The sequence below is a fragment of the Haliotis cracherodii genome, unplaced genomic scaffold (genome assembly GCF_022045235.1).
Source record: "Haliotis cracherodii isolate W230 unplaced genomic scaffold, xgHalCrac1.p SCAF_16, whole genome shotgun sequence".
Classification (NCBI taxonomy): Eukaryota; Metazoa; Mollusca; class Gastropoda; order Lepetellida; family Haliotidae; genus Haliotis; species Haliotis cracherodii.
In genome coordinates, this window is record NW_027266271.1 from 22,631,121 (window position 1) to 22,699,956 (window position 68,836).

The 68,836-nt window shown below is 40.1% G+C and overlaps 1 protein-coding gene across 1 annotated transcript; it reads right to left on the minus strand.

Moving 5' to 3' along the window:
- Positions 1–6,801: 6,801 nt before the first annotated feature.
- Positions 6,802–44,186, minus strand: LOC139463484 (guanine nucleotide-binding protein G(s) subunit alpha-like). Its single transcript, XM_071244756.1, has 12 exons — positions 44,171–44,186; positions 17,087–17,497; positions 15,645–15,717; positions 15,153–15,207; positions 14,302–14,415; positions 13,989–14,086; positions 13,726–13,780; positions 13,296–13,381; positions 12,622–12,801; positions 11,537–11,679; positions 10,962–11,098; positions 6,802–9,078 (listed from the first exon to the last, which is right to left on the minus strand). The coding sequence occupies exons 2-12, from the start codon at positions 17,253–17,255 to the stop codon at positions 8,893–8,895; spliced, it is 1,296 nt and encodes a 431-aa protein (XP_071100857.1). The 5' UTR covers positions 17,256–17,497; positions 44,171–44,186; the 3' UTR covers positions 6,802–8,892.
- Positions 44,187–68,836: the final 24,650 nt, after the last annotated feature.

The window sequence follows — 68,836 nt, forward strand, 5'->3', positions numbered from 1 at the left end:
ACTTGTAGTCGAGTAGGAAGATAGGGTCCGCATGTACCCGAAATAATATATCTTTCATGTTTCATGTTTAGATCTATGCATAAAAATTCAGAGTAAAAAGACATTCGCCACAAGACTGTATGACAAGAGGGACCAAAGTCAACTTCCCCTTCATGTCGAGCAATATTCCAGCACCTCCAGCCTTTAGTGTTTACATTTCACAACTTTTGAGATACAATCGAGCATGCTCTTTCTACAATATTTCAAAGAACGTCATTCGACTCTTGCTCAGAATTTGTTTGATCAAGGTTACAACATTCAAGGCCCCAGTGAGGCTTTCAAAATGATTCATGGTAGACATGTGGAGGACATTTCCAAATTTGACGCTTCAGTGACAAAAATGATGTCCGATGCAATTCCTTGTTCTGACTTGTACCACATGTTCCAGTGGGATTTTTTTTCAGGTGAACATTTGACTTGCCTTTGCATGTGTTTGTGACAGGTGCCACCGGTGGGGCAGGATACGCTCACCTTTTCGCGAACACCTGGTATCATTACTATATGATAGTGTTTATACATACATGCTTATGATATAGTCGGAATCGTACAGTCGACTCTGCTTTTTACAGAGATTTCTATTGGATATGGAATTGGTTTTGTCGCTATATTTAAGGTGCCGCAATTCGCTAATGAACGTTGCTTTTAACAGAGATTTCATTTTTTATCGCTTTGTATTATTATCATGATTATGGAAAGGAGTAAATATGCACAGATTTTATTTCATCAGTATGCGCAGTAGTTTTACCCTAGTGACACTATAATATAACCGTTTGACAATCAGGATCACAATCAGATAGTTACAATCTACATTTCAACTCGCTGTCGTAAAATGCAGTGGAAATATTTGACTGTGTGCAAACCTTAACCCCAGTAACAAACCATCATGTGGAATGTCATATAATCGCTCATACTATGTATTTGATAACACATAGTCATATCAACCCTGACGTGCTTTAAATACTTGCACTAATCTCCAGGGCTATGATTACGGACAGAAATGTCACAAAACGTACTAGTGTTCTCTGATAATGAGTAGGTGGCAATCCTATGGATGCCTAGAACAAACTTGAATTTGCTCAGCCATTATCATTCAAAGTCCTTGGAATATATTAACATTTTTCAGTTCTCTAAAGATGAATATAGAATCAAAACCTCTGAGCAAAACATTGATATCAGCATTGGTAGGAGCACATACCTAAAAGCGACAAGCACTTCCCATGATCATAAAATACACAACGTCAACGCCAGAGAACAACCAGTCTCAATTATCCGACGAAAAAGACGAAAAAGGCAAAAATAAGAGGTGAAAAATATATGAAAAGACCCCTGAAAACTGGTGATGACACCAGGTGTTCTTGATAGGGTAAGCTTGTCCCACCGGTAGCACAAACACTCTCACAAATCCCTGCTGAAACCATAGTCCATCGTACGATTCCGATCATACCATTAGCATTTGTTCATGGTCGTATCGCGACCAGTTTGAAGAGGTCATATTGTGTTACAGAGGTCATATAGCGACCGTGTTGCAGAGGTCATATAACGACTATGTTGCAGAAGTCACATATCGACCTTGTTGCAGATATCATATAACCACTATGTTGCAGAGGTCATATAATGACCATGTTGCAGACGTCATATAACGACCATGTTGCAGGGGTCATATAGCAACAGTGTTTCAGAGATCATAAAACGACCTTGTTGAAGTGCTTATATAATAACCATTTTGTCACATAGCGACAGTGTTGCAGGTGTTGCGAGTGTCACAGTGCCTCAAGAAACAAACTGACCCAACTCAGTTTCACTATTCAGAATATTTAATTATTGCCAAAACCTACAATTACTCAATAGTACACAACTGACAAGTATTAAAAAAATCTGGCAAACTAACATATACGTGGCAAAACAAAATAAGTGAATACTGAAAGTGATGCAGTAACTTCTCCAGTCGGACACAATCCGGATCCTGGTCACAGTTCGATTATCCAACGACCCAGTGTCCACAGAATCAGCCCAACTCAAATCACAGCTACACTTGTCCTGTCTCTCACAAATGACCGACATGGCCGAATACATCACAAGATCCCACTGGTAGGAATGTCACAGACCGACATGGTCAATACAGGGGCCTTGTAAGCCTGAGACGTCCGTCCTGGACCCGTCTCCTCTCCCCAAACAAAACTCTCCCCTAACTCTCACGCCTGGGGATAGGTATACACTTGATGTTATGTACCTTGTTGCAGAGATCGTACAGCGATCATGTTGCCGAGGTCATATGGTGACCGTGTTGCAGATGTCATGTAGCTACCACGTTGCATAGGTTGTATAGCGATCATGTTGCTAGGTCAGGTCATATAGCTACATGTACCATGTTGCAGATGTCATTTAGCTACCATGTTACAGAGGTCATGTAACTACCATCTTGCAGAGGTCATATGGCGATCATGTTGCAGAGGTCATGTAACTGCTATCTTGCAGAGGTCATTTCGCGGCCATGATCAGACGCTATGACATGACTAAAATGCGATTTGAAGCGGCGTTAAATCTAACAGACGCACTGCTTCGAGATAGAACATCCCTCTCGGTATTCTTTAAAGCCCATGCATATCTTAATGTCTGAGATATATGATATTAACTTCCAAAGTACAGCAACCTGAAAATATACGTCTGCTTCGATTTTTAGATTTTCATCCACCACAATTTGCATAACAAAGTGTTCAAGTATACAAAAGCCTAATGGTGGCACTATGGTATACTTCTTTTTTTAAATCGAATTTTCGATTTCTTTCTCGTTGCCTCGAGTTTTTTCTCGTTACTTCGATTATTTTCTCGTATTTAATTTATTTGCTCGAAAAATATGTTTTTTCTCGTTATCTCAAAAACTTGGAATTTTTTTTCTGTTTGATTCGGTTATTTTTTCGTTATTTTGATTGTATTGTCATTACGAGTTTATTCACGTTGTTTCGATTATTTTCATGTTATTTCAACTATTACTCGAGATTTCGAGTTTTTGAAATAAACTTGAAATAACGAGAAAATAATCGAAATGACTAATGCCTTACTACTCTTGTCATTATTGAAGTATTCATTTAGTTTCTGACAAAGCTGCCGCCGAAAAAACAAGGTCAGTCATTGGCAATAAAATAATACAGTCACAGTTCAAAGGCACAGTTCATCAGGCATTATCTGGGCATTCTAGGATTCTGATCAGTCGTGTGACTGGTCGCGTAATGTCACAGTCAAGATAGTTAGTATCCACTGGATGCCCCGTCAAGATAGTCAGTGTCCACTGGATGTGTGGTCAAGATAGTCAGTGTCCACTGGACGTGTGGTCAAGATAGTCAGTGTCCTCTGGATGTGTAGTCAAGCTAGTCAGTGTCCACTGGATGCCCCGTCAAGATAGTCAGTGTCCACTGGATGTGTGGTCAAGATAGTCAGTGTCAACTGGATGCACCGACAAGATAGTCAGTGTCCACTGGATGTGTGGTCAAGATAGTCAGTGTCCACTGGATGCACCGACAAGATAGTCAGTGTCCACTGGATGTGTGGTCAAGATAGCCAGTGTCCACTGGATTTGTGGTCAATATAGTCAGTGTCCACTGGATGTGTGGTCAAGAGAGTCAGTGTCCACTGGATGTGTGGTCAAGATAGTCAGTGTCCATTGGATGTGTGGTCAAGATAGTGTCCATTTGATGCGACGTCAAGATAGACAGTGTCCACTGGATGCCCCGTCAAGATAGTAAGTGTTCACTGAATGCCCCGTCAAGATAGGCAGTGTCAACTGGATGCACGGCCAAGATAGTCAGTGTTCACTGGATGTGTGGTCAAGATAGCCAGTGTCCACTGGATGTGTGGTCAAGATAGTCAGTGTCCACTTGATTTGTGGTCAAGATAGTCAGTGTCCACTGGATTTGTGGTCAAGATAGCTAGTGTCCACTGGATTTGTGGTCAAGATAGCTAGTGTCCACTGGATGTGTGGTCAAGATAGACAGTGTCAATTGGATTTGTGGTCAAGATAGTGTCCATTTGATGCGACGTCAAGATAGTCAGTGTCCACTAGATGCCCCGTCAAGATAGTAAGTGTTCACTGAATGCCCCGTCAAGATAGTCAGTGTCAACTGGATGCACCGACAAGATAGTCAGTGTCAACTGGATGCACCGACAAGATAGTCAGTGTCCACTGGATGTGTGGTCAAGATAGTCAGTGTCCACTGGATTTGTGGTCAAGATAGTCAGTGCCCACTGGATGTGTGGTCAAGATAATCAGTGTCCGCTGGACGTGTGGTCAATATAGTGTCCACTGGATGCGCCGTCAAGATACATAGTGTCCACTGAATTACCGTCAAGATAGTCATTGTCAATTGGATTTGTGGTCAAGATAGTGTCCATTTGATGCGACGTCAAGACAGTCAGTGTCCACTGGATGCCCCGTCAAGATAGTAAGTGTTCACTATCACTATCACAAGATAGTAAGTGTTCTTGATGTGTGGTCAAGATAGCCAGTGTCCACTGGATTTGTGGTCAAGATAGTCAGTGTCCACTGGATGTGTGGTCAAGATAATCAGTGTCCGCTGGACGTGTGGTCAATATAGTGTCCACTGGATGCGCCGTCAAGATACATAGTGTCCACTGAATCCACCGTCAAGATAGTCAGTGTCAATTGGATTTGTGGTCAAGATAGTCAGTGGCCACTGGATGTGTGGTCAAGATAATCAGTGTCCACTGAATCCACCGTCCAGATAGTGTCCAATGAATGTAGGGTCAAGATAGTCAGTGTAAACTGGATGCGTTTGTCAATATCAAGTTTGATGTAGAGTACAGGATATCAGGTTATCATCCGTGTAACCTCAGTCTGTACTGAGTGACACCACCTGCTTGATTGTTGTTTTTAGTGATCAGTGAGTGTGTTTTATCATCTGTGGTCTGTAAAAAACACCAATGCAGGATTATTCGTTGGATATTGAAGGAGGAAGACATTTCAGCCAGCACCAGGGGTACATTGTTCCTTCATTAAGGGTGATATAGGCCAGGACCAAGAGAGACATTTCAGCTGGCCCGTAAACATAGCATCAGCTATACATGATTCCTTTATCGAGGCTGATATAGGCCAAGAACAAGAGAGACATTTAAGCTAGCATGTAAACCTAGCATAAGCTATACATTATTTCTTCAGTGAGGCTGATACAGGCCAAGACCAAGAGAGACATTTAAGCTAGCATGTAAACCTAGCATCAGCTATACATTATTTCTTCACTGAGGCTGATACAGGCCAAGACCAAGAGAGACATTTAAGCTAGCATGTAAACCTAGCATCAGCTATACATTATTCCTTCACTGAGGCTGATATAGGCCAAGACCAAGAGAGACATTTAAGCTAGCACGTAAACCTAGCATCAGCTAAACATTATTCCTTCACTAAGGCTGATACAGGGAAAGACCGAGAGAGACATTTAAGCTAGCACGTAAAGCTAACATCAGTTTACATTATTCCTTCATAGATGTTGCTATGTATCAAGACACAGAGAGGTATTTCAGCTAGCACGTAAACCTTGCATCAGCTGAAGATCATTCCTTCATAGATGTTGCTATGAATCAAGACACAGAGAGACATTTCAGCTAGCACGTAAACCTTGCATCAGCTGAAGATCATTCTTTCATGGAGTTTGCTATGGATCAAGACCAAGAGAGACATTTAAGCTAGCACGTAAACCTAGCATCAGCTTACATTATTCCTTCATAGATGTTGCGATGTATCAAGACACAGAGAGGTATTTCAGCTAGCATGTAAACTTTGCATCAGCTGAAGATCATTCCTTCATAGATGTTGCTATGGATCAAGACACACACAGATATTTCAGCTAGCACGTAAACCTTGCATCAGTTGAAGATCATTCCTTCATAGATGTTGCTATGGATCAAGACACACAGAGACATTTCACCTAGCACGTAAACCTTGCATCAGCTGAAGATCATTCCTTCATAGATGTTGCTATGGATCAAGACACACAGAGATATTTCACCTAGCACGTAAACCTTGCATCAGCTGAAGATCATTCTTTCATAGATGTTGTTATGGATCAAGACACAGAGAGACATTTCAGCTAGCACGTAAACCTTGCGTCAGCTGAAGATCATTCTTTCATGGATGTTGCTATGGATCAAGACACAGAGAGACATTCAGCTTGCACGTAAACCTTGCATCAGCTGAAGATCATTCTTTCATAGATGTTGCTATGGATCAAGACACGGAGATACATGTCAGCTTGAACGTAGATCACGCATCAGCTGTACATTATTCCTTTATTGAGGCTGATATAGGCCAAGACCAAAAGAGACTTTTCAGCTAGTACCTAGCATCGGCTTTGCATTATTCTTTCACAGAAGTTTATGTACGCTTGGATGAATATGCTACCTCAGTAAGTTTAAATCACGCCATTCAAACAGAACATTCGAATTACGTTTTATGATCTGGTACACATGAGTAACTAATTACATAGAGTTAATGCTTCAATTTCAGTCATAATTATGACGTCTAGAAATTCACTGGAAATAGGTACCAGGCCCTGGAGTATCGTCTCAGTATTAATTCAATTTCTGGTCTTTTCTCATTACCGCGAGCAATCTGGACACTGTATGACGAATACTCTCATTAGGTAATTACATCTGACAATCACTTCACACACATGGACATAGTTTGTAGTAATTGATTTTATTCCAGAAACAGAATGAAATAGAATTATGGTTTGCATATTTAGCATTGTGAAATAACCAGTAAAAACTAACAAAATGATTTCATATTGAAAACGAAATATGAAGATTAAAACGCAGCCATATCCTGAACGGAATTGACAAAAAATACTCGGGAAAAGACTCCCATTGCCGTGAAACAAGAAAATTAATGTAATAAGCAGTGAATTGATTTTTAAATATCATATGATAAACTAAAATTGAAAACAGACACATGTATTCACGGCTATTACACACCACGTTTTATGTGAATTGAACATCGACAATGTGTACGTGAAGCAAGTTGCTGGTATATATTCAGGGCACAGTGTTTTCCTTGATTTGCAATTTATCATATTTAATATGTACAATGGGATCATTACTGTCTCTCTACAACAGCTGTTGTTTTTCGATCGCACAAAAGGCTGAGGGTTTTGAGTTCTATTATTTTAATCATATACTGACACCATAGAAACGCAATGAGAAGGACTAACGATCTGGTATTGTGTTTCACTTTGAATTTCTTTTATATCAAATTATTGGTTAGATTGTATCGTGGTTACGTGAAACCGTTACGACCCTAGATTCAGATCATGGTGTTTACACTTACACGGCTCTCATCTTTCGAATTATATTATTTCATACCAATATAAATACAGTAAACTACGGTTATAACGAACTCGAAGGGACTACTAATTTTAGTTCGTTATAACCGTAGTTCGTTATAAGCATATATACAGCATAACTACAGCAAATAGTTAAGACCAAAAAGTAAGTTCGTTATATCCGTCAGTTCGTTATAAGCGAGTTCGTTATAACCGTAGTTTACTGTACTCATCTCCAGATTTGACATGAATGTTTTGAATGCTGCGTTTTATAAATGTATCAGCATATGACAACAATGAATTTGTTTTGCGCATAGTTCATATTCATATTCAGTAAGGGAGCGACCATTTGATATTTTGAGGGTTGGGGCCTGGGGTTTGACACAAAAAAAAGGATATAAATTGTCCCAGAAAATGCTTGAAAATAAGAAATTGTCTGCCACATTGTTTGGAATTGTTTTTTATTAAGGCTCATAGGTTTACTTAAAACAATATCTAGTCTCCCCTATCTCCCATCTACCATATCCCCTACCCTCAGAATATAGAATGGTTGATCTGTTTCTGTGCAGTTCCATTATGGAAGATGGACATTACATTTTTAAGTAATGGTCTCTTCTTTGGCGGCATCATCAAACTGATTTGCTGCTGTCAATGCACATAATACTGTAGATTATACATGGTCTTTGTAAGTCGCAACTGCAGAAACTGTCTATTCAGTGAAAGCAATAATTATGCAAATAAAGCAACTCGGGATCGTGGTGATAGGAAAAACATCTACATCAAATTGTCAGATTCCTATGCACAATTTCACAGCCTTGGATTATATACAAAAGACACTGTTGCATTATCAAAGTAACACTAGGATAACAAACAATAGTATTCTCTTTTTGAAAGACGAGTCAACTGCGTTACTTCGATAGTAGCGGCAGTATTGTCAGATCTATACAAGGTTGATGACGTAGTTCGTGATGTCACTCAAGCACATGATGACGTCATGATGACGTAGAAGTTGATTTGTCCATGACGAAGCGATTGATGACACCATACATTAATGTCGTTTAAACGTGATTGATTTGGCCTTTCGGTTCAAAGCACAATTAGGCCTGAGCATCTGACACATACGTTTGTCATCTCACATCTACATCTGTCATCCATCAGGATACGAATAGTCTGCCAAAGTGTTCATCTTTTGCCACACAAACTGGATTTATCACTTGAAAGTCGTTTCGCTTCAGTCACATATTCCACAAGTTTGTTGACTGTATGGTCAAAGCATATGCACAACTTCGACACATGCAGATACATATGGGTTACTTGAATAAAGGCAGTACGTTGTACAATACCTGGGTATCTCGAACTTTAACCATTCCATACATCATTGAAGATGATGATCTTATGGACCCAATATGGTCTTTATTGTACAATCCGCTTATCTCGAACACCGTATAACTCGATAGGTGTTCGATGGTGTCCATGAGTTAAGAGCTTTTAGTGAAGGTGATGGTGAATCTCCTGTGCGTGGAGTCTATATGATACCAAACCGCTCCAGGTGCTTCCGTATGATCAAAGAACGACAACCCTCGAGGACCTTTGTAATGTTTTTTGTATCGACGGCACATGTGTAGTAGTACTGGCAGGTATGGAACTGGTGCCAGTCTGGATCTTGGTCTTGAAGACATTGGCGTAACTTCAGGTCCCCCGTTACGATTCTCTAGAATAGAAAATACAGAGTTCAGAACAAGAAGATTTATGAACGTTATAGTCAGTGCCGCTTTCAACAGTATTCTATTTATAAAACGGCGTGCCAGTATGATGTTGGATAAAAGCCCGAAGTTATCCAGGTCTTAGACGTTTACTACTTTGGTGAAAAAAACGAGCACAGGTAGGGTGCTGACAAACCTAGAAACATAATCGAAACTGGATTCGAAACCAAAATGATAAGTTTCTGACACGCCCTTGGGAAGCAACTCTGCACAGCGAATTGCGGCGCCTTAAACGACTGGGCCACTCGCGTCCTAATGAACGTTAGAAGATGACTAAACGTCCATCATGAACTATAACCAGCAAATACATTACACTTCTCATTTAGTGCGAAACATCTTTTTTTCAGAAAATCATTTTGCTTGTGCAGAATTTCATGATCCGTAGAGAATCTTTATCGACCTTTTTTCTAAAAATAAAAATAATAAAAAAATAATAAAATAATAATTCTAGTCTGGAGGTATGGATAACAGGGCAAATTCGTCTGGTCCCCAGAACACCGAGCGAACACTGAATCAGAACATTCATGGAACTCAAATGAAAAGTAGCCATTTGTGTGTGTAAAATCCATTTTTGTGTTTCGAATAAATTGTTCATCCATTTGCCTATTGTGAAATGTTGATCCTTTTGTCAAAAAGGCTTTCTTCATAATTAATCACACGAGGCACGAAATGTAGTACAACAACAATATAAACGTGTACGTTTATAGTGATGACGCCTGGTGTTCGCCAAACTGATGAGCATGTCCTGCTTTGAGGGTATCACCTGTCAGTATTGTAAGAACAATCATTGTATTATTCTCCGTTCTAAAACGGTTCTTCGTGTTGAAGCTGTTGATGATACAAAGCGTAGATTGATTTCTTTTGTGCACGATATGTAAATATTATCGATTTCCTTTCGTAGCTTCTGTTACACGTCTTCTTAAAGCTCACAGGCAGGTAAAGTAATCATCATAGAGAGTAAGCTGTACGTGTCCGTACAATAACAAAATTTGTTTATTAATCCTACACAGTATACTTTCTGTTCGTCCTTACGTGACCGGAAAGCTAGGAACGTTGTATTCACTGCGTGTCAGCAGATTGCACACATAAGAAGATTTGTAGACACATGACCTGTACTTCATAAGGTAAAGCATCTTTGTATTAAATCAGCATTCACATGCATTACCAACACGCGACGAAATGTTGCATACGTTTATACACGTGCCCATTGATACAAGCCTAGGCCAGTAATCACCTGATGGCTGGACGACATTTATATATCCACAACAGGGGAGATAACTATGTGCGTGTTCAACCCACAATGGTTTGCTGCCGGAGACTTCATCAACCTTTGAATGTAATTTCTTGCATATCGTTATTTCAATTTCGTTCATTTTATGATTTGTTTTAAGAAAGCAGGCACGGTGATGCTTTACACAATTCCTTTATTTTTGAAATTGATCGATGACGTATTAAAACCATGATCCTACTCTTGGGTTCCCTTAAGTTGTTAACGTCAACGGACAGCCTCTTTTTGGGGGCTTTCCTTTCAAATAAGGCTAACACGCCCTGATATATAGTACGCAAAAGAAAACCCGATACTTTCATATTCTTATAGTCAATCTGTCATTGGAGGACAGATTAGTTATAGTAATATGAAAGAATCTAGTCTTATTTAACTTCTTTTGAGTAGCATAGCCGTGATACAGCTCAAACAAACTTTGAAGCAAACAACTCACAGATACTCACCTGTCTATTGAAACTTATCGAACCTCTTACCCGTCATCATAAATGACACTCTGTTTCAGTATTTCGCCATTAATGTATGATTGTAAAATAGACGTCCACTCACCATGAAAATGTTGCGGATATACACTGCTGCTTTGATGGTGCCTGGGTCGACGTCAGTACGAGACGTTTTCTTGCTCCTTTTTTTCGGCACTTCGTCATTGCCTGGGAAAGAGTTAATAAAGTCCAGTCGTTCATTGGCTGAAAAAAAGAGAGTAGTAAAATTAGTATGGTAAGTCGCCATCATTTCATTGTAATTTGGCAAAATGAATCGATGAGACAAAAACAAATGGGTGAGGAAGTTTGGTTTTACGCCGCTTTAAGCAATATTCCTGCAATATAAGGAAGGGGGGCACAAGAAAATGGCTTCACACGCTGGGAACTGAGCCCGACCTTTCCGCGTTACGAGCCACCAATCAACCAACGGTTAAGGAAATGGTGAAGCGTGAGAATTGATATTATATGCCAGAACAAGAACGACAATATAGAATTTAAAGGAGTACAGTGTAAAGTAGAATTGTAGGGCAGGTCATATTTAGATTGCATGATTACCTTCATATTTTCAAAACTGACAAGTTGTTGTTTTTATAGATGAGATTAAAATTATACCAACCAACAGCATCTAACACTTCAACTTACCTGTAGGTTCGAATTTTTCATAGTCTGGAAATACATGCGGATATTTGCTTGTGAGTTCAAGGGGTGTGTGGTTGCGGGATAATTTTTCCGCCAAAATGTCGATTTTGTTCAAAAACAGAAGACAAGAAACGTGCCTCAGAAACCTGAAACATAAAATGCATATACAATGAAAATGTGAAACAATATAAGTAAAATCAGTATGGCCTTAGTGGCAGATTCACAATTTTTTGCTTTCATATAGGTTTTGAAAACGTTATTGTTTGTAAAGTGAATTCCAAGATATTTATAATCGTTAACATATTCGATTGGTGAGCTATTTAATAATATATTTTACTCTTGTCTCTTTTTGTACCAGAAAAACCTACATTTTTTTTTTTTATTAGAATTGACATGCAACTTTTACAGCAAACTGAAAAGATCGAACATATTTTGTAAATTTGGATGATTAAAAACAAAACAGCATTCTCTGCATATAGAAATGCGAACAAAACAGACCATTAAGTGAGTTAGATTGAATAAATGTACTTTGGCAGTTTTGATAATATAAAAATGGTTCCAGATCAATGGGACAATGAAAACAATATTGGGGACAAATTTTCTCCCTGACGGACACCAACAAGACAAGGAAATTGTTTAGACTAAACAGCTTTTGTACACACACGTGACTTAATGCCATAGTTTTTTTTAACAATACTATGAATAAGTACCAACACTCGTAACAATCCCCTATGTAAACTAATTGCAAATAAGAAAGAGAATTTACGGATGTCAACTTCTTTGTTATGTGTGTACACTCATAACGTTGTGTTCCTCATAATAAATAAGTTGTCTTCCATAAATTCTCTTCCTTATGTGTATCACTTCTAAATACCACTCAAAGACTTAATTGCAAATTGCTGTGTAAACTATTTACCTATCAATGAATTCATTTCCATCATGTCTATAAACTAATGAAATTATCAAGCATTTCTTTTTCTATAAAAAATACGCAACGTCTGGATCTTTGCTCATAATATCAATAACGGTAATGTCTAGTTCAGACTCGTTTATTATCACCAACTAACACAGTTCCAATTCTCACTTACCTATTGTTCCAGACCTGTTCAAAGATCTCCAGCGCCTCCAACAATCTGTTCTTCTCTGGATCTTCCCTCAACGTAACGTCAAAACTGCTGACGTCGGCCACAAAGACGTTGGCAACGACACTGTCGAACATCTGAATCCACTTCTTCCTCTCTCCTCGCTGTCCCCCAACGTCGTAAACACTGTAACATATAGGAAAGTGAGTGAGTATGGTTTAACGAGGCTTTAAGCAAAATTGCAGCAATATCACGGCGGGGGACACCAGAAAGGGGCTTCACACATTGTACCCATGTCGGGAATAGAACCTGGGTCTTCGGCGTGACGAGCGAACACTTTAACCACTAGGCTATCCGACCGCCCCGAACAGAGCGTCATTACGATTTCATAGTCAACTTAAAGTATCACATGAGCTATTAAGACTATATAGTGAGTGAGTGAACATGGTGGAACGCCTCTTTAAGCAACCCATGTACCCATGAGGAGAATCGAACTAGGTTTCAGTGTGACGAGCGAACCCATTAACCACAAGGCCACCCAACTCTCCTTTGACTACATATACGCTGAATCTATATTAAAATATGAATACCCCAAATCAAATTATGTATGTGGTAATGAAACACTGAAAATGAAATATATTTCCCTTCTTTGTAAAATATAAACAGCAAAAGGGCCATACCTGAACTGAACTTGTTGTCCGGAATCATTAACTGCAAAGTCTATGTGTTGTATGCATGTTGTGACGACACGACAGCGGAGGATATCCTGGAGCAAATAAACAAGGTTTAGTACATAGTACATTGAATGAATTACACTGAGTATATTTAGTTGTTAATAATGTATTTATCGTCGTTACAGTAAGAAAATACAGAGATATATTAATGAAATACTGTTAAAATAGGCGTCTCACGCACGCACTCACGCACGCACGCACGCACTCACTCAGGTTTGTATTTGTTTCCACTATGATGAAAGCAAATGAGCGCGGGTTGGTGCTAAGCGGAAATACTACATGTAAAGGGACGCAACACTGCAACTGCATTGGTCACCCTACCCAATGAGCTACTCATGTCCCCGTCAGTAATAAAGCATGTACTTTTTTAACTCACCTGATCAGAAGGGAGGTAATCAGGACTGCGTATTTCGTTGACTTTGTCTAAAAAACTGAAAGTATAAATAAATAAATGTTGAAGTATTTTATGTGTACCGTTATAAATGTTATGTTTTAATGATCAACAACCAAGGGTATTATTCCTGCTTATAAATGAAATACATGGGGTAAATTATATTTTGACCACCAATTGAAAATTATACATGAACATATTAGTTCACAAAATGAAAATAAGAAGCAATTTATTTAAACTTCACTCACTATTTTGCACAGTCCAACAACTGGTATTCGTTACAACGACTGTAGCTTTCCTGGACACCCTTGTCTTTCCACAGCCGTTCTGTGTGTGTCAGGAAGTCCTGGAAACAGAATTCAAACCTCCATACTGGTGTTTTACTTTATCAATTCCACAAATAGAGTGTGGGCATTCCGGGATGTGCCCAGGGCCCTATGCGTGTCGTTAGGGGCAACTATCGAGTGGTCAGGCTCGCTGACTTGGTTGGTGTCCCAATTGCGTTAGTCGATGCTCATTATGTCAGTCACTGAAATGAGACAAAGAAAACAATCTACTTACGTGTGAAACCGGCCTATCTGCATCCTGTGCCTCCTCCAACAGCAGATCAATACTCTTCTGGTTTTCTTCGTCATGTAAAGATATATCCAATTGTGGCATAGCCATTAGTACTGCCTGCAATATATAAAGTAAGTTTTAATTTCATAACAGAAAATTTTCTCTGAAAAGAGGGCTTTGTTAAATTCATGTCATAAAAGAAATAATACATGAATTTCCCAAAGCGTGTCAGAAAACCAAGGTTCTCCCAAAATATGTTTCTAAGTGTGCATGATGCACTTGACCTGCATCATTTCGGATTTTCCGCCCACAAGCTGACCTGTCGATATATAACTCGATTACTGGAATAACTGGAGAGGAATTTGGAAGTGATACACATACGAGAGAGAATTAATTGATGATAACTTCTTTATTATGGGGAGCACAACATTTCGGGGTATATGCTTACTCCTTCATTTGGACATTCACCTAATGAAGGAGTAAGCATATACTACGAAACGTGTTCCTCATAATAAAGAAGTTGACATCCATAAATTCTCTCCCTGATTCCGAGGAATAAGGCGTTGCAAGACTAACTGCCTCGGACCTAGACTTGAGCCACCCAGTATCAACACCACACCTGTGCTCGTCTGTGCGAGTGAACAAAGTTATAGACACTAAAATATTTTAACGAAATAAAATGGACATGCCATTCTAAGCTGTATTATTCAATGAGCAGGTTCTGTCAATCTCATTATTATATGTTATGAGTATGAGATGCCTGAAGATGGTCTACCACAATTGTGATACTTGTTCATTTTGTGAACAAAATATGTTTCAATTAGTCATGGGATAAAAATAGTGTTGGTACATACCAGAATGGAGTCCCTGATATTCCTCTTGATGTCAACTATTTTTGACATTCTCTCCCTAAAAGAAACAAATATACCATAATTACCTGAATAAAACGAATAACTAAGATCATCGGGGAACACAAACTGTAGTAAACATGTGAGTGAGTGAGTGATTTGGGGTTAACGCCGCTTTTAACAGTATTCCAGTTATATCACGGGGTGTCAGCTTAATGTGGGAGGAACGCCCGAGGAGATGCAGGTCTCAGACGTTTACCACTTCAGTGAAACCCACGAGCACGGGTATGGTGCTGACAAACCTAGAAACATAATCGGGGCGAACCGGGATTCGAACCCACAATCATAGGTTTCTGGCGTGCCCAAGTAAACATGTGAGGACAGTATCTGTTGTTATGCGGGATGTATCTTTTAAGCAAGTATCTTCTAGGACATAGTAAGAGAAGTGTTGACTTGTTATATGTAGAAGATTTGATGGAACCAGTGGTTTATGCTCACCTGTTGTCAAAACCATTGATATGAATAATTCTCATTTGTTTCGTGATTGTACTTTTCCCGGATTCGCCAGTTCCTGGAAATTCAAAGAAAAACTCACAAATGTTTATCTGAACTATTACAAAATGTAAGTGTCATAACGTAAATATTTGTTTTATTAACATATACACACGTTGACATATCTTGTATCTGACATTCGTAGATAAACAAGGATATGGATTCAGAGGGTATTGCTCTTTGATGAAGATATTAAATACATCCATTGTTTTGCATAAAAAAACACATAAATATGATGAAACTTGAAACAAGAATTCGATATGTCATTACAATCACACTCAAGTTAACCTAAGCGTTAAATTGATTTCATTCGCACATATATCAAGTAGTTTCATTTATTCGTATGCTTCCCTAAATGTTTCATAGATGAATGAAAGATATCATAAAACGTATCATAAAAACACATCTGAAAATACAAACATTCTATCGCGAATAATAAACAGCTCGAGTTTACGACTCATGGTTGAATAAGGACATTTATTTGTGGCTTCTAGAGTACATCATAAATATATCAAGATGCAGTTAACTGCTCGTTGCTGTGAACATATAAGGTGGGCGAGTTATTTATTAATCCAAACTTCAGAGGGTCAATTATTGGGCAATGTTTCTTGACAACCCTTTGGATGTGGGGCAACCTGGAGTGTTTGCATAAGGCTAACTTCTCTGGAATCAGTTTAATGCAGTTCAGTGATTTATTATCGCAGAACATTTGCTTGGAGAATTCTGCTTGAGTGCGTTGAGTCTATTTACAAAGTAGTGTAAACGGAAGCGCTCACATACAGTTAATACCGTGTATACGGAACCACCAGCTTCTTGGTGATTACTTCTTCGGACGCTTATATGTATATACGGCACGTTATCTGTATCTAGGATTCGATAATCCGGACACTTGTTAATCCGGACGATTTCACTTTGCAACTTCCCGTCCGAATAAACAGGTTCCGAACAGTTGAACTGACGTCTATACATTTGCTTTTAGTTACATTGCAAAGTTTATATTTAACGAATATGAGTTTACAATGAAGTGAATTGGTATCGACTGTTGGCGTTCTATTATCTAATGGCAAGCATTATCAGATTCTACAAACAGTTCTCAAGCAAATATCCCAATTGCGTGGATCGATGCTCATGATATCAATCACTGGATTGTGTGGTCCAGACAGAATTGATTACATACAGACTGCCGTCATTAACTGAAATAGTGCTGTGCGCGGCGTTAAACAAGAAACAAAACCAATAGACATTTCAAGTTTGATTTCGAAAGTAAACTTAACGTTTGCTTTGAACGAAAAGCTGTTTGAATTGAAAATTGAAAACTTTGATACCAGTGCCTCTATGTACAGTATGGTCTTTGTGTCTGGGTTATGTTTGAATGTGAAAAACCTTACCAAGCATAAGAAGCTTTAGTCTTTTCATTTCATCTTTGTGGTATTTTGACAACATCTTGGTCAACTGTTTGTCGCGCAGGCGGGCTTCTTTGTGTTCCTCGGCAGTGGGATAGAATGGATTCGTGTCGTCTACACAACCTCCAAAACACGCCATGACTTGATCACGCATATCTAAACAGTGGCAGCTGATTGGATGAAGAGGAAATCCGGTGCAGTTAAATGGCCATTGGTCAGTTTGATATATTCATTCGTAGGCTTAACAAACAAGTCCGTCCTCTGTTCAACGAATATGTCAGTAGAAATTAACAGTATGTGCGCTCCGTCACCGTATCAAAACTGAGCTTCGATGCGAACCAGCCTAGTTGTACCCTTCGCTGATGACAAGAACCCTCAGACAAAAACAGGGAAAATCTGAAACAAATAAGTCAGAATTTCTTACAGACAATAAGTATAAGTCCATATTCGTTTTATAATGAAATATTTCCAGGTTTTGCAGGACTAACACATTGACGTTTTTGCTGTGAACTTGCTTATAACGAACAGGATATTAACTATTTGTCTAGATTTATACAAGTTAAGAAAAAACAGTATATTCTAACCTCAAACAAATCTCAGTTCAAAGTCAAACGACCTATTTGTACTAAGGTATCAGAGGCCCAGCCTGTTATCATTAGGGGAAAAGATACCACAATGTTATGAATAGAGGGAACGAAAATAACGCCCCTGTCTACATGAATAGAACGAAATTTAAGGATGTCTCTTTTAGAACGGGTTAATTATAGGAAATGTATAGTTTTTACTTTTGTTTATATATTTTGAGATGATCGTAACACATTTATTATTTTCATTATATATCCCCTTTCACGACCCCCTAAACGTGGGTGTGTGTCTGTGTGTTTGTGAGAGTGTATGTGTGTCTCTGTGTGTGTGTGTCGGTGTGTGTTTGTGCATGTGTGTGTATGTGAATGTGTGTTTGTGTGTGTGTATTTGTGTATGTCTATGTATGTGTGTGCGTGTGTATGTGTTATGTGTTCGAATGTGTGTGTGTTTGTGTATGTTTGTGGAAGTGTGTGTGTCTGCGAGTATGTGTGCGTCTGTGTGTGCAAGTGTGTGTGTGTGTCTGAGAGTGTGATTTGGTGTATGTCTACGAGTATGGGTGTGTCTGCGAATGTGTGTGTGTGTGTGTCTGCGAGTGTGAGTGTGTGTGTGTCTGTGGGGGTGAGTGTGATTGTGCTTCTGTTTGCGTGTGTGTTGGACTAACATCTCGTCTCTGGAATGAACATATGTTACAGGAAAAACACAGTGGTAAATTATCTTAATAAAAAAATTAAAAAGAAGTGTGTGTGTGTGTGTGTGTGTGTGTGTGTGTGTGTGTGTGTGTGTGTGTGTGTGTGTGTGTGTGTGTGTGTGTGTGTGTGTGTGTGTTGTTTCAGCCGTTGTATATCAACAAACGTGTGGTGAAACTTCGTGTATAAACTTAAGCGTGTTAACCATCATTCGAAATTGAAACATTCACCCTCAGTATTTTGAAAAACGCGTACTGAGATGTTGAGGTATCCTAAAATGTATCATATGTCTTATTTACGAAATGTTATGAACATTAATATTCAAATGATGCCAGAACAAAGATTAAAATTATGAATTGAGACAAACTCATTCGGAATCATTGGAACAAAATCATACCAATATGTTTCAGAAATACACTTAAACCAATAGCGTAATGTGCTAAACAATTATGCATGACTTGATAATACATGGTTTGGTGATTATCAATAATATGTTTTGCTTAGAAAAGCGTTTGTTAACAAATGAACGAATGTCCAAGAAAGATGATAAACTAACAAAATGAACTCTTTGGACAGCTTACCTTGCACACACGACCGCGATAGAGTGTATTTTACTTGAGTGGTGAGCAGTGCAGTGTACAGTAGCTTAAGGCGGGTCACAGTAGGCACGACAACAAGGAGGTCTCATCCTTCCCCTATCATTTGTATAATTTTAGACTTTAATCTCCTTGTTATCTCCTTACCGTGTGGTAAATGATAACGAAACTATATTTGGAACACTTAGGGTATAAAGGGCTTCTCTCAAACAAACAAAGATAACAAATCAATGTCCGCATAACTGTCATGTGCCTTAATGTGATTCATTTAATTACTCTTTCCAGTGAGATGTGCTGGTCTTCCTCCTCAAGAGTGTGCAACCACTCCCCCACTTCCTGGAATCCTGAATACTATCTAATTTTTCACTCTCATTGCTCACCCCCGAAACCCGAATACTACACAAATATCAAAAGCATCACTTGTTTGACAACGGTATAAGGATATATACCGAAATGTCGCTTTTATAGTATTAAAAAAGTTGTTATCCATAAATTGTATCTACATTGGTCAACATCTACGTGATGCCTATCAAACAATTCATCGAGAGAGGGCACAATCTGAGGTTAAATTACGGGGGAAATATCGACGAAATCAATTATACAAAGGATATTTAATGTTCAACATATTCTTTTAAATGTTGAATCTACCACACTGACACCAAGTACACTCTAAAAGATCCCCGAAATCCAACAAAAGGGGATTGACTGCCTCCTTCAAGTTAGGTATATTCTTAGCATTTTGGGTTCAGGTGTGCGCATTTTGATTCTTTTAACCCCCAAAATAACACCATAAGGATATTCGTGTCCTTTCGTAATGGATTGTTGTTGTTTACAAGCTTTGGTTTTGATATTGTATAAGGAAACAATGTGTGCCTGTGTGTCTGCATTCTGTCTGCAGTCTGTCTCTCTGTGTACATATTTGTGAGCGAGTGAGTGAGTGAGTTGGGGTTAACGCCGCTTTTAACAGTATTCCAGTTACATCACGGCGTGTCAGCTTAATGTGGGAGAAAAGCCCGGAGTGATCCAGGTCTCAGACGTTTACCACTTCAGTGAAACCCACGAGCATGGGTATGGTGCTGACAAAACTGGAAACATAATCGGGGCGAACAGGGATTCGAACCCACAATCACAGATTTCTGGTGTGCCCAAGGGACGAAACTTTGCACTGCGAATTGCTGCGCCTTTGACGAATGGGCTACCCGGTGAGCGAGTGAGTCGTGCATGCACACAGGCCATGTGCGAAATCGGTTATCACAGTGAAGGTATAGAACCTGCATTCAATGTACAGTCTGATGATTGTAAAAAATGTATGTGACGCTCCCCTTTTTTCTATTCATCAAAATCTCTCTTACGTAAATACTAACCTACCTGCCCTTATCCGATGGGAAGTCAGGAATATAAATTACACGAGACTATCAATAAAACCGTTCCATTGTTATTTGGTAGGAGACTGACGTCATCAGGTATCTGGAGACATGGTTCTTCACAATGAACCTCTCAAGCGGCTACTTAACAATTTAACGCTGTGATTCAATGTTTGTAACTACCTTTGTATCTACTTGATTTAGTCACCAGAATGCACATCTGCAAAGAAATGTACAACGGGTTGTCGGTTTCGAAATGAAAAACAAAATCTATTTGATTTCATATGTATGTAGAGGGTCTGAAACCATTCTTTGGGAAGAGTGATGGTTCTAAGGGTTGGTATTTACTGGATTGTCTGGTCCTCACTTGATTGTCTTGTCAAGACTCGGTTGTTTACAGGCCGCCGTTGTATGGCAGGGGGACTGCTGTACGTGTAAGCCAATAAACAAACACTTACTTTTCATGCAAATTGTGCGAGTTGTGTCTACTACCAGTTGTGCAGGACGAGCTTACCCTTTTTGTGAACATTGTGTCATTTCAGTGCATTATTCATACAATTTTCACAGCTATTTTACCTTTACGCCCAATGGAATCTGTTTGGGCGGATAATCCAGACTGATTATTCTCGTCCGTATACGTTTTATTTAGATACTACAATCAATTTGATCTTGTTATGTAGTATTCTGCGCGGCTTAGGTTATATAATATGAATGAATACTCAAATATTTTGTAACATCGATTTTTTTAAATATTTGACAAAATGGTCATACAAATCAATTGAAATTTTCATCGCTAATATATAAAACTATGTATGTATAACTGTACATCGAGCAACTGTCAACTGAAAGGTAATGTCATTTACATTGATATGTATGTGCGTGCGATGACCTCATCAGTGACATCAATCGGGGCCACATTTCAACGAACACGTGGTTATTTTTATTAACTTTGAAAATAAATATTTTTACATTCACTTACGAAAACATTTTTATTCAAGCTATTGTGTTGGGGGTTGCGCAATCCGCCTTCTACAGCCGATGCCAGATCGTGTGGCGATCTAATGTGAGCTCTGCAAAATTAACTGAACACGAAGAAAAATATAATGTAGTAAAATAACTTATTTTGATGTACTTATATCACATTTTTCATTTGATGCATTTTCGTACATGACACGCCATTTATCTGATGGTTTATTAGTTTGATTGTCTAAAAACTCATTTCACGATAAACACAATTTAGATGATCATTTTGGGATGTAACATTCAGGTGGTATTTATATTAATGATTATTGAAAAACTCAAGTCATGTTAAATCGTGAAAATTCAAAGCAAACATGTTATGGACATTGTGTGATTGTTATATATTGGTTTAAGACGAATGGACTGACGTTTTATAAGATGTAATAATCTTTAGGGATGATTATTAAGCAATAGCTTGACAAAATTGTAAAAATAGGTACATGTTACAGATTTAATTCAAATTTATAAAAATCAAATAGATCTTAGGAGACAGACGTTTATCACAATTTAAAAAAAATTAATTAGTTAACTGTTGCACTTAACTTCATGGCGTTCTAGATCTGCAAAATAATTCAGCAATCTAAGGAGTGAAAGGCACAGAAACATGACTGTTGTTTATTTCTAACGTGTAAATGACCCCTAAACGTGATGGATGTTGAAATCCTACAGTAAATACACTGTTAGGTAATCGTATCAATTTAGACTTATACGCCCAACAGCATTTAAAGCGTAACACATTTATACATCTTTCCCATAATTGTCCATTAAATAAACACACAAACAGCAGAACTGGTCAGAAAATCGCTGTCAACATTGATTTATCCAAGGTTTTTGTGTTCAGCTTAATTTGTGGTAAGTCGGATTTAATCAGTTTTCATATCGGTTAATTGTTTCAACAAACAGAGGATTTATTGCCTTTCATTAGGTTTATTATCATTTGTGTTTTATGGAAAAAACGAGATTATTAGCTGAGTGTGTTCTGTATCGTCACTATCATAAATAAAAAATGGTATTATGTGCACCTTTGGCTCTTATTTACAATGCGAGGGTAAAAGAATCGAAGTTTTAACTTTAAGACATAATGTCACTCACAGAAAAAAAAGCGACAGCCAAAAACAAAGAAAGAATTCATTTTTGTGTGTAAAAAAGCATAGAGATGTAATACATCAACGCCAGCGAATAAAATCTAGATTATCACAGTGAACAGGTTACACTGGGCGTAAATGGCAATATACTAGTGAAAATTATGTGAGCAAATCACTGAAAATCAGTGATGACACCAGGTGTTTGCGAAAAGGGTGCTCGCATATAAAAATAACAACCAAAACCTTTTCCATATCCAATTGAAATCTCTGCATATTGCTGAGTCGATTTACGATTCGGACTGTATCTTGAGCACGTGTCTATGAATCACTATCAAATAGTAATGATACCAGGTGTTCGTCAAAAGGTGTGCACATCCTGCCCCTAAGGTTGCACCCGTCACAATCACAGGTAAATTCAAATGTTCACATAGATACAGCATGAGAACGTATGGTAGAAATCAAACTAGGGAATTACTTAGACATCATGTTTGTATGGCGGCCGAGGGGGCCGATCGCTTTCTCGATCTCAATTACGCCCGCGAGAAAGCGATAAAGCGATTACACGAGAAAAGAAAGCGATATACATATCGCTTTCTTGTCGTGTGGAATCACTTTCTCGCCCCGTGTTATCGCTTTCTCGTCTCGTGTCGGGGGCACGGGTGGCCCAGTCGTCTAAGGCGCCGCGATTCGCTGTGCAGAGTTGCGTCCCTTGGGCACGCCAGAAACGTGGGTTTCACTGAAGTGGTAAACGTCTGAGACCTGCATCACCTCGGTCTTTCCTCCCACATTAAGCTGACACGCCGCGATATAACTGGAATACTGTTAAAAGCGGCGTTAAACCAAACTCACTCACTCACTCACTCGTCTCGTGTTATCGTTTTATCCCTTTCTCGCGGCCGTAATTATGGACGAGAAAGTGAGGTCTTAAAGTTACTAAAACATGTTCCCTGCTTGAATAAGGTAGCACACGTATTTGAATAACATACATGAAATCCATACATTATAAAAGTATGAGATTAAACTGCTTGAGAATAAGATTTACGGGTCACTAATACTCGAACAACGAACGTGAACTCACTTGACCAGGACGACCGCCGGACTTTGACGAATGGTGACGGAAACCAAATCAAGGGAAGAGGAAGCGGGGCGGTCACGAGACCGTGACTGGACTAGTTTTTGGACAATTCATTTACATATTTAACGGATTATGATACCAAGTTTATTGGATTGGCAAAACACATCGTTAATACTATCCATTTTTTTATGAGGGGCATTATCGAATTACGCCTTCTATCATGAGGATGGTTAGTTAATCTTCTTGTGAGTCTTATGAGTTAACCCCATATAGCTAGTACTATATAGAAATATGTTTGACAATTCCAGTCCACACACGTCCGCAAAACAAACGATTTATTGATTTACAGTGCGGGGCGTTGAGCATTTGTTGTCTGATCAAGGCTCGGTTGTTACAGGCCGCCTGCGTATGGCAGGAGCGTTGTTGTGCAGCGTCAGGCAACAAACAAACAAACACTGGCGGCTGGTGCTACCGGTGGGACAGGACATGCTTACCCTTTTCACAAACACCTAGTGAGTGAGTGAGTGAGTGAGTGAGTGAGTGAGTGAGTATGGTTTTACGAGGCTTTTAGCAATATTCCAGCAATATCACGGCGGGGGACACCACAAATGGGCTTCACACATTGTACCCATGTCGGGAATCGAAACCGGGTCCGGCGTGACGAGCGAACGCTTTAACCACTAGGCTACCCGACCGCCCCCCTAGTGAGTGAGTGAGTTTGGTTTTACGCCGCTTTTAGCAATATTGCAGGAATATCACGGCGGGGGACACCAGAAATGGGCGTCACACATTGTACCCATGTCGGGAATCCAACCCGGGTCTTCGGCAGCAAACACCTAGTGTCATCACTGGTTTTCACAGATCCCTTTATAAAATTTGCCTCTACGCCAAATGGAATATTTTTTGGCAAAAAATCGTGACTGATTATTATCTGACTTTAACGTTTGATATTTACACGAACCTCTCAAAAACAGCACAAAAACTCGATAACTACCTTAAAGTGATACCACTGCTTCTTCATGCGACTTAAAAACAGCTTCTAAAAAGAGACTTTGTGATGAGGATTCAGAAGGCGATTTTTCAAATTCTTGGCATGACATAGAGAACTAAAATCCCGCCTTCTAACTTTTAGTAATTGTAACGTTTCCCACTAAGTAGTAATTTGCTTTAGGAACTGCATTTTCCTGGTAGGCCTGCAGTGTGTGTGCTCTGTCCACTGCCTGTATTGATTCATCTCGGATTTCGCCATCAAATCGGATACCATGCGCCTCTGCTTGACAAGTACACGCAACAGAGCCGGAAAGTGACTGTCGTCACAGCTAACACTGCTCGATGTAATACAAGTACATCAGCATCAGACGCATTTAGGATTGGGCGACATCAGGAGGAACCAGTCAGAGAGGAGCTTTGTGATTCAGTGAATGAATTTGTGTCAGGATTGCGTGAATGGTAGGCGTGAGCAAGTTCCTGTTTAAGTTGAAAGACAGAAATGGGAAGGAGTGGGGGAGAAGTCTGTTGGTGCGGTGGATAAAAGTATGATTGAGTTTGTTAGGTGGTAAAAAAGTAACACAGAGGAGTCAGGTTGTTTCTTTACTTATAAACAGCAAAAACTCTGCACTTGTTTACGGCAGACGACATTCGAAATTAAGGTATCGTTTTCAGTTCCAAACTGGATTTCTGGTCCAAACTGGATTTTTGGTCCATCACTCGATTGCCTGGTGTGTTTAAATGACGCCGCACATGGCAGGAGTACTGCTGTGTGATAAAAGCAACAAGCACATACTTTTTATGCACATTTTGTGGTTGCACATTTGCTGGTAGCTACCGATTTGGCAGGACATGCTTCACCTTTTTACGAACACCTGGCGTCATAATGATTTTCAGTGAGCCTTTCATATGATTTCCATAAATTGGCCTTTTACGCCCAATGAAATATGTTTCGGTATATAATCGAGACTGGTTGTTCTCTGGTGTTGACGTGGTAAATTTAGAATTCGTGTCATGCAATTTCTATAAATACATCTATGTTATCACACACGTGATACGATTGTACGATTCCGACTACATCATGAGCATGTATTTATGAATCACTATTAAAATATTAATGATACCAGCCGCAAAAGCAAGTCAATTGTTCATCTAAAAAAAATACGGGAACAATTGGTAGAAGTCAAAATAAGGAATTGCATCGGACATCATTCTTGTCACTGGTGCGTCAAATCTGGAAATGTCCTCCACATGTCTACCAGAAACATTTATCAGTACTTCAATATATTTACTTTTGATAAAGTGGTTTCCATATGGTCAATCCCCTTGTGTGCCATTCTTTAAAAGCCAGTAGACATGCAGCCGTCGACCCAAGATTCGTTATCTTGACATATATTGAATATAGAGTATGATACGAGACGAGAATTGTACCCCTTCACTGATATATATAAATACTTATGAGGAAGATAACGTATCGTAAGATGAATTGCAAGCGACGTTCAATAACAAGATATCTGGTAGATCACAGGCTTAAAAGTCATAAAAAAGTATTCGTGGCTGTGTGTCATCCAAAGTGTACCTATATTTGTTATTACTACAGTTGAACTTTGCATCGATCAATGGCTATTATCTGATACGCAACACACAGACAGGATGAGTCCTGTCATTTCTATTGAACTTGACCCTTCATGTAGTGACGGTGAATCAGCTGTTTTGAAATACATGGCCGACTTCCAGCTTGGTGATTCAAAATGATCCAGTAATGGATTAGTTGACCTTGGAATTAGTAGTGAGTGAGTTGTATGGTTATATCCCGATTTAACTATGTTCAAGCAATATCACGTCGGGGGAAACCAGAAATGGGCTTCACACATTGTACTGTTGGGAATCAAACCCGGGTCTTCGGCGTGACCAGCCAACGCTTTAACCACTAGGCTACCCGACCGCCCGGCTACCCCACCGCCTCTACCCTGGAATTAAATTGAAGGAATGTAAAACCAATGTGAGGGTGTATCGTAGTTGATTGGTTAATATACGGTGTAATATTGGATTCAAGACACAGACATCCTCGCGACTCAGCCTTGGGTACGGTGGCGGTGGGGTAGCCTAGTGGTTAAAGCGTTCGGTCGTCACGCTGAAGACCCGGGTTCGATTCTCCAAATGGGTAGAATGTGTGGAGCCCCTTTCTGGTGTTCCTCGCCGTGATATTGCTGGAATATTGATAAGAGCGGCGTAAAACCACACTCACTCACTCACTCACTCACCTTGAGTGCGAGCACTTTTCTTAATATACATCATTTTCAGATAATTTTGTTATTAGTAAACCTCTTTGTTGAGATAAGTGAAAACATCCCTGTCCTCCTGACCGGGTTCAAACGTAATTTCAAACCATACTGCATTAGGCCTTTTTGGACCCCTATGTGAACCTTTTTTGAAACCATACCATGTACATGTGTTATAGGTATAAAGTAAGCTCTTGGAAATAGTCATTTGGCAGTATCATCAAAATTACCAAATTATGACTTTAAAGCCATTTGAAGGTATGAAAAAACAAATTGGTGATTTTTAACTGTTTATCAGTAAGCTCTAATACTTCAAGACTAACATCCAAATTGAGTTTGGATACTTACGATTGTAAAATGCATATCATATGGCCCGATATGTTTTCGGATCGTGTTTTTTCAATGTGGTCACAGTTAAAATTGTATTTGGCAATTTATAAGAAATTTTAAATTAACGATGGCCAAATCTGATCACTAAAAGCCGTAGACTTGATGCTGGTGTTTGTTTGTTATAATGTGTTGACAGTGTAAGTTTACAATATGTTGTCCGGTCAACAACCAATAGGTATTTCGTTCGTTGGAGACGAACAATGTAGTAACAGTGAATGAGTTGAGTTTAATGCCGCTGTGACAAGAATGGTGAAACCATACACGGATATGCCTCTGGTGAACCAAGAATTAGAATCTTTGGTTGGTTGGTTTGTTGTTTAACGCCGCACTCAGCAATATTCCAGCTATATGACGGCGGTCTCTAAATAATCGAGTCTGGACCAGACAATCCAGTGATTAATATCATGAACATCGATCCACACAATTGGGATCGATGACATGCATCAACCAAGTCAGCGCGCCTGACCACCTGATCCCGTTAGTCGCCTCTTACGACAAGCATATTCGCCTTTTACGGCAAGGATGGGTTGCTGAAGACCTATTCTAGAATTATAACAGGAGCGAATTTGGGATTGAATTATATATTCATTTTTTCTGTACTTTAGATTTTAGTTGAGTTTTTTTACTGCTTCCGATTTGCAGATTGTCTCACAAAAAATATATATGAATCATATAGCCAGGACAATGTTTAATTGAGAAACAAGTACACTTGTCCAGGAAGTAGATTAACTGCAGCAATCACCCAAATAACAACAGGTAAACTGTTGAGAGCATTTGATTTCAAAATGTTTCTTTAATACTTCTAGCGTTCTAACATTATTCAATCTTGAAACGACATACACAAAAACGTATTTGATTGTTTTGTTTAGTTATCTGAAATGTAACAAAACATATATGTATGTGTGTTTCTGCTTGGTCTTGAATCCCATGATACAGGGGGTATGGGAATCACAGTATACACGCTGCAATAATTTATGCGTCATTAAACTACACACACACACACACACACACACACACACACACACACACACACACACACACACACACACACACACACACACACACACATGAGTAGTATGAGTGACTTCACAAGATTGCCGTAAATCGTAAATCGCCCCAAGGAGCATTGACTGAAATACTGATAACAAAGTTATTTGAACTACTGACTTGTTTAATAATATCGTTTTTACAGCTTGGAATCAAAGTATAAGCAAGAAAATGAGATGGGGTTTTGTTTGTCAGCTTTAGGACTTTAATTTCATGCAAAAATCGATGGAACTTAAAACTTGATCAGACCTGTAAGAATTCACATGTATCTATTACTTTAACCATACGTTGTTGAACTCAATTTATATTATATCCTCATCTTGAGTTGAATCCGTTCCTTTTGCATCAAGACGACACGCTGTGAAATACTGTTTAAAAGGGCTTTAAACGTCACTCAGTCACGCAGTCAGTCAGTCACTCACTCACTCACAAGCAGTGGTAAATATCTACGTAATTCGTGGGCCTTCCTCTCAAAACAAACTAATACGCCGTTATATATCTCAAATACAGGTCAAAGCGCCATTAAATCCAACTCGCACTATATTACTTCATTTTATTGTTCCAACGATTACAAAATGGTTTTTGCAACGTATTGTAAGCCATTGGAAACATGACGCGTCAACATGTACATTTGTAACTACCACACCACACCACACCACACCACACCGGCCGGCGTCGGGAAACCAAACTGGGTGCATGCACATCACAGTTACATTGTAGCCGCGCGCACGTACCCTCTCCCAGCGATATGGCCATTTATCATCCTGGCGTTATCATGTCGCCTTATCGCTGGGTCGCAGAGCTCTTGCAACGAGAACAACTGAGTCACGACGGTGCAATCAGCATGCTCCTACTTTATCACATAATCCCCACTACATTAAGCCCGCTGCGCTTTACCATGAAGTCCAATCCCTAGTCCAATCCCTTCAATGATTCATGTCCCTGAGTAAACGTGGCTTATTTGAAGAAAGTATTTGTTGAGATCAGATAAATTTTGTTATAATGACTACACATTACATTTTCAGTTAAAAGATACTGTAACATAAACAATTTGAAACAAAGGTAAAGAGGATACCCTCACCTTTTCGCGAACACCTTGTACCATTACTATTTGATGGTTATTCATAAACACAGGCTTATGATATTGTCGGAATAGTACAATCGACTCTGTTTTTTGCAGAGATTTCTATTGGATATGGAAAGGTTTTTGGTACTTTTTTTTATATGCGAGATTTGCTCACATAATTTTCACTAGTATATTGCCTTTTACGCCCAGTGTAACCTGTTCCCTGTAATAATCTAGATTTTATTCGCTGAGATTTCTATTGGATATGGAAAGGGTTTTGTTGCTTTATTTTTATATGCGAACCTCCTTTTCGGAAACACCTGGTGTCATCACTGATTTTCAGAGATTTGCTCATATAAATTTCACTGGTATTTTGCCTTTCACGACAAGTGTGATCTGTTCCCTGTAATAATCGAGATTTTATTCTCTGGCGTTGACGTTTTAAATCTATATATCTTTTCACACAAAAAAAATGTATTATTTCTTTGTTTTTGGCTGTGTACATTTTTTAACCTTAGACGAAGTATTTCATACGTAGATGTTGATGAGGAGGAATAGTACGTCACGTTATTACCATTTACTTTATCTTAGGGGCGGTCGGGTAGCCTAGTGGTTAAAGCGTTCGCTCGTCACGCCTAACACCCGGGTTCGATTCCCGACATGGGTACTATGTGTGAAGCCCATTTCTGGTGTCCCCCGCCGTGATATTGCTGGAATATTGCTAAAAGCGGCGTAAAACAATACTTGCTCACTCACTCACTTTATCTTAACATTGACTAGTTGAGATTTATTCTATACAGCATTCTGTGTATTCCCCACATACTGTTTGAGTCCAGCCATCAACATACAAGGTTTTTTTGCGTTATCAATTACGAATTAATGCCAAAATCTAATTAAAAAGTGGATATACTAATATTGCGCCACTCATGAAAATATCGACTTTGTCGGTCACTCGGGAGATAAAGATGTCATTTGAAAAGAAAAGACAAATATTTATTATGCATTTTCTGACTAAGCTATAACAATAATCTGAACAATAGTGTCTTTTAGGCAGACTGGAAGTAGTTCCAGCATAAAGTCTTATTTTTCAATCGAGTTAAATGTCAATTTTATATGTTTAGATGAATACAGTATTTCCCATTAAATACATAATAAACACAATATTTATGTACAAAATTAAATGTTACACTGTTTCATGAAAATGCAGCATAACAGTGCAACTTATTTATGAGCAGTATTGTAGTGTCCTCCCCAATGACTTATTAATGGTTTAATCAATAGACAACGAAACTCAGTCATTCACATGATAATATCATATTACTGCAAGGATAGGTCTCCTGGAAGACAAATCTGTATAATATCATTCCTTGTCTTTCACTATTCAGTTTACATGCCACAACTTGGATTTATTAAATTACATTTTTTGTACGATTTTCACTGAATGGCAGAGGTTATTTGTTGCAACACTTTGACAATCCAACATTATCGATATTCCATCAAAAAGAAAATAATCATATTTACTGATATCTAATATAAACTAATGGTTTCAAAATTATGTATGATGAGTTGAAGGATGTGTACCGCGAGACCTTGCCACGTTTACATGATGTACTGACAAGGGCGATAAAAGCATAAATAAAAGCACGTCATAAACATGTATAGCTTTAGAAGCCAGTGGTTGTTTATAATACAGAAAAGCTATCTCGAAGAACCACATATGAACTTCCCTTCTTTATAAACTGAAAACAAAATCAGGGACCATGAATATTTTTGGGGATATTTTTTTACAGTGAACATTGAGCACACAATTTTATAATAATACCCTCCAAAATATTCGTAATCCTCAATGTTTTTTTAGTATAGATCATATGATAGGAATAAACGAGGAACAACAGATGAGATATTTCAAACATTTCGATGCCATTTTATATCTTCGCAATAGCTTATATCCAATAAAAGTTCTAGCCTTCGCTAGATTTTGGATTATGACGTTAGTGAATATGTGGGGATCATATGTTTTCCCTCTGTCACACAGACTGGTGGATTGTCCTTAATAGATTGGGTCAATGATCGGAGAGGGTCACGTGTATCGGTTACACGTGATCTTGTATGCATAATCTCACAGGGTAATTTCCTCTTTTATTGATTATTGACCTGATTCGCAGGTCAATGGATATTGAATCTGTTGAATAGGAGATAATCCTATTCTGGTTTTTTTCTTTTGAGGTGGTTCATTGTTGAGGTTTTAAATGTCAAATTTAGCGGTTTAATCAACGATGAACCTCCGCAAAATTTATAACAGAATAGGTTCATCTACCATGACTAAAATTGATTATTTTATCTTTCGCGTGATCATTATGGGTCATTAAGCACTTCATCTTTAGTAAACTTAACCAGTCAGAAATAGATCATCCTTCATTGTCAAGGTAGACTGAAGTATACATGTACAAAATGTTGTGGTTATGTCGAAGATGAATTTCATGTATTATTTCATTTGTGATAGTTATCAATATCTTAGAATAGGTTGTGTAAACAGCATAATGGTAAGCGATTGATGATACATAAATGATGATACATCTCTCAATTCAGAAAACATTCATGTAATAAAATCTAAAGCTGTTTTCAGACATGAAATGTCTGTAAGGTAATCATGTTTCTACAAATTCACCAGCCTGTACTATGGGAATTTTGCATGAAATATTGCATAAAATCGGTATTTTCCATACGTATTAAAACATGTGTTTGCTCATATGCGGTAACACGAAGTCACGGGGACGATCGGAAATAAATCGAGTGATCCGTTGTTCGAGATAAGTAAAGGCTTGATGTAAGACCGTTTTGTCGTATTTCCAAAACATATTTTGGGACCAACTAAAAAGATACTTAGTTATAAGAAAGCTCTATTAAATACAGAGACAGTGTACGATTCTAGCTATATCTAGCATGTGCTTATGAATCACTATCTAATACTGATGATACCAGATGTTCGCGAAAAGTCACGTCGGCAGTATTTCAGCAATATTATGACTATTTAAGTTAAATGAATGAGAAGGGTCTACCAATATCACGGAAGGGCACCAGGAAGGGGCTTCAAATATTATATCATTGATGGGAATCAAACCCTGGTCTGCAGACAAACCAATGCTTAATCAACTGGGCTACCCCAACGAACAAAGTCTAACTGAACTACATACAGAGCTTATCATCATATTTAACGTGTTATATTGACCAAAACGGTTTTGATAATTAACATTTTAAAATCGCACCTAAATATCCATCTTCCCGTCTTACCACTTACTCCCGTTGGAGATAACGTACGGCATGCTTGGAACTCGAAATATTCTTGCATCAGTTGCAGGTAACGTAAACACATTTTATACATAATGAATCGTGCGTCATAGCACAAGTCAGGAACAGGATTTACGCAAAGGAATGGGGACTGTTCACCTTCTTTTTCAACGTCAGCGAATACACGTGTCAATCATGTTGACGGGAATCAGACACGTATTGCGGTCGTTATGTAGTGGCCTTTTCGGTTGGATGATAAGTAATGAAACCAAATCAAGCTGAGGTAAAGATTGAGTCATGTTTCTGCTGATTGAAGAGTAATTAAAATATCTCTACATATTTAGAAGGAGAGACAATGTGATAAATGTGGCGGTGTTTTAGTCCGCTTGCACAGCATATCAAGTGATTACAATAAAATTGTTAGCAGACACAGCAACCATAGCAAATTGGCAAGTTTAGATCGTGGGCTTACAGGTGTGTTCGGTCGGGTGGTCTAGCTAACAGGCATAACTGCCGACGGTATACAGGTATATTTAATCAAGACACTCTGCTATCGGTTTCCAGGTTAAAGATGAAAGGTGTAAATTTCATATTAGATAAGAACCTGATAAGAGTTAAGAGGAACGAAAGAAGCCCCTAAACTCTAAATGTTATCTGGGTCAGCGGCGAAAACTAAGGGTTAAGGGTCATGCATACCACGTCAAATATCCTATTTCTATTCTCTCAATGGTCAATATAAGTGCAGTTCGTTCCTTGAGCCTCGGCCAATAGTTCTGCAGTATTGCTTAAGTTGAGTTTTGTTTGCTTTTGATTGTTGTTTAACTTGCATTCAACAATATGACGATCGACTCTGGACCAGATAATCCAGTGATTGATATTAAGAGGAACCATCCCCGCCGTCGGTGTACGATGACACACAATCAGACACCGATCCTCCACGATCAATCCATTTAGTCGTCTATTGCAATCTGTATAGGTTGCTAGGGACTATTGTAACCCGGAATCCCTGCGGTGGTGTTTCGAAGCCTCACTCACTGCTACTTTGGTTCTCAACGCAGCTCACTCACTTCGTTTCTCTTCATAATTTGAACTTAATATTATATAAAGCGCCAATGCCAGAGAATATCCAGTCTCGATTATCTCACTAAAAAGCAAGATAGCTGTGACAATAACATGAATGGATCACTGACAATCAGTGATGACGCCACCTGTTAAGGTAAGCTTGTCCTACCCAGCCGGTTGCATCCGCGACTCGCACAAAACACAATTTGAAATGATGGGTAAATCTACAACAATAAGATTCAGATACCTTTAATAAACTCTTGTCTACAGCATGGGTAAAGTAGAGAGTCAGCCACACCTAAAACGCAGGTCCGAATCACGAGATTGGTAAAATGTGTGATTTTATTGCAGTTTTCCGGAAATCAGTTTAACTCACTTGCTTCGGATTGCCAGAGAAACGGTAATCCAAATTTTATTAAATTATGAACTGATGTACAGAACACTATGTCATAATTATCGCTTGTTTCACCACAAATCAATCACTGTGGGAACTCCGTTGTGCATCATACATGTACTGCTCCGTAAACCAATAGATGTATGTACACACCGCAATGGTGCAGCCATCTTTCGACCACAATTCAGGGACGTTTCGGTATAGATCATTACACCGTTGTCAACTAGAACTGTTAAAACGGTACAGAACACTGAGTGTTAGGTTTCAGACATTTATATTACTTGTTCATCTGGAGTATAGAACGGTTATTTCTGACAAATAGTTTGCTGAATATTAGGAATATTGCTTGATGACTCTATTATGATATGTTAGATTTTGTCATTGTATATAATAGATGCATTCAACTCTCTCTCTCTCTCTCTCTCTCTCTCTCTCTCTCTCTCTCTCTCTCTCTCTCTCTCTCTCTCTCTCTTTCTCTCTCTCTCTCTCTCTCTCTCTCTCTCACTCTCGTATCCTACACAGGCAGGTCTACTATGTTTCTGAAGGGGTCAGCTTATTACCCTTCTAATCACTAGTGCATAACTTTGTTTTGATAACACTTGTAGACGAAAGACGAAGACGCCATACAGAGCGTGGTACGTCATGGTACACAGGGATTAGATACATTCTACGACTACTGCACCAAACACCTTTACCACACACCAATATGTACGCGTATAAACCCTAGACTGCCAAATCAGTTTGTTAAAAATTTACCATACAAAATCTTTTGGTTTCTTAAAAATATTTGTTTTTGTCTTTCGGAAACGGTTACGGTTGTCATTATTTATGTTGAAAGAAAGAACTTAATAACGTACTAGACAGATGGTAATTGTTAACTGATATTAAATGTCTTTGCTTCTGTCTAGCATGAACAGATTGTATATAGATAGTTCCTAAAAGCTGCCTAAAAGTAGCAGACTGAAACTACCAAACTTTGTTCCAAAGAGTTCCAAACTGCATGGCATATTCGTTGGCTCAACAATGATCCGTAGCAATTAAAATTACAAAAAGTATCGTTAATCGGAATGCCTACCATACGTCTGGTATTTGATTATGCTGTTCTTAAAGTTCCGGCTTGAATTACAGAACATTGTGAGACCATCTTGATAAGAACACACATGGTTAAGAGCACTGTTTCCAAACAACTCAATATCACATCAAAGTCAAATGACAGACCAGAAAAGAATTCTTGAAGCGTCATTCAATCCTTAAGGATTCAAAAAGCAGAAAAGGAACCCAGTCTCTATCTAGAAACTGCAATAAAATAAAAAGTAAAAGTAAACCTATCGTAATAGAGATCACAATATTAGGCCTACATCTATCTCTAGGAAAATGTGATATCGACCTCATTTTGTTGCATGACTAAGATGCCACTGACACCTGATGAAAACTTGATATACTGTAAGAACAGTCTCTTCTCCCCCATAAGGCCATAAGGACATTGTCATAACATATTATCCGAAGAAAAAGAGGAATCGGTTGAAAGGCTATTCAAATAACTATTTCCGTGGATCTATCAAAATATGGCATTACATAATGAAAATTGGTTTCTGTATTTCAACATGAGAATGTCTTTATTATCATCAAAATTAAGTTTCGTCAGAAGATATATACAGGATAAGATTTTATATTGTTAGTTAGTGGGTGCTCTTTGTTGATACTGAATTCCTTTCCAATTGTATTTAACAAAGGTAGACTTCATGATATTTTGAATTATGATAGAAATTCAAAAGGTCAACGCCGGAAAATAATATCTTACCGAAATAGATTCCATTCGACGTAATAGGCAAACAGTGATGAACGGCACTCAGATGTATTACTGGAAATCAGTGATGACACCAGGTGTTCGCGAAAAGAGTAAGCATGGCCTGTTCTACCACCAGCACCCGCCAATCACAGATTTTTTAGAAATAAGTAAGTGTTTGTTTGTTACCATAGACCGCACCCCGCAATACTCTTTCCACACAACGGCGACCAGTATACAATCACTGGAATCTGGAAAAGGATGTCGTTCTGCAAACAAGGTAGCGCCAAACAGTGTACGATACTGCTCGGGAGGACATGAACTGTGAATATTTTTTAGGTGTCATGTCATTAGGTTTACGTTAAAATCTTAACCGATCTTTAAACGAATTAATCGGAGATGTTGTAACGATCTTTGTTTCGAAATGCAAACTAAAAAATCAAATCATTTTAATATCGTAAGTACCCGTCATCCTCATGGCTTTGAGGGTGAACAAAACGAACTGTGATAAAATAAATAATTGTACCCATCAAGGTTGATCCATTACGTGACAATGGACAACAATAAAAATATATCACTCGCGTCATGGAGATTGCCATGGCAAAGCTTTAAATGTGTTCCATGTACAGGTAATGTCTTCTTTCTCGTTTCAATGAGGACCGCCTCCGTAGTCTTGTGGCATAGCGTCCGCCCGGGGAGCGCAAAGCCGTGGGTTCGATCCCCGGCCGCGTCATACCAAGATGCGTTAAAAGATGGTACTTGTTGTTACCCTGTCTGGAGCTCTGCATTAAGGGGCTAAAACATGGACTGGTCGGCTCGGTGTCAGTATACTGTGTTAGTGGGGTATTCATGTTAAACTGCGGCATGGTATCTCAGTGTGCTAGCACTATAAATCGGCATCAGTCCGGACTAGTACAAGCAACCACACACATGCATGCACGTCGCAATATAAGTGCAATAATCTTGGACGCGACGTTAAACACAATTTCACCTCACCTCACCTCACCTCACCTCACCTCACCTCGTTTCAATGGGATCTGGGTGGTTTGGAAGGATATGGTTTCATTCCAATAAACATTGTGGTAATGAAACGTGTCTTTTCATGAAACGCTATTACGAAACGTTTTAATATGAACAAACAGATTAATCATAGAATCGGAAAATTGTTCATACGATGTTGGCTTTGTACATAGAGTCGAGTTATATTGTTATATAAGTCTAATATCACTCCGTGACTTGTTTACAACGAGGGGAAGAAGGAAACAAGGAAGTGTCAAGTCTCACAGACGCTCAGTACGCTACTGTTGTATTTACGCACGCTCGGAACGCTACTGTAGTATACACACACGCTCAGTAAGCTACTGTAGTATACACACACGCTCAGTAAGCTACTGTAGTATACACACACGCTCAGTACGCTACTGTTGTATGCACACACGCTCAGTACGCTACTATAGTATACAATGACGCTCAGAACGCTACTGTAGTATACACACACGCTCAGAACGCTACTGTAGTATACACACACGCTCAGTACGCCACTATAGTATACAATGACGCTCAGAACGCTACTGTAGTATACAATGACGCTCAGAACGCTACTGTAGTATACACACACGCTCAGAACGCTACTGTAGTATACACACACGCTCAGAACGCTACTGTAGTATACACACACGCTCAGAACGCTACTGTAGTATACACACACGCTCAGAACGCTACTGTAGTATACAATGACGCTCAGTACGCTACTGCAGTATACAATGACGCTCAGTACGCTACTGCAGTATACACACACGCTCAGAACGCTACTGTAGTATACACACACGCTCAGTACGCTACTGTAGTATACAATGACGCTCAGAACGCTACTGTAGTATACAATGACGCTCAGAACGCTACTGTAGTATACAATGACGCTCAGAACGCTACTGTAGTATACACACACGCTCAGTACGCTACTGTAGTATACTCTTGCTCTTGCTCAATGTGGGGTATTTAGCAAGATACTGCAGTCAAACTGAACGACCGCTGTTAATCCCACAGCGATGACATATCACGACATATCACGACCGTTGATTCACGGTTTCATGTAGTGCAAGCAACTCGGTAAACGCAGCATTTCACGGCTTGCAGTTACGTCAGTCTGCTAACATTAGTCGTGGAAACAAAGTTGCAACTTTGACGACAGAAAACACATGAACACACAATAACCGGCGACACCGACTGTGTTGACACGAGTTAGCTCGGCCCCACAATGCACTTGTGGAATGTTTCCAGTCACGTGATTACACTAAAGCAAATAATTATGAAAATGTAAACATAAATCCATCTTATTGCTGCATAGGGTTATGGATAATCACACACCCGCTCAGAACGCTACTGTAATATACATTGACGCTCAGTACGCAACTGTAGTATACAATGACGCTCAGAACGCTACTGTAGTATACACACACGCTCAGAACGCTACTGTAGTATACGTACACGCTCAGAACGCTACTGTAGTATACACACACGCTCAGTACGCTACTATAGTATACAATGACGCTCAGAACGCTACTGTAGTATACACACACGCTCAGAACGCTACTGTAATATACATTGACGCTCAGAACGCTACTGTAGTATACACACACGCTCAGAACGCTACTGTAGTATACATTGACGCTCAGAACGCTACTGTAGTATACACACACGCTCAGTACGCTACTATAGTATACAATGACGCTCAGAACGCTACTGTAGTATACACACACGCTCAGAACGCTACTGTAGTATACACACACGCTCAGTACGCTACTGTAGTATACATTGACGCTCAGAACGCTACTGTAGTATACACACACGCTCAGTACGCTACTATAGTATACAATGACGCTCAGAACGCTACTGTAGTATACACACACGCTCAGTACGCTACTGTAGTATACAATGACGCTCAGAACGCTACTGTAGTATACACACACGCTCAGAACGCTACTGTAGTATACAATGACGCTCAGTACGCAACTGTAGCATACACGCACGCTCAGAACGCTACTGTAGTATACAATGACGCTCAGAACGCTACTGTAGTATACACACACGCTCAGTACGCTACTGTAGTATACATTGACGCTCAGTACGCAACTGTAGTATACACGCACGCTCAGAACGCTACTGTAGTATACACACACGCTCAGTACGCTACTGTAGTATACAATGACGCTCAGAACGCTACTGTAGTATACAATGACGCTCAGTACGCTACTGTAGTATACACACACGCTCAGAACGCTACTGCAGTATACACACACGCTCAGTACGCTACTGTAGTATACAATGACGCTCAGAACGCTACTGTAGTATACACACACGCTCAGTACGCTACTGTAGTATACAATGACGCTCAGAACGCTACTGCAGTATACACACACGCTCAGAACGCTACTGTAGTATACAATGACGCTCAGAACGCTACTGTAGTATACACACACGCTCAGAACGCTACTGTAGTATACAATGACGCTCAGAACGCTACTGTAGTATACACACACGCTCAGTACGCTACTGTAGTATACAATGACGCTCAGAACGCTACTGTAGTATACAATGACGCTCAGTACGCTACTGTAGTATACATTGACGCTCAGTACGCAACTGTAGTATACACGCACGCTCAGAACGCTACTGTAGTAGACACACACGCTCAGTACGCTACTGTAGTATACAATGACGCTCAGAACGCTACTGCAGTATACACACACGCTCAGTACGCTACTGTAGTATACATTGACGCTCAGAACGCTACTGTAGTATACACACACGCTCAGTACGCTACTGTAGTATACACACACGCTCAGTACGCTACTATAGTATACAATGACGCTCAGAACGCTACTGTAGTATACACACACGCTCAGTACGCTACTGTAGTATACACACACGCTCAGAACGCTACTGTAGTATACACACACGCTCAGAACGCTACTGTAGTATACACACACGCTCAGTACGCTACTATAGTATACAATGACGCTCAGAACGCTACTGTTGTATGCACACACGCTCAGTACGCTACTGTAGTATACAATGACGCTCAGAACGCTACTGCAGTATACACAGACGCTCAGTACGCTACTGTAGTATACACACACGCTCAGAACGCTACTGTAGTATACACACACGCTCAGTACGCTACTGTAGTATACACACACGCTCAGAACGCTACTGTAGTATACACACACGCTCAGAACGCTACTGTAGTATACACACACGCTCAGTACGCTACTGTAGTATACACACACGCTCAGTACGCTACTATAGTATACAATGACGCTCAGAACGCTACTGTTGTATGCACACACGCTCAGTACGCTACTGTAGTATACAATGACGCTCAGAACGCTACTGCAGTATACACACACGCTCAGAACGCTACTGTAGTATACACACACGCTCAGAACGCTACTGTAGTATACAATGACGCTCAGAACGCTACTGCAGTATACACACACGCTCAGAACGCTACTGTAGTATACACACACGCTCAGAACGCTACTGTAGTATACAATGACGCTCAGAACGCTACTGCAGTATACACACACGCTCAGAACGCTACTGTAGTATACACACACGCTCAGAACGCTACTGTAGTATACAATGACGCTCAGAACGCTACTGTAGTATACAATGACGCTCAGAACGCTACTGTAGTATACAATGACGCTCAGAACGCTACTGTAGTATACAATGACGCTCAGAACGCTACTGTAGTATACAATGACGCTCAGAACGCTACTGCAGTATACACACACGCTCAGAACGCTACTGTAGTATACACACACGCTCAGAACGCTACTGTAGTATACAATGACGCTCAGAACGCTACTGTAGTATACACACACGCTCAGAACGCTACTGTAGTATACACACACGCTCAGAACGCTACTGTAGTATACACACACGCTCAGAACGCTACTGTAGTATACACACACGCTCAGAACGCTACTGTAGTATACACACACGCTCAGAACGCTACTGTAGTATACAATGACGCTCAGTACGCTACTGCAGTATACAATGACGCTCAGTACGCTACTGCAGTATACACACACGCTCAGAACGCTACTGTAGTATACACACACGCTCAGAACGCTACTGTAGTATACAATGACGCTCAGAACGCTACTGTAGTATACAATGACGCTCAGAACGCTACTGTAGTATACACACACGCTCAGTACGCTACTGTAGTATACTCTTGCTCTTGCTCAATGTGGGGTATTTAGCAAGATACTGCAGTCAAACTGAACGACCGCTGTTAATCCCACAGCGATGACATATCACGACATATCACGACCGTTGATTCACGGTTTCATGTAGTGCAAGCAACTCGGTAAACGCAGCATTTCAAGGCTTGCAGTTACGTCAGTCTGCTAACATTAGTCGTGGAAACAAAGTTGCAACTTTGACGACAGAAAACACATGAACACACAATAACCGGCGACACCGACTGTGTTGACACGAGTTAGCTCGGCCCCACAATGCACTTGTGGAATGTTTCCAGTCACGTGATTACACTAAAGCAAATAATTATGAAAATGTAAACATAAATCCATCTTATTGCTGCATAGGGTTATGGATAATCACGAATAATAATAAAATGTGAAACCAAAAACTACCAAGTTTATTATGTTCAAAACGCCTTTTGTCTCTAAATGTAAGGGTGCAAGCAAATAGATGGAACAACTCGTCACTTAGCCCTGTTCGTGGATTTTCAATTTAAGGCACCGCCCATTACAGGTTTCTTTTTAAACGCATCTCCAATAAAACATAAGATTAATCTTAGCAAAGTAACAAAGTTTGCTCTACCTCCATGTATAGTGTTATAAAGTACACTTTTGCCCTGAACTATTATAAACTGTACTTTATCTAAGAAATAATCGACTCGTGGTCGTTATCGTACAATAAAACACTGCAGGGAGAATAAACAATGACGGGCGATATGAGATATCAACATTTTGTACAGCCCCTTTTAGGATGTTGATAAAATGTACAACCTTAAAAACATCTTACCCGTGTTTAAATAATGATGACTCCCTGAAAAGAATACGGTTATGTCGGACAAGTTCATTTTATGAACAGGTGGGTTGAGTTTGGTATTTCCCGCATATTCTCACTATCCTCACGTCGACTACCTTTACCTTTTCTCCCATTACAGAATGTCATATCTCTCCCACTTTTGGATGCAATCGTTCGACCACTGCGTTTATCTGTGGACACTTCCCTGTCAAAAATAACGTACGCCACAGTAGCTGGCATAAATGATCGGTACACTACTGTAGTAGACATACACGATCAGTACGCAACTGTAGTAGACATAAATGACGAGCACCCTATGTAGTAGACATACACAATCAGTACCCATGTAGTAGACATACACAATCAGTACCCATGTAGTAGACATACACGATCAGTACCCTATGTAGTAGACATACACAATCAGTACCCTATGTAGTAGACATACACGATCAGTACCCTATGTAGTAGATCAGAATCCAATGTACACGATCAGTAAGCTGCTGTAGTATTCATACACCATCAGTAAGCTGCTGTAGTATTCATACACCATCAGTACCCTATGTAGTACACATACACAATCAGTAGGCTACTGTAGTAGACAACACAATCAGTAGACTACTTTAGTAGACTTACACGATCAGTACCCTATGTAGTAGACAGACACTATCAGTAGGCTACTGTAGTAGACAACACAATCAGTAGACTACTGTAGTAGACTTACACGATCAGTACCCTATGTAGTAGACATACACAATCAGTAGGCTACTGTAGTAGACATACACTATCAGTAGACTACTGTAGTAGACATACACGATCAGTACCCTATGTAGTAGACATACACGATCAGTGCGCTACTGTAGTAGACATACACGATCAGTACGCTACTGTAGTAGACATACACTATCAGTAGACTACTGTAGTAGACATACACGATCAGTACCCTATGTAGCAGACATACACAATCAGTACGCTACTGTAGTAGACATACACAATCAGTACGCTACTGTAGTAGACATACACGATCTGTACGCTACTGTGGTAGACATACACGATCAGTACCCTATGTAGTAGACATACACGATCAGTACGCTACTGTAGTAGGCATACACGATCAGTGCGCTACTGTAGTAGACATACACGATCAGTACGCTACTGTAGTGGACATACACGATCAGTACCTTATGTAGTAGACATACACAATCAGTAGGCTACTGTAGGGGACATACACAATCAGTAGGCTACTGTAGGGGACATACACAATCAGTAGGCTACTGTAGGGGACATACACGATCAGTGCGCTACTGTAGTGGACATACACGATCAGTGCGCTACTGTAGTGGACATACACGATCAGTACGCTACTGTAGTGGACATACACAATCAGAAGGCTACTGTAGTGGACTTACACGATCAGTACGCTACTGTAGTAGACATACACGATCAGTACGCTACTGTAGTGGACTTACACGATCAGTACGCTACTGTAGTAGACATACACGATCAGTACGCTACTGTAGTAGACATACACGATCAGTACACTATGTAGTAGACATACACGATCAGTGCGCTACTGTAGTGGACATACACGATTAGTTCGCTAATGTAGTTGACATACACAGTCAGAAGGCTACTGTAGTGGGCATACACGATCAGTACGCTACTGAAGTATTCATACACCTTTACAACCGCAGATTGTCTGAAAACAATAACAAAACATCGTACCCATGCCTGTACAAGAAATCAATTAGGAATGAAATAAAATGTATATTTTTCTTCTATGGCAGGACTACTGGCTGCTTCTTGAGCACAGCATCTCAGCTGCAGATAACAGAATTGAATTTTACAGCTTCCGAATCAAATACTATCAGAACAGTGACCGATGTAAATTCATTATGTTATAACAATAAGTTCTGTCATTTTATTTGCTTTATCCCAAATGTTTGTAATTCGAAAAAGTTAAAAATAATCTAGTATGTAATTTGTCTTTAAAAAGAGAGAACCCTGCCTAGTCATTTATAACATTCGCTCAATGAGAATATAATGACGTCATGAAATGAACAATTTGATACAAACCGACACTCTGAAACTGGGTTAGATACATGTAAACGTAAGAACAATTGGGCATTACGATATGAATTTATTTCATGTTCTTCCCAAAATACCCATGTCAACATGGTTCATGACGCAACTCCTATACCCACACCTGAACAGTTACTAATTTTACCTGGGCAATAACCCCCACGACGTGCTGATATAACTACTTCAGAGTAACTTACATGAAGATACTTACCATTTAGGTGACAAAGTCCATCATGTCAGCCATTCTTGATATGGTAATGTCAGAACCTGGTCCAACACAGTTATTACAACATCACGTTACACCTGTAACATCAAAGCTATGCCGCCAGAAGAGACAGATTCAATTACACAGGTAGCGTTATACTGTAGCGTACTGGGCGCGTCTCAGATCACACGTTATTTCCGACTATCGATCTGGGTAATCAGATGTGTTGAGACGAGGTTACACTGTACCTACAGCTCGGCCCTTTGGGTCAGTATCATATTATATTCACATTAATGGGGAAACTATTATTGCTCACAGGGGAGCAGGTTATCAAATGTTATCCACGTAGCTATCAAAGTGACACAGACACTAATACACCCTTGACGCAGTGCATTTCACCATTGGGATGTTTTCCAAACCCCCCTCTACAGAATGAACTCGTCTATCAGCATTGCACCAACATTGTGTGTATGATTCGACCTCCGACATTCAGTTACCCGTATGTCGACGCCAGATCTTATCTACCTCTAGTGTTTTGTATACACAGGTATTTTAACAAACGCCCAGGGAAATTTCAAAACATAGCCATAACTCACTAGTGCTGATATCCGATTACCTTCCCTCGCGCCACAGTTTACGCTTCTCTTTTAAAATCAAACATGGCCGCCCTAAGATAACGTCCTTTTTGGGAGTAGCCTTGTGGTTAAAGTCGTTGCTCGTCACGCTGAAGAATTAGGTTTTATTCCCAGCCTCGGTAAAATGTGTGAAAATCATGTCGCGATATAACAGGGATATTGTTACAGGTGGCATACATCCCTTCTTTAACACTCGAACATACACTCACTCACCTTTCGAGGACGACCATGGACATTCACTTTTAAGATGATAGTTTAGAAGGTCTAGATCATATAATCAAGGCTCGACTAATTGCTCTAAGACAATGATATATTGATCCAACATTATAGTGTAAAGTTTAACAATTGACTGTTTTACATCATATATTAAGACTGTTTAACATCATATCTTAAGGCACCAACAACGTCTTTTCTAGAACTGTCTTATAAACATGCAAATAGGGCATGTATCGCCTAAATATCTCAAAAGAGATATTAATATGAAAACAAGTTTCTAGAACTATCTTAGGTGAGTATCCAAATAATGTTTAGGTAACCTACAAGTATAAAAAACGCACAGGTAGTATGTAGTTCATTGAACCAGACTACACAAAAAAACGGTATATAAATTGGATATATGTTATTGGAAAATGTTGGCGGCCTGATATTCAACAAACGGTTTATAAAAACTAAGCCATTGTCGATTTGCAATGTCTTAAACGGCATTGTTTTCACACTTGTTCAAAAATGTCATGGCGGAAAACAGTAAAGCAAAATGCACGTGCAAATAATGGCATTCGTAACTCGTGGTAGTGGTTATAAAAAGGCAAGCATAAGCCAATAATTTGTCATTAAATAGTCAACATTTTTTAAGTTCGAAAATGCCGAGACAGCGCTCCCGATCGGAATATCGCCATAGGACGTATCCAAAGAGGGGAATCGCAGTCTTCTGTTGCACGCCACTTCAACGTCCACCACAGCACCATTTGTCGCTTTTGGGACCGATACACACAGTTCAATTCCACTGCAGACCGTCCCAGAACCGGACGACCAAGAGTTACCACCCCTGCACATGATTGCTACATTCGACTGTTCCACCCACGTCATTGTAATGCCACAGCTACGGAGACTGCAGGACGCACCCCCCTGGTTTGAGGAGGATTTCGGACCAGAATGTCAGGAACCATCTTCGCGATGCTGGAATCAGACCCAGAAGACCAGTTATCGTCCCAGTTTTGCAACAGATCCATTGACAGCGACGCTTGTGTTGGTGCCATACCTTCCAGCCTTGGAATTTGAGAAACAGGAGACGAGTATTGGATAGCGATAAATCACGATTTCTTATTCACCGGCGAGAAGGTAGACAAGGTGTTTATCGTCGTCGAAATGAACGTTTTGCCACACATTGTGTATGTGAATCCGACAAATTCGGTGGCGGTAGTGTCATGGTGTGGGGGTCCATATCCTACACAAGGATATCTAACTTGGTTGTGTTTTTGGAAATTTGACAGCAAATCGCTACATTGAATCAAATTCTTCAACCCCACCTTCTTCCAATCATTGACCGCCAGAGTGACTGTTGCAACAGGACAACGCTCCAACGCTCCGTGACAGCTCGTGTCACGGCAGACTACTTTCATAATGCCAACATCAACGCCTTGCCCTGGCCGTCGAGATCTCCAGTTCTCAAGCCAATCGAACACCTCTGGGATGAACTCGATACGTCAACGTACGTCAACGTCAGAACACGCCGCAGACACTCCCACAGGACAGAATTCGTACACTTATCCAGTCAGTGCCGAGGAGATGCAGAGCCGTGATTGCTGCCCGTGAAGGTCACACGAGATACTGAGTTCAGCGCAATCCTGTGGCCTATGTTACATGACAATGAACAGTTTTTAATGCCTTTGTACAAAGATAACACGTGACTATCGAGCTCCAAAACGTCACATTTGTATCTATGATATTAAATTAAATATATCGACTTTATTAGGCCCAATAAATTTACTAAAATTCTATCTGTGCGTTTCTATTTTTGAAGAGTGTACTACAAGGGACCCGTGAAGATCCGGGGTAGAATAGGTCTTCAGCAACCAATGCTTGCCGTAAAAGGCTACTATGTTTGTCGTAAGAGGCGACTAACGGTATTGGGTGGTTAGACTCGCTGACTTGGTTGATTCATGTCATCGTATCCGAATTGACCGATGCTCATGATGTCACTAGATTGCCTGGTCGAGATTCGATTTTTTTACGGACCGCCGTCATATGGCAGGAATATTGCTGAGTATGGCGTTAAACAACAAATACAAGACTTACTACAAGGGGAAAGGTTTCTGTTGACGTTATATATTTGGTTGAATATCCAAAAAATGCTTACACAATTTACAAAACTTGACACATCCCAAAAGAGGAAAAGGTTTCTAGAACTGTTGACATTTTACATAAAGATGAGTATCCACATAATGCCTAGATAACTTACACAACATAAGACATACCACAAGAGGAAAAGGTTTCTACATCTGTTGACATTTTGCATGTAGATAAATATCCAAATAATGCCTCTGCAAACTTCCCTTACAATAGACATCACGGAGATTTTCAGTGTTACGACAAAATGGTATATTTATTTACATAATAAAGCTCGGATAAGGAACTTGATTTCGAATACAATTATACATCTCGTGGTCTTCATAAGGAACCCATAACCTTGACTGATAACCAGATCTTTGCTGTGTCAATATGTTTTAGTCAAGTCACCTGTTCACTGCCATGTGAGCATTTCCTGCACGTTTTGGCATCACCTGCTGACCTGGCTTAGTTGTGAGAATAGCATACAATCAATAGCAAACGATCCTTTAAACCAATAGGATTAGACAAGAAACGCATGCGAACACCTCGTTATTTACAACACACGTACACATATCATATCCACCAATATCAACCAGAGAGTTTCATATTTGAAATGCCGAAACGACTTCAGGATACACATCAAAGTCATGTATAATGCAGTGGTTACTTGTTCCTATGATCATTTCTACGGTAATATTGCATGTACAATTTAAACGTCATAACCACAGGGGACAGTGTTAAAGGCAGCTATTTTCAACACACTTTACCATTCTGTTGTTTCGTAATGAGCCATGTTATGCCATGGGCAAACTAATGAGATGTATAGGCATAACCAAGACATGTTCCTCAAAACAGATATCCTGAAGACAGTCTCGTTAATTTCAACGTTTGTGAACATCAGTATAATTGTCGTCTTGGTTCTACACTACCTGACATAGATCTTTTGTATGATCAGTCATGACTTCAAAACAAGACAACCATCTCAGGATGAGCATCAGATGCGACGAACAAAGGTAGTGTGTCTCACCTGGATGCGCATTCGTTGTCTATTGTCCTTCTCCAGACACGCTACAAAGTTTCACTCCAAAAGTCTCTCTTCATTAAAACTGCATTGTTTATTCATTGACAGTCAAAGACTGGCATTCATAAGCTGTAAACCAGTGGCGTCAATAGAGTTGTTTGGTTGAGGGAATTAGTTGGTGGGAATATGCATTCTCTCTCCTCGTGTTTGCGTGTAAATGTATGTATGTACTATGCGCATGACGGTCTTAGTCGTGTGTCATGGGACATTGGTGACAGATGACAAGCACCAAGACACATTTAAGACATTGTGTTTTTAAACTTTACACTAGTGTACAGCACGTTCAAAAATACTCTATCACTAAGACAACAGTGAGAAATGGTTCCTGCAATAGTTACCATACGCATTTACATAATAGACCCGAACATTAAAGAGGCGGTAGGATAGCCTTGTCGTTAAGGAGATCGCTCGTTACGCCAAAGAATGGGTTCGATAGCACACCTTGGTACAGAGTGTGAAACCCATATCTGGTGTCCCCCGCCCATTGATGGAATAGTGCAATTGTATTATTGAGAACATGTAGATGAAGCTACCCAACAAATATCACCTTGTGAATATTGAATTGTATTATTTTTAGATGTTGCTTCTCAACAAATATCACCCTATGGATGTTGAATTGTCTTTTCTTGATATGTAGATGCTGCTATCCAACAAATATAACCTTGTGATTATTGAATTGGATTATCTGAATTTTTAGATATTGCTTCTCAACAAATATCACCTTGTGAATATTGAATTGGAATGTCTGAAGTTTTAGATGTTGCTTCTCAACAAATATCACCTTGTGAATATTGAATTGTATTATCTGAATATTTAGATATTGCTTCTCAACAAATATCACCTTGTGGATATTGAAATGTATATTTTGAACACTGTTGTAAAGACATTGTACTCACGTGGAAACAAATACAACACCGTGGATGAGACTGTAGTCTACGATGACATTAATATCTATCTGAAGTTATTCGCTTTGCTTCAGGCTGATGATACAGCGTTCTACCAAGGATGATCTGCAAAAAGAACTAGGTGTATCTAGTGAACATTGCTATCAGGGGAAACATATCCGCCATGTCATTAAACAATAGACCTCTGTAAACTCCTCATAATGCTATGTTCAGAGCCTGGTTTGTTGTTGAGCACATTCTCATGCCGATGTTCGGTATGGCCTGATGCAACCTGCCTTAGGTTGCAAAAATAACACAAAGCTTTAACATGATCTTAGATAGTAAATTGATTCTGACACAATTACCAGAATTTATAACAGTCGTCAATCTGGAACATATGATGGCTTAATATAAGTAGGGACTTTTGTAGAGATCCTGCTGCAACAACCGAAAAGGTGATGTACGGTTTGTGGATTTTATACTTGATTATGATAACTTGTATTACATTTACATTTTGTATCACATTAACATTAATTACATTTATAGGATCGTTATTTCTGTGACAACGACCAAGATCAATTTACTGCCTGGAAAATTAAGTGTTAATTTAGGTTATCTTGAGGCCAACTTTGAAGCTCTTGTCAGACAGGTCTTACAGTCTGACAAAATGTGTGAAACACTTTCATCAGAACCTGTGCAATAACTACAAACGTCGTAATCCACGTTTCCCATTTTAAAACGTTGGTACAATGTTGGGTTGAGTTGTATATATATATAAACCCCACACAAAATTGTACCAACATACAGTATAGATTTATATATACTGATGGAAACGAATAAGGGAACAATGATGAAACATATAGGTGTCTTTAAAGGGGAAGTGTACACGCAAAAATCACTTTCTTTCTTTTTCTAAACAAAACGCAATTTTAGAATTAGTTAGTATCTGTGTTTGAAAATATACACTCATTTTTTTTCACAGTGAAAGTAGGAAGCTCACAATAGTGTGAAAGTGATATGCCGTTATGAGGCCTTCGTTTTACGAGCGAAATAGGCCTGAGTTATCCCCCTTAGATTATGACGTCATTGGTGCCAATTCAACTGGGTCCCTGTCTATTCTCAACGCAAAAGATATCAAGGACCAGTTTGCGGTAAAACAACATGGTCTACGACACACTCCGGCGCAGTGGTGACTCAGCATAACACAATTCTGGCTGGCATCTGAGATGCTAGAATCACAAAACTGTACCTACACCACGTGAAGCGGCTCTAACCAAGCATGATGACGTCATAATGTTTATCAATTGGCACCAATGACGTCATATTGCAAGGGGCATAAGCCATGGTGTTTTTGTTATGGAAATAGAACACTTGGTAAATGTGAAAAATATATATCGTTTTAGTGCAATAAATATGTTAATTAAATATGATGTTTTTATATTTTTGTTTATGATACTTCTATGTTAACACTTTTAATGTGGAAAAAGTACAAGAAAAAATGGTTCATTTCCGTGTGAACTTGCCCTTTAAGTGCATTGATTCCAATGTGTATTTGGTAGACAAGACTGGGAACCTATGAAAGCATATAATCTTACTGTGTCTAAAACTAAGTGTTCCATCAGTATATATTGCAACCATTGAAGATCAGTGTCTCTTGAACATCGAAACTGTATATGGTTATACAGTTGATGTGTTTAAATTCGTATATCATTTTCTAGTTACAAGTGCTGATTACTAACTGTATATATTACTCAAGGCCACAGTAAAACTGACCAGCTTTTGACTGTTTAAAAAGACACTTTAAATTGTAAGGTTGGACAGGATTCTCTTGTGTTTTCAGGTTTTCATTTTGTATTATTTGCAGAACACAAATGATTGAGATTATTGTCCCTCCATCTTCTAAATAATTCGCTTTTACATTAAATCTATTACACAACTCACAAAAATTGTCCTGATGCCTAGAGCAGGTCATTCACATAACGTTCCCCTTTCTTTTGCTACGTCGGATAGTACGTATGTTACGTTTCTATCAATTAGAAAGTTTTATTAATTCATGTAATATTAATAATTTCAATGCTACCCTTCTCAGTTGATATTTTCCTTAATTCCACAGATACAACGTATTGGTTTCACACATGGCACCATGATAATATGGTTCAACTGTTATGCGTGCAAACTTTTACCCAACAGGCGGAGACCAGAAGATGTCGTACAAACATATGCCATATCTATTTATAGGCAGTACATTTATTGTATTAAAAATTGAAATACGTCTACACTTTTGTTTCCAGCGATAACAGCTACAGCAAGTTGCTCTACTGGTGCTTATTGTGGGAAAGCATTTCATATTCATAAAGAAAATTTACATAGTCCGCTATTTGTTTTTGTTCAAGGTAATTGATGTTATCCATCGCAGCCGACGAGAAAACGACCCCACCTGTCGTTGCGTAGAAAGGAGCCCAGTCAACGTTTCATAATGAACATGAACAGTAGTTTATGGTCCCTCCCTGCAAAGGAGACTGCAGTAATAATAATCAACCCCCAAGTTCACCTTATATGGTTTGCAAAACTCATCCACTTTTGTTATAAACAGTGTTGTCATCATTGGTATTTGACATGGTATACACCATATCATGACACTGAGCCGCTAGTGTCCCGTTTTAGATCAAATTTGTTTTCTAATCAAGCAAATTGCCACCGGACATGAAGGCTGATAATCCATTCGGATCAGATAATCACCCTTTGGTGTCAATAATTCTGACTGTTTTGTCCCTCCCTAACGTATGATCATACATCACCAGCACATGTAATACAAAGATGTATGTCGATGATCTGGTGTCGTTCACCAATGGTCAAATAGCCAATTACCTTCAACTGATTAACGAGACCAGAGAAACCGCCTCCCCTGTTTCATATTTAGTGACAACAACAAAAATCCTCAAGATAGTGAGGAAATATTTTTGCAGCTCCAGCCTTCGCTGTCAATATTTCTCAACATTTTGGGTATGATCGAGCATGGCTTTCTTTGGCTTACGATTTCAAAGAAGGTCATACAACCACTTCTTTCAGTGGCATTTAGAAGTTGGTGTGATGAAGAAAGACAAGTTCTATGGATGAACAACTTCTTTATTACAATAAGTGCGACGTTTCGGTGTAGATCCTAACACCTTTATCCAGCAAGTGCTTGTAATAAAGAAGTTGTTCATACATAGAACTTGTCTTTCTACATCATACGACCATTCTCAGCGTTGTTTGATCAATGTTCCAACATTGAGTGAGTGAGTGAGTGAGTTGGTTTTAACGCCGCCTTTAACAGTATTACAGTTATATCGCGGCGTGTCAGCTTAATGTGGGAGGAAAGCCCAAAGTGATGCCGGTCTCAGACGTTTACCACTTCAATGAAACCCAAGAGCAAGGGTATGGTGCTGACAAACCTAGAAACATAATCGGGGCGAACCGGGATTCGAACCCACAATCATAGGTTTCTGGCGTGCCCAAGGGACGCAACTCTGCACAGCGAATCGCGGCGCCTTAGACGACTGGGTCACCCGTGCCCCCGTTCCAACATTGAAGGCCTTAGAGGAGCTTTCAATAGGTTTAATGGTAGAAATCTATGTATTATTCTCGTCACGATTTGGATGAAATACTGCCGATGTGTCGTTAATTCTTAACTCACTCACTCATTTTAATGGTAGACATGTCAAGGACATATCTAATTTTGACAAAAGTGAGGAAATTCCCAATTTTGATTTGTAACATACATGTATGTTCCCGTGTTTTTATTAAGATTGATATTTGACTTCCATTGTGCGTGTTTCTGATTGGTCACCCGGTAGGGCAGGGTCCGCTTACCATTTCGCGAACATCTGGAATTATTTGATAGTGTTTCACGAACACATGCAATCTCTTCTTAATTACTTTCCCCCAAATACGTATACTTTCCTTCATCGTAAGGATGTCAGATGGAACACGACAACGGTATTTCCGAGGGGACAACTATGTCGCCTTCCAAAACCCGAACTGTTTTCTGTTTACGGGACGATTTTCATCCTTTACATAAAAAACATACTAAACGATGTACGAATAAACGGATAAGCGCAGCTAGTGGTTGGTTGGTTGGTTGGTTGGTTGTTTTTCACCACACTCAGCAATATTCCCGCTATATGACGTCGGTATGTAAATAAACGAGTCTGGACCAGTCAATCCAGTGGTTGATATCATGAGCATCGATCCATGCAATTGGGATCGATGACATGCATCAAGCAAATCAGCGAGCCTGACCACCCGATCCCGTTAGTCGCCACTTACGACAAGCATTGTCGCCTTTTACGGCAAGTATGGGTTGCTGAAGACCTATTCTACCCCGGATCTTCACGGCTCCGCAGCTAGTGACAAAGCTAGATACATTATGACGTACGTCAGTACGAGGGTTGACTTACATGTTCTTAGCCTCACATAGAAGGAATTACGTAAAAGTGAAATCGTTTGCTTATGATATGATGTCATTGAGGTAATTTCACAAACCATTGCGTCATTTGAGCAAATTGTTTCGCTGTGACATGTCTTTGAAATAAGTAGGCGTCTGTGATCTTTTTAAAGTGGACAAACTTGAGTAACGTGCAGTGATCAGGTTCCTGCAGATTAAGAGCCAAAAGCCACCAATGAAGATATACCTCATCCTATGTCACCGTAAAGAGGTGGGCTGTAGAGTTTTAAGAGTGGCAGAGTTTGTTTGTTTGTTTTTAACGCCGCACTCAGCAACATTCCAGCTATATGGCGGCGGTCTGCAAATAACCTATTCTAACCCTGATCTTCACGGGTCAAGAGACAGCATCCGTCCTGGATGGTTGTGACGGAAGCAACACCAGAAATGATGCAGGGAATCCAAGATGTGGTGATGACCGACCAGCAAATGACTAAGTGACATATTGCTATTTAATAAGGCATTTCCCAACAGAGAGGACATTCCACAATCGCAGACACTTTGGCTATGAAGAAAGCATCTGCTAATTGGGTGCCAAAGTTTCTGACATATCTCGTTATAATCTAGCTCTGTTTGAAACTCATCCAGAAAGGTTGTCGCAATGACTTGTAACTATGGATGCAATCTGGTTTCACTACGTCCAGCCTGAGTTCAAACAACATCAACACAGTGGAAGCCGTAGACATCAGCACCAACAAAGAATGCAAAGATTGCCACATCTCCTGGCAAGGTTTTGGATTTCGTGTTCTGGGATTCCGAGGGTGTCCACACAGAGGACAAACTTCCCAAAGGTTTGACAATATACAGGGCATATTATGCTGCAGTTTTGAGGCAATAACTGGATGAAATTATGACTGAAAGACGTAGCGGATGAGGAAAGGTGTGTTTTTCCATCGTGACAATGCGCCAGTGCACAAAGCAGCCGTTGATATGGCTGCAAATCCACGAGTGTAGCTTTGAACTCATTCAGCACTAGCTCACCTGGCGTCTTCAGACTTCCCTCTGTTCCCAAACATGAAGAAACATCTAGCCGGAACCCAATTCGACTCGAACGATGACCCAAGAGAAGGATTTATACGAGACTGGGATAGAATCATCCAACATCAATGTGGAGGGGGATTGAATCATTTTAATGTCTCTAGATTGAATCTTTCTATGTGTTTGTGCGCGCATGAGAGTGTGTGTATGTGTGTGTGTGTGTTTGTGTATGTGTGTGAGTGTATGTGCGTGTTTGTGTATGTGTGTATATGTGTGTTTATGTATGTGCGAATGTGTGTGTGTGTGTGTGTGTGTGTGTGTGTGTGTGTGTGTGTGTGTGTGTGTGTGTGTGTTAGACCCATAATACTCGTCGTGCGAGAGTGTGTGTGCATGCGAGAATGTGTGTGTGTGTCTGTGTTTGTGCATATGTGTGTGTGTGTTTGCGTGTGTATTTGGCCTTCCAAAACCCGATCTGCTTTCTGTTTACGGGTCAATCTTCATATTTTACATAAAAACATATAAGACGATGAACGGCAGCTACTACGTATATCAAAGCTGGAAACATTATGATGTACGTTAGTACGAGAATTGACTTACATGTTCTTAGCCTCACATAGAAGGAATTCCGTCACAGAAATCAGAATGCGCGGTATGATTTCAATTTCTTCGTCAATGAATCCCTCAGAAACAATTGTTTTTATTTTACATGTCTTGCATTCAAAATAAACCCAAGACACAGTTTAATGTGTTCAATCATACTGTATAATTGCATCTGAAATATATATAATATGTGGGGAAATATATGTGAACCATTACGCAACAAGTTAACAATTGTTTTAGGTTTGCCCGTTTGCGCTAAGACGGAAGCCGGTCGCAAAGATGACCATGAGAGGGGCACGAGCAAGCTCCTCAGTGCGATAGTCCGTTCCCGGAGCTCTCTAAACTATCGCTGCCACCAGTCAAAACTCCCCACTGTGATAGATCGCCCAAACCATGCTTGGAGTTGAACTCGCACCCGAATGACCGTTTTGTTTACAAACAAGTGACGACTGTCTTGACGCCGAATACACTTACCGCTGATAAATTACTTACTTTGTTTGTCAATTTGAATTTCTATTGCATTAAAAGTATCATCTTTAATTGATATAGTAAGAATGTAAGGGAGAAGTTGGTTGGTTTTCCGTTAATCTGCAATCTCGAACCAATCTGATTATTAAAACAACAAAGTAAATTCATCTGGAAAACATGGTCAGTCGTAAACCTTTTCAAAATGAAATATGATGGCATTCCCAAAGACATAAAGAAAAGTATGAACGTTCCTACATGTGGGGTAAGAGGGCAAATTTCAAGATTCTTCTAATGGCCGCGCCCACACTGGTGTTACCGAGAGTGTAACGAAGGTGTCACGCGCTGCGAAGGAGTTTGGGGCACGAGTCGCTATTCGGCTTGTCCAGGAATAACACGAGTTGGTCACGAATGTGCCTCACGTGAGCAAATTTTGAAGCGCAGCGCTTCATGGTAAATGTACTTACGGGGGCACTGTCTTCATCAGCTGATGAACGTCAACAAATACAGCTTTAATCCTTAGCTCGTTGGACAAAGCTCTACGACAATTGTCTACATGACCGCTTTGTGAAATAATGCGACACAATTCATTTCATAATCATGAGAATCATGAGTCGATGTACGATTCCGACTATATCATGAACAGGTGTTTATGAATGACTATCAAACAGTGCGCATTGTAAGGAAACACCCATACTGGGTCGGTACGCAATAAATAGAAAACATCAAAGTTCCTACGGTCTAATAAAGGACCCTCTTTCAGCTTCGATAACACGTGCGTACTGCCAACACGAGGATGCTGTTGTGTGTAGGCTTAAAACTCTCTTGGATTACATCTATTTTGATCAAAGCTGATGTGATCCGGTTAACCTGCTAGATACTGCGGGTCGTTGTACCTCATCCCCAATTATCAAGTCTGGTATCTCTTCCGTGCCGCCATACCACCATACTGTCAGGAAGGTGACATAGCTATGTTTCTCATCAATAACGTACAACAGAAAAAATACGTTTTTGTAGGTGGCATTTGATTGGACTGCTGTTCTAAGTGTCATTCGAATGAAATTAAAACAAAGCTATGGCAGCGAATGAATTCAGGCTATTTATCATAATAGAATGGAAATATGAACGACTTAATAAACGAAGATGGCTGGAATATTTAGAATAGACTTTGTGTTGCAATTTCGTGTCTTTACGTCAAGGCAACAAACAAACCCTTACTTTTGTTGTGAAAACTGTGTGAGTTGCGGGTGCTAGCGGTAGGGCAGGACATGATTACAATTTTCCCGACACCTGGTGTCATCATTGATTTTCAGTGGTCCATTCATATACCTTTCCGCCCCTGATTATTCTCTGTCACTGGCATTTTAAATTCGCAGACAGACAGACAGACAGACACGTGATGACACGCACAAGAAACGTGATGGGTATTAGCGAATTGTTCCCCAGATCCTGTCTCCAGCTATGCCTGGAGCCTTATCAATCAAATGCAACATGACACGCCATGGTAATCCAGGACAGACGAGCCACGCGTTTCGCTTGACATTAATAAGTCAATATATCGTTAACATGTCACAAACATTAGGACGCTTTGTATTGAGTCGCTGGAGCGATGCTTTCTTTCCTCTCGTTATTACTACTTACAAAGCACCATCGGAAGGGCAAGGTATATCATCACCAGCATCCCACGTTCTTCTATACTCTGATCCGGGGTAGAATGGTCTTCAGCAACCCATGCTTGCCGTAAAAGGCGACTATGCTTGTCGTAAGAGGCGACTAACGGGATCGGGTGACCAGGCTCGCTGATGTGCTTGATGCAGGTCATCGATCTCAATTGCGTGGATCGGTGCTCATGATATCAATCACTTGATTGTCGTGTGTTAAACAGCAAACAGAACAAAGCTATACAATAACTGCCATCTGGTGTACAAACGCCTGGTTGAACTATCATTCAGCATAAATTTAAAGGTGGTAGTGCGTGTAAAAAAGGTATCTGGGTGACTGAACGTTTAAGCTGGGGCAACGATCTTAACAATCGGGTCTCCAAGTGAGTCAGTATGGTTTTACGCTGCTTTCATCAATATACAGCAATATCAAGGCTGGGAACACAAGAAATCGGCTTCACACATTGTACCCATGTGTACTTCGGCGTGAGGAGCGAATGCCTTAACCACAAGGCTACCACACCGCCCTCGGGTCTCTAGTCACCGAGCCTAGCCACACGGTCCAATGTTGTAGCAGTCGATCAACAAGGGACGTGTAGAACACTTATTCTAACCCGGGTTGGGACTGGGCTAGAAAATGTACAACAGACACCTTCAATAATAATAATAATAATAATAATAATAATAATAATAATAATAACAACAACAATAATAATGATAATCATCATTATCATCATCATTTTAATGCCCACACTGAAGCACATGTACTTGTGTCTCCCTGGACTTTGACACTTTGTTCTAAATGTGCCTCTTTTTCAACCAGCTCTGAATGGGTACCCGGTAGGATGAGATAGTAAAGTGACTGTTAACCATGAACATCACAGGCAGTTGGGTTGTAATCCTCCCCAGGAAGCTCAGAATGTAAACTCGAATGCACACTTATCCCTTGACCGGGGTAATAATAATGCTTCGAGTATACCTTGCAGATGGAGTTATGTGTTTTACAAGCGAACTATTATTGTTATTATATACAGGTTATGATAATAAATGCAGCAAAGAGGGTTTGGGTGATCGTGGCACAGTCAGGCTGGTTAGGCTAATCATCAGCGCAGGGCACTTGTCCCCTCTACACGCAGCCCAGACAGCTAAGGGAACTTGTCCAAGGAAGCGCTGTCTGGTCTAACCCACCCATAACTTTTCAGAGAATGTGAAGACTCTCCAGCACTGCAGCCTTCTGCATTACCCAGATAAAAAGTAGGGTTGTATTCCTCCCACTGATTGGTAGGTAGCAAGCTTAAGGCACCGACAACAAGGGGGAGTCTAGGCTAGGTCCGCATATTTGCCTTGTTTTTTCCTGAATCTTGACAATCATATTAATGTCAAAAGGGACAGAAAATTCAATGATATCAATCATTTCACTGGATTTATCAAAAAGGTCATGATTTTGTAGTATTCCATACATGATCGGGTTTGTTGGCCTGGATAGGTCTGAGGCTGTGTAAAGAATTTTGTATTTATCATTTTCCAGGATGCCCTCTATATTATTTTTGGTCGTACCATGGATGGGCCTCTGTATCAAAAGCACAAGCATATCGAAGACGGTAATAAAAGGATGGAGCCAGTCCATCTTGTCGCTTAACATACTTTGTTTGTGCCAAAGCTGGGCATCCACTGACAATGTGTTAGGCAGTCCCATTAAATTTATTGCATAATCTACATTTCATGTTTACATTTCGATGCAAAATAACACAGTTTCGAGGGGAAAGTGACTAGTCTTGAGCAGCAAACCGAAAGCTTTCTGTTTCAGTTTTTAAGCCAGTCCACTTCATCCAGGGGGTTCCAGGATGATAACCTTCCTCTTTGCTGAGCAAAAAGCTTAAAGGATTTAGTGACAAACCTAAAAGCAAGGTACTAACAAAATCGCCCTGAAATATTCATCTTCTAAATGAAATGGGTTCCGAAGTCACCACCCACCCACCCACACACCCCACCCACCCCCACCCCCCCGTGCAATTTGACCTCCTACAAAATAGGGAAAACTGACGAGAAGAGAGGCAACAATCGTATTGAAAGGGGACAATGTTGAACAATAATTAAACCTCACGACAATATATGTTCTGTGTATGCTAGGCTCAAAACCCTTGATACTACTTCGTCGTACTGGTTAGCACCTGTCCAGCAATGCGTGTTCTCCCTTCGGTCCAGTGTTCACACACTATATGTTCTTCCCTCAAGGAGAAGCCTGTACAAATTAACCGTGGCAATAAGTCACCTTAAACCAGCCCTTCCCAGTTCCTTGTAGGACCAGCCTTTACCAACTATCTGCAGTACCATCAAGGATCAGTCTTTACCAACTATCTGTAGTAACATCAAGAACTAGTCTTTACCAACTATCTGCAGTAACATCAAGAACCAGTCTTTACCAACTATTTGCAGTACCATCAAGGACCAGTCTTTATCAACCATCTGCAGTACCATCAAGGACCACTCTTTACCAACTATCTGCAGTACCATCAACGACCAGTCTTTACCAACTATCTGCAGTACCATCAAGGACCAGTCTTTACCAACTATCTGCAGTACCATCAAGGACCAGTCTTTACCAACTATCTGCAGCACCATCAAGAACCAGTCTTTACCAACCATATGCAGTACCATCAAGGACCAGTCTTTACCAACTATTTGCAGTACCATCAAGGACCAGTCTTTACCATCTATCTGCAGTACCATCAAGGACCAGTCTTTACCAACTATCTGCAGTACCATCAAGGACAAGTCTTTACCAACTATCTGCAGTACCATCAAGGACCAGTCTTTACCAACTATCTGCAGCACCATCAAGGACCAGTCTTTACCAACTATGTGTACTACACGTGGGACGAATCCTTGATAGTAGTATTCATTCTACCATTTAGGATTGGCTCTTAACAACTATCCATCCTTCAATCAAAAGTCATCCCTTCCCAATACTAAGCGTGAAGATCCGGGGTCTTCAGCAACCCATGCTTGTCGTAAAAGGCGTCTATGCTGACCGTAAAAGGCGACCATGCTTGTCGTTAGAGGCGACTAATTGGATCGGGTGGTCAGGCTCGCTGACTTGGTTGATGCACGCCATCGTATCCCAACTGCGTGGATCGATGCTCATGATGTCAATCACTGGATTGTCCGGCCCAGACTCGAATATTTTCAGACCGCTTTCATAAAGCTGAAATATTGCTGAGTGTTATATGATATTGCGGCGTTAAACAACATGAAACAAACAAACAAACAAACCTTTCGAAATACCGAACTGCCCTATGACCAATGTAATGCATATAGCTGTATATAGAATAAGTTGATATTCTTTGTCCTAACTCAAAGTCTGCATTCAACAAACATCAGTACCTTTCTCTTCTCTGTCAGAATGAAGTACGATATACGACGTGTTAAAGAAGATATAGTGTCTGTTAATACAGCTCTTCACGCAGTTAATACCAGTATTTATGATCATCCGATTAACCTCAATACTTTGTAGCTCGGCCAGCAAGTCTGCCTGCATATTTTCATGTTGACGAACAGATGGATATGGGCGTTTTTACATCATGATATTTTTTAAATAACATGCATTGGCGATTCCAATTGTATGTACATGCATGTATGTGAAAAGGATGAAGTGAAAAAACGGGAAAAAATGAAATCATAATTAAATCTAACCTTATCTATATTCTTGGATTACTTCTTACATGATCGTCAGTGTAAGTAAAATCCTTCACCGGTCGTGTCTGAGGCAAACAAACAAACCAGTCTGACACAAACAGGGCGATACCTGAAATGTGTCCAAATGATGAGGGCAGTGTCCTCGAGGACTGAGTGACAGAGAGGGTCTACATGCGGGATGCCCCTCTCCTTCAAAAGTGATATTTCACAATGAAGTTACTGACAAAGGGTTTTTTCCCAGTATAGTATGTAATAAAATCAATGTATAATATGCAAGTACATTGGATGGTGTACATGGCATGTGCCTCTGATATTGACATGTTTTTACGTTTAGTACCACGAAGGAAATCATATGTTAATAAGTGTGTTAGAGGGCACGGGTGGCCCAGTCGTCTTAGGCGCCGCGATTCGCTGTGCAGAGTTGCGTCCCTTGGGAACCCCAGAAACCAATGAATGTGGGTTCGAATCCCGGTTCGCCCCGATTATGTTTCTAGGTTTGTCAGCACCATTCACGTGCTCGTGGGTTTCACCGAAGTGGTAAACGTCTGAGACCGGCATCACTTTGGGCTTTCCTCCCACATTAAGCTGACACGCCGTGATATAACTGGAATACTGTTAAAAGCGGCGTTAAACACAACTCACTCACTCACTAATAAGTGTGTTAACTTTAAACAATACAATATCAGATTAACAGATTGTTCGTGGACTGATTTTTTTATATATCCAGAGGAACATTTCGTTTACATTTTCAATGATTTAATAAGTTAGTTATGGACGCAGAGTATGTTTAATGTAAATAAAAGCGACGAGACCAATTTCTGTAATCATAAGAATTTATAGTTAAAGCAGAGTCACTGTACATCGCTAGTGTAAAGGCCTGAACTCCCTGTCGCCGTTTTTGCCTGCGTCTGTGTTTGCGAATATTGTGTGCGGCTGCGCTTTTAAGCATCAAGTGGTATTATGCTGTATTGAACTCACTGACAGCGTCAATGTGATTACGTTTTTGTGCCGGTTTGCGATTTGTTCTGCGTTGCGATTTTATCAAACAGACAGAGATTTAGGATTTTTGTTGCCTTTTACCAACTGTAAGCAACAATAAGGTTGAGATATCTCTTCTTCTTTCTCTTCTTCCGGAATCATCCGGAATCTTCCGGAATCCCCACAGGTGAAAAGGGGGAATGACACACAATCAACCAAGTCATTTACAAACCCATCCATTTTGTCGCCTCTTGCGCCAATTATGATGTATTAATCTGGAATCACCAGGGTGGGCTGTCGGTATCAACTGCAGCAAACATTAATCTAAGACTTTAACCACTACGCCAAGAATCTTTCCCATATATCTCCAGGTTTAACTACAGTTACTCCCCCTCAGTTGCCATGGTAACATTGCTAAATAGATAGGTGCGGATTGGGTCATAGTTTAGGATCACCCCCAGATTTCCAATAAACTTTGATATTGTATCTCTGGGGTAAGGTTTATAAGACCTTTTGTATTTATTATCCAATAGCGACGACTTCTGGTCCAGTTGTCTAAAACCGCCACAATTCAACGCGTCCTTCAGGCGTACCAGACTCTAATGGTCATGGGCTCGAATCCCAGATACACCCTGATCATGTGTCAAGGTCTGTCAGCACCATTCCCGTACTCGTGTATTTCACCAAAGTGGTAAGTGTCCAAGATCTACGTCCTTTCGAGCTTTCCTTCCCGACCTAGCAGACACGCAACGATATAATCCGATGTTGCTCCACATGGGTACAATGTGTGAAGCCAATTTCTGGTGTCCCCCGCCGTGGTATTGCTGGAATATTGCTAAAATATAAAAACCATACTCGCTCCTCTCATCCGTATCTGTAAAACAAAATCGAATTACAAGTCTGAAACACATCGGCGCTGTATTTGATCAGAAGGACGTTCGAAGCAGGGAAATAGCTCGGCCGACTGCTTTGTTTTTTCGTCTATTATACAAACTATAAGTTATTCCGTGGCATTTAATTGGAAAACCATCCATCATATTTGCGTTTTTGCATCCACACGCGGATTTACACTGTTTGCTCACCTTTTTTACGTTTTTACCTTCATAAACGCAAAACATATTGTCAATTCTTAAAAAAGCTCTCCACTTTTTCTGCCTTTGAACCTTCAATATCGATACTGCAATCGTTGCTAGCACAGTAGCCATGCCGTGAGTTTATGTATGTTGAGTGTGACGGTAAAGCGTTAAAAAAATTTATACATATTTTTTATAACAGGGGCGATTCCGACACGGGTACAATGTGTGAAGCCCATTTCTGGTGTCCTCCGCCGTGATATTGCTGGAATATTGCTAAAAGCGGCATAAAACCATACTCACTGACTTTTACATAACAGAAAAGTTATTAGTTGTAGTCCAACCAAAGCAGTCGTTTTGTTGTTTTTTTGTGTGTGTTTTTCTCCAGACTGCTCCCCCAGAAGCTGGTCATGTGTGAAGCACATACATTAATAGCGTGTGAATCAGCATATTTACGCCGCATTAGCAATATTCCAGCAATATCACAACGGGGTTACAAGAAACAGCCTGACACATTGTAACCATGTACAAGAGAGATGGATGCAGTTCTTTGACAATTATCACCCTCGAGCATGGATATGACAAACCTTGAAACATAATCAGGGCGAATCTGGAAATCGAACCCGCGATCAAGGGACACAACTCTGCATAGACGACTGTGTCACCCGTGTCCCTCTTGGACATGCGCAGTGACCTCTAATGAATACATTAAGAAGTTACTCTTTGTAGACTTTCACAAATCCTCCAATACGTTTGATGCCAGGGTTAATGGGGTCTGCTGTACAGGTTTGTTAGGGTTTTTCTTTTAACGCTGCACTATATTCCAGGCATGTTAATAATCCAGTGATTGACATCGTACCCATACATTGACATGTCATAAACCAAGTCAACGAGTCTGACCACCCGATCCGTCAGTCGCCTCTTACGACAAGCATGGGTTGCTGAAGACCTATTCTAACGCGGACAAACGGAGTTTACTCTACACGTGAAAGCGGTGAAAGGAACTGTACACGTGAAAGCGGGGAAAGGAACTGTACACGTGAAAGTGGGGAAAGGAACTGTACACGTGAAAGTGGGGAAAGGAACTGTACACGTGAAAGTGGGGAAAGGAACTGTACACGTGAAAGCGGGGAAGGACCTGAACACGTGAAAGCGGTGAAAGGACCTGAACGCGTGAAAGCGGGGAAAGGAACTGAACGCGTGAAAGCGGAGAAAGGAACTGTACACGTGAAAGCGGGGAAAGGAACTGTACACGTGAATCCGGGGAAAGGAACTGTACACGTGAAAGTGGGGAAAGGAACTGTACACGTGAAAGCGGGGAAGGACCTGAACACGTGAAAGCGGTGAAAGGACCTGAACGCGTGAAAGCGGGGAAAGGAACTGAACGCGTGAAAGCGGAGAAAGGAACTGTACACGTGAAAGCGGGGAAAGGAACTGTACACGTGAAAGCGGGGAAAGGAACTGTACACGTGAATCCGGGGAAATGAACTGAACACGTGAAAGCGGTGAAAGGAACTGTACACGTGAAAGCGGTGAAAGGAACTGTACACGTGAAAGCGGGGAAAGGAACTGAACACGTGAAAGCGGTGAAATGAACTGAACGCGTGAAAGCGGGGAAATGAACTGAACGCGTGAAAGCGGTGAAAGGAACTGTACACGTGAATGCAGGGAAAGGAACTGTACACGTGAATGCAGGGAAAGGAACTGTACACGTGAAAGTGGGGAAAGGAACAGAACACGTGAAAGTGGTGAAAGGAACTGTACACATGAAAGCGGGGAAAGGAACATGAAGCACATCACTAAAGATGGGCTGTAATCCAATAGTGACATTTTAGTCGATCAACGGAAAAAGCCAAACATGAGTAACAGGATGATATACGACCCAACATTGCTACATACAATGACCTTTCTGTAGGTACACATTATCCTCGTGCAGCTGCGTATTTCCCTGTTACGCAAGGAGAGTTTGATATCCGAACAGTGTCTGTACCAGATAATTAATGGTAAAACCAAATATAATCTTGAAAACAGAATCCGTGGCTGAGAAGGATGGCTTACACTTCAAGAAAATAGAAATACATACTTTTAAAGAATCTCACGTGTCGATGCAAGTTCGAAACTCCGAGGCTCGCCGAAGAGTTTTAAACTTTTTTCGGCGAGCGTTGATATTATGTATCTCTAAAGACACTAGGGTGAGATTCAAATTATCATCCAACGTCAATATTTTCAGTTTGTGTACTAACCGCTGCCTGGAATATAATAGCCAGCTTCAATGGCCGAGATTGGTAAAGCCATTTAATGTGACGTTATGGTAATGATGACGTCATAATGGTCTGCAAAGCATTGTGATGCAATTTCATTGCGGGGATATCTCGAATCTCACGTTCGGCTCTTTCCTTCAAGTCAAGATATGCCAGCGCCCTCTATTGGCAGATTGCGATATCTCCTTAGTGATAGGTTGATTTCATCCAAGGGATATCCAGTGGAGGCCAGTTCGGTATGACAAATGCGTAACCATTAAGACTTCTGGTATTTTCCTGAGCTAACAATATGAGTGTGAGTTAGTTGGAAGAACAGTGAGTGAGTGAGTCTGTGAGCCAGTGAGTGAGTGGGCTGTTAAGCCGCTTTAACAATATATAGAGGATATTTAATGTGTATTCTCAAATACACAAATTCAAATTATCTCATCGAGTGAAGTGGGAGAGTGTAATATTTTCACGAGTGAAAATATTAGACTCTCCCCTATTCACGAGATGAGACAAAAGTGGTATTTGAGAAAACACATTGAATTTTCTATTTATTATATACATGTTTTATTTTTATTACTTGCAATTTATATATTTTTTCGAGAACAGTGTCTGATAAATTACTAAGTTCTCCCTGTCGCCCTGTTACCACCGCCGTATAACGGGGGTTTGCGTAAAGAATATAGTTTGTGAATAAAACTAGCCCTGTTAATATATGTTATGCGAAATATATTATTTCATATCGAGTATTAAGTTCCGTGGACATTTTTGTTTGTCATAATTAAACATTCCTGTTTAAAATGGATAACTCTTTAATGTTTTGATTCAGGAGAAAGTAGTTCCGGCACCTTGTTTATATCAGTCACTAGTGACTGATATAACTTTTTATATCAGTCACTAGTGACTGATAACTTGATCTATCGTCACGGATAAATTCCAGTATTTCATTCATATGTATATAATAAAAAGCTCTATTTTGTTTGCGGACATGGCCATGTGTGTGCTTTCACTTAGACCTTGATGACAATACTCAAACTGACGACCCTTCCAAAAACAGATATATAATTCGAGTATGTCCTCCATAGCTAGATATCAAGGTTAAAGCAGATTTCAGAACGCTAGGTGATCTAACAGCCTTGTTGAGAAAACACACCTCCGAGGTTTTGGTTGAAGGTGTACACAACAATGTTGAGGGGAAAAGTCCGAGGGCTGAAAGAGAAGTGGTAAACGTCTGACGCCTGGATAACCTGGGGCTTTCCCACCACATTACCTTGCACGCCGTGATATAACTGGACTACTGTCACAAGCCGCGTTTGCCTACTCGGCCGCATTTAAAAAAACAAACAAAAAAACAAGCTACCAATAAAACAGAAATCAGAAATCTATTAAAAAAAAACACAACCTCACAAACTCCTATGGTTCCCCCACCTTATTAGCATGGCATATTCCAAAATTCCAAATTTCCGCCAAAATTAATTTAGCCACAATAAAGCCTCTCCAGGTTTCCTTACGACATACCCTTCTCGACCACATCACTAAATGTGCACAAAATCCTCATATGTCGGAAAGCTAAGTAAGTAAGTAAGTAAGCCGCTTTTAACCCAACTCACTCACTCACTTTATGATAACGATAACGTGATTCCATTGTACAAACCCCACTGGCGGCCTTTTCAATCAGAGGCTGCTAACCAGTGGTTCCTTATAGTGACAGTGAGTTGGGCTTAACGCCGCTTTTAACAATATTACAGTTATATCGCGGCGTGTCAGCTTAATGTGGGAGGAAAGCCCGAAGTGATGCAGGTCTTAGACGTTTACCACTTCGGTGAAACCCACGAGCACGGTATGGTGCTGACAAACCTAGAAACATAGTCGGAGCGAATCGGGATTCGAACCAACAATCATAAGTTTCTGGCGTGCCAAAGGGACGCAACTCTGCAAAGCAAATCGTGCCCCCTGGTTCCTTATAGAGTTGCCTTTGACAGAACGACTAACGGCGCTGCAGGAAATACCTTGTTGGAGAAACTGAGAAAAGATCAGGTTGCCGCTGTTCCAGAAAGTCCCTTTTCACATATTCATGAATTGTCTCACCTTAAACCATTCCTTGTGGGTCGCTTGGGTAGCCCAGTTGTTACAGCGTTAGATCGTCACGCTGATGGCCCGGGTTGGATTCCCTACATGGATATGATGTGTGGAGCCCATTGATGGTATCTCCCGGCTTGGTATTGTTGGAATATTGAAAGATTGTGTGCTTCACATGTATTCAGCTTCAGGGGTCGCGGTCGGGTGGAAGGTCATTCAAATAAATTGTCCCTGAAAATTCTTGAAAGTAATAACTATGCTTCAGACCTTTGAAAAAAAATTCACACATGCACACTCGCACGCACGCATACACACGCACGCACGCGCGCACACACACACACACACACACACACACACGCACGCACGCACGCACGCACGCACACGCACGCATACGCACGCACGCACGCACACAATATCAAATGTTAGGTCACTACAGGCCTTAAATCTGCTTTATTCGAGATAGGGTTATTGCCCTGGGTGACGTTGTACAAAACATCCTTAGCGCTATAACTGTCGTAAGTCTATGTTAAGGTATGGGAGTTACGATCACCTTGGCGCTAAGATCGCTTTGTACAACGGCACCCAGCTGTCTTCAAAACGATAATTTTGCACCAGTTTAGGAGCAAAAACATATTTTCTATTTTGTATATGTACCAATAAAATTTCACTACATTCACATTGGTAAGTAATATATTTTGTGGAAAACGAAAAAGGCCCGTATTACTTCCTCTTCACATAAACGTTTGATCCTTCAGTTGGCTCTGCTGCATTGTTACCTATACAGCCAGCCTACATTCCAGGGTAGAATAGGTCTTCAGCCACCCATGCTTGCCGTAAAAGGCGACTATGCTTGTCGTAAAAGGCGACTAACGGGATTGGGTGGTCAGGCTCGCTGACTTGGTTGATGCATGTCATCGATCCCAATTGTGTGGATCGATGCTCATGATATCAATCACTGGATTGTCTGGTCCAGACTTGATTATTTACAGACCGCCGGAATAGCTGGAATATTGCTGAGTGCGGCGTTAAACAACAAACAAACAAAACAAAACATACTAGACAGTGTTACAAAAGTACAAAATTACGTCGACAAATGCGGAACATTTGACCATTTCATGCTTTTTTCCATGAGACCAATGTGACCAACACAAAGCGGAGCAACATCGCGTGTCTTTCTGAATCGTTCACTGGTGGCAAAGCTTTCATCTGGAAGTCGGCCGCACTTGTATTACACTGTGAGAACGGGGCTATTAAATTTTAAGAGAACTGTACTGTTTAGTCTTTGAAAAGGCTGCAGTCAAGCTTTTTCAAGATCAATACATTTTAACTGGGCAACATTTATCAAACGCATTGAACACTTTACCTTCAACATACGAGTGTAAAAATAGTCATTTAGACGTCGTTGTTTGTTTTGTGTACATGTACTTGGCAAAGGTTATGTATTGGTGTGGGAACTCGAAGTGATCGAGGGAATGACATTTAACG

Excerpts from the sequence above, each read along its gene's own strand:
- LOC139463484 (XM_071244756.1), bottom strand. The coding sequence starts at position 17,255 with ATGCGTGATCAAGTCATGGCGTGTTTTGGAGGTTGTGTAGACGACACG. Across the intron at positions 13,781-13,988 it reads TTGTTGGACTGTGCAAAATA|TTTTTTAGACAAAGTCAACG; the intron begins GTGAGTGAAGTT and ends TTATACTTTCAG. Across the intron at positions 11,099-11,536 it reads TGAAAAATTCGAACCTACAG|CCAATGAACGACTGGACTTT; the intron begins GTAAGTTGAAGT and ends TCTTTTTTTCAG.